This window comes from Manis pentadactyla, chromosome 3, assembly GCF_030020395.1.
Source record: "Manis pentadactyla isolate mManPen7 chromosome 3, mManPen7.hap1, whole genome shotgun sequence".
Taxonomy (NCBI): Eukaryota; Metazoa; Chordata; class Mammalia; order Pholidota; family Manidae; genus Manis; species Manis pentadactyla.
In genome coordinates, this window is record NC_080021.1 from 219,664,658 (window position 1) to 219,733,988 (window position 69,331).

Consider the following 69,331-nt stretch of genomic DNA (forward strand, 5'->3'; position numbering starts at 1 on the left):
GGAGACAGCCTAAAAGCAGGGAGCTGTGGAGGAAGAGATGGATGAATCTCCTGTCACCAGCCACACGGGGGGCGCAGCGTGTTCCCGACATACGGCGGTTGCTTCCCTGGACCTCAGCGACCTTCCACGCATCGTCGGAGAAGGGCCAGGAGGGAAAACCGGCCGGGCACCCGAGTGAGGAGTCAGCAAGGAAAGACACACTAAACGGCTTTTAAATGCCAGGAAAAATGATCTGTGATTCTATCGGGCGATAGAACCAGCGACAGAAAGGACTCCGCGTGCCGGCGGGGCGCCCACCCCGTCCCTGGGAGGAGCGTGGGCTCGCCTCTCGGGAAGGGGGCTGCACGCCCACCCGCGGCCCACTTCCCTTCCCAGTTGAGGCCCAGGAGGTCAGAGGGCGCAGGTTGAGCACAAAAGGCGGGGTGGGCGTCCACTGCAGTGTGGAGAGGGGACAGTCGGTCCAGAGACAACGACCACCCCGTTGGGGGCTCACGGCTCTGGGTGGCGGCAGGCAGGTGCAAAGCTCAGCAAAGGGGTCAACGTGTGGGCAGCAAGATGTAGGTGCCCACTGCGCCCCCGCGTCGGCACCTCCTCCTGTAGAAATGCAGCGGCCGGGCCGGCGGGGGCGGGGCGCGCACCCTTACTTCCCACCGCGCCTCGCGCCCCCCACCGCCGGCTCTGAAAAACCCGTTTCAGCGGAACCTGGCTGCGCACGGAATGTTTCCGTCCCCCCCTCCCCCCAGCCTCCCGAATTCGCCCGGCTGGATAATTAATGGACCAATGTTCTTCTGCTGTTCGGAGAGCAGGAGGCCGCCTGGACGGGAAAGCCCGCGGACCACGGGGTGCGTCTGCCTGCACCCCCCCTCCCCCGCCGCAGACCCCCGCCCGGCAGGGAGGGGCCCTGACTGAGAGCGCGGGGGCTGGGGGAATAACTACCCCGCTTGCCGCAAATGGGGATGGATTGAGCGCCCGCTAACGGGGTGGGGCTGTTGGATCGATACCCCTGGGCGACAGAACACAGCTGATTATACAACCCGCCATCGCTCCCTGAGTGCAGACCCGGAAACTGGGTCCTGGGGAGGCTCTCGCCTGAGAGCAGGTGAGGCACCACCATCTGCAGAGGGAGATTTGGCCGACCCCCACACACCCCCGGACCCCCAGCCCCAGCCCCTCCCCGTCCCCCCAGCCCCACCCCCTGCCCCTCTCCATCTCCATCTCCAACTCTGCCCAGCTTGGCTCAGGCTGGGGTGAAATCCTGGGGGGATTTTGAACTAACATTGTTCCCATTCCCAGGAATAATATTAACCCTATCCTGAAACCTCTCTTCCACATCATGTCCACCACAGATTGGCTGGAAAAAAAATTCCTCACAGGGCACCTCGGTCTGCCTGGTCGCCACCCAGCCTGATGGGACTCCTCCACCCTGGCCCACCGTCGCCAACGCCCCTTGTTTCTGGTTCACATGCCAGGATGAGAAAACAGTGAAAGCCTGTGACAGGCAGCAAGAACCCCCCACCCAGGGCGTGGTAGCCATGGTGCCGTAGGAACTGGGCATGGTCTGCCATGGCGGCGGCCGCACAGACCCTCTGGGGTGTCCTTCCTTGTGCAAAATTTGTTCGTAAAGAGTCAAAGTCATGGGGCAAATCCCTTGAGGAAGGAGGCAGCCCCTTCTCTTCATTCGGAAACAGAAGGGCCTGGGATCCAGTTCCGGGTTGAAGGTTAGCCCTTACCATGTGCACAAGAAAGACAGGCAAGGTTTTGAAGCAAAAAGCAGTGTGATAGGAAGACTTCTTCTAGGGTGGGCAGAGTGGCAGGCTCGATTTAATGGGGAGAGACAGGGGTGGGCAGCATGAGAGATGGGTCGTGCCTTCTGGTCTTCAGCGAATCTCCACCTGCAGTTAGAGGAGGTTGTGTGGTCAGCATGGCCTCATCCACTGAGATGTGCTTGTCTATGCAGCCAGCCTTTGCCAGCCCCTGCTCCGGGTCCCAGGCCCGGCCAGGCCTTGCGCCCAGCACTGAGCACATTGGAAGCAGCCCACCCTCCACCTCCAGTGGATCCAGGGAGGGAGCCAGCCTCTCTTGTTCGTAGTCAAAGCTGCATTTTAGAGCTGGAAAGGAGCGTCCAGGTGTTTTCAGCTAAGGGCTCCTGCAGGTGCCCCATCTACCTGCCCCCTGACTCTTGTTCTGCCCACCCTGTGCCTTCCCACCTTACGTCACAAGCCTAACATGGCCTGGCCTTGTGAAAATCCTACCTCCACTCTGGCTAGGCTGCTGGGTCTGCATGCGTGGAGTCATCTGACCACCCAGGCGCCAGACAAGGAGGGAAACCAGACAATGGTGAGGAGAGAATGAGTCTCGGGTACATGGGTATCTTTCAGCTGTCACACAGGTTTCCAGCTGCGTATCCTGGAATGCAAGTGTTGCCGCCCTCAGGTGTAATTGGCAGGTACGAACCTGAAAGCATTAGTATCTACAGAGCCCTTAAAGGGCCTGGCATGAGTAATTAGCATGAAAGCAGCATTTTATAGACTAGCTGCAGTTACTATTAGCAATTGAAGAGTAGGAGCATTGAGTAGCACCTAGCACAAGCTGCAAACATATTTGTGTAGAAAAATACCTGTTTTGGATAATCCATTCTGAGCTCTTTAAAGCACAAGACAGAATAGCAGCTTATCCATGAACAATTATTAACATTCACTCATTTATCAGCTACTCCCTGTGGCAGATCGTGTTTTCCAGGTGTGGCCCCCTGACGATCTGTTTCCCGAGCTCTTTCTGCACTCTGATGGCGTCCTTCCTCTCATCTCGTGCCCAGCGTTCCCTCCCCTTGAACCTGGGAAGGCTTTGTGCTGGCTTAGCCAATGAGAGGAAGTGATGACAGGTCACACAGATACCATGCCCTTCTGTCCACCTTGTTCTCCTGGTGGCCTCCTTCAGCACCCTGCTGCCCTCCCAGGAGGAAGCCCAGCAGCCACATGGAGAGGCCATGGGTAGGTGCTCCTGTGGGCAGCCCCAGCGAACAGCCAGCATCAGGGGGGTTCTGGGAATGACAAGACTTCAGGTGAGCCCCACCCCCATATCTCAAGCCTTCTGCAGCCTTCAAGCCTTTGGAAATACCAACCCTTTGGAGCAATGTCAGAATCCAGTCTCACAATAAAGCAATGAAAGTTTCCATGACAATGATATTCAACAATTGAAGACTCAGGAAAGTGTGACATGTTTACAAGGAAAGAGACCCTGAGATGGACAGAATGTTGGAATTAGGAATAAGGACAGCCCTGTCTAACTACATTCAAAGAGAGAAAGGAGAGTACCCTCCCAGTGAGTGGAAGATAGAGAATTAAAGACATGGAAAATGTAAAAAGCATCCAAACGGGAATTTTAGAACTGAAAAATAAAATGTGAATACAAAAATCTCCCCAGTGAGCTTAATTAGCAGATAGGAGATGACAGGGAAAAGTCTCAGTGAACCTGAACACGGAATGATAGAAATCACCCAATGTGAAGAAGAGAGGAAAAAACCCTAGGAAAGTGAGCATAGCATCCTCAAAGTGCCAAGAGGAAAACACGCCTCTCAACCAGAAATTCTATACCCCATTAGAGCAGCCCCCAACAATGAGGAATAAAGGCATTTTCAGGTAAAGGACATCTAAGGGATTCCTGCTCCGGGATCCTGCTGCAAAGGATTGTAAAGCGGTTTCCTCTGGCAGAAGGAACATGATGCCAGGGAAACGTGAGTCTTGGGGAATGAACGAAGAGTGTCAGAAAGGGCAAATATGTAGGTGAATAGAAAATGGCTATTTCCCCTTAATTTTATTAAAGTTCATAAGACTGTCTAAAGCAAAAAGTAGACATTGCCTTGGGGTTCATAATGTATGAAAGTGATACATTTGGCAACAATAATATAAAGGATAAGGGTGTGAATGGACCTATAGGGCTATAAATGTACAGTATTAACCCAGGTACATTGTGAAAAATTAGAGATGTGCATTATAATCCTAGAGGAGTCACTAATAGAACAATGCAAAGATGTGTGACTTAAAGTCAAGAGGTAAATTTTAAGGGAATTCTTCAAGAAATCCAAAAGAGAATGAGAAACTTGGAAAGGAACAACATTAACAAACAAAAAAACAGAGGGGAAAGCCAGAAAATGAATATAAGCAATACATCTAAATATTAATAGAGTTAGTGCCCCATTTAGAAGGCAGATGTTCTTGGAATGGGTAAAATAAAAACACAATAGACAACTCTGTACTATTGTCAAGAGAAGGACTTTACATATAAAGACAGAAACAGGTTGCGTAAATGGATAAAAATATATATACTATGCAAAACAATAAGAAAAAGAAGTTGAAGTAGCTTTATTAATATTGAATAAAATAGACTCCACAACAAAGATTTAGATGTTGCCAAAGATAAAGATGGACATTTTGTAAAGATAAAAGAGGTCAGCTCATCAGGAAGACAAAATAATCATACATGTGTGTGTACCTAATAACAAAGCTTGAAATATATGAAGCAAACATGGACAGAACTGAAGGAAGAAAAACAATTCCACCATCAAAGTAAGATATTTTAACATCCCTCTCCCAGAGACTGATAGAATAGCTAGAGAAAAAAGTCAATAAAAGCACAGAGGACCTGAACAAGACTATCCATCACCCTGTCAAAACTGATATTGAACTACAGACAGCGACTGAAAAATGCACATTCTTCCCAAGTGCATATGATCTCTTCATCAGGACAGACCACATTCTGAGCCAAAGAGCCAATAACTAAATTTAAAACAGTTCAAGCCAGACAGAGCATGTTCACAATGGAAGTAGGTCAGAAATCAGTAACAGTAAGTCATAATGTCATAAATGTCAACAGCTGCTCAAGGAAGAAATCACAAAGTTAGAAAGTGTTTCAAACTGAATAGTAATGAAAAATGCAACATATGACAGCTTGAGGGGTGCGGGTAAAGCGGAGCTCAGAGGGAAAGCTATAGCTGTGAGTGGCTTGTATCAGAAATGAATAAAGATCTAAAATCGATAAACCAAGTTTTACCTCAATAACTAGAAGAGCAAAATCAACCCAGAGTAAGTAGAAAGGAATAAAAAAATAAAGATAAGAAATCAAAGAAATAGGAAACCAACAAAAAATAGTAAAAAATTTTAAAGCCAAAAGGTGATTCTTTGAAAACACTAAATAATTGACAAAAACTCTAGCTAGACCAGACCTTCATGAAGTAAGTCAGACAGCAAAAGGCAAACACCATATTATTTCACTTACATGTGGAAATTAAAAAACAAAACAAACAAAAGTGAAATAGATCCATAAACACAGAAGGTAGACTGGTGGTTACCATGGGGGTGGAGAGGTGGGGAACGGGTGAAATAGGTGAAGGGGAAAAATAATTAGTGAGAATGTTTGATATCTTCCTCTGGATGATGGTTATATGAGTGTGTACACATGTCAAAATTCCTCAAGCTGTACACTAAGATTTGTATATTTTATGGTATGTGCTGCAATATAAAACTTTCAATTATTTTGAGTAAAAGAATTCACAGATTCAAAAATCCTCTAGCTAGACTGAACAAGAAAAACATGAGAAAAAAACACAAATCATCAATATAAGAATGAAAGAATGGTTATTTCAGATCTTAAAAAGATAATAAGAAAATATTATGAATTACTTTATGTCAATACATTCAACAATACTGCAAATTAAATGAGGAAATATGAATAACTTTATGTTAACAAATCTGACAACTACAGCTAAAAGGACAAATTCCTTGAAAAATAATACTTACCAAAATTTACACCAGATGAAAGAGAAAATATGAATATTTCTACAGCTATTTTGAAAAATTAGGGTTTTTTTTTTCAATAAAAACAAACAAACCTTCCTGCCAAGAAAACTCCAGGCCTTGATGGTTTCATTGGTGAATTCTACCAAACAGTCCAAGAAGAAAAAACATCAAATTTACACAAATCCTTTCAGTTAACAGAGGAGAAGAGGAAACTTCTCAACTTGTTTTATGAGGTCAGCCTAATCTTAATATCAAAACAAAGACATTAGTAAGCAACAACTCAAAACCTATATTCCTTGTAAAAGGATAATGCCTTATGACCAGGCAGAGTTTATCTCAGAAGGCAAGGATGGTTTAATGTTTGAAGATCAATCAGTGTAATTTACCCTATAAATGGAATAAAGGAGAAAAACCACCTGATCATTTCAACAGATAAAGAAAAAAAGCACCTGACAAAATTAAATACCTAATCATAATAAAGCATTCAGTGGATTCACAAAGAACTTCAAAGCATGGCTCTGTGAAATCTACAGCTAATGTCACACTTGTGGTGGACGCTTTCCCCAAAACATCGGGAACAAGGTAAGGATTTGTGCTCCCACCACTTCCACTCAACATATACTGGAGGCGGAGTAATTGCCAAATGACAGCAAAGAAGTGAAAGCACAGATCTGAGAAGTAAGCTGTCTCTATTTATGTGCAAAATCATTGCTTGGGCTGCAAACATAGTGACAAGGACCAGGGCCCTTCCCCAGGTGCACAGGCCCCTTCGGTCCCCCTCCCAAATCTGTGCCCTCTGAGCAAACTCCCAAAGGGAGCATGATGCTGGCGCCAGTACCTCTAGTCCGTCACTTACGAAACAGCAGCTCCAAGGAGGCCTCTGACTGGCCCTTCCTGGGACCGAGAGTGGCTCCAAGGGAGGCTCCCAGGACGGGGAGAGTGGGGAGAGTGAATAGAGCAGGGGCCTCAGAGCTGCCGGCTCCCGGGAGACCTCTGCAGACAAACAGGTGAGCATCACATCCCCATGGGCCCTGGGGACGTCGTCAGAAGTGATGTACAAGCCGTGAGCACAGTGGGACGCACAGTAGGGCTGTGAAAGGTTGCAGCAGTGTATTCTCCCCTGCCGTGTCCGGGAGCAAAGCTGCTTGACTATGCGGGACCAGACACCCAAAAGCCGGGCTGAGTCCTGGAGCTGCTGAGGGACGGCAGCCATGGTCCTGGGCATGAGCCCTTCACCAGCACCCAGCCTGATGCCTGCAGCCCCGATGAGGGGCTCCGTCTGCCCTTCCCTGTCACTTGCTGGGCCGTCATCCACCAGAGTCAGTTTACCAGGGACAGCCAGGTGGAGGCCAAGGAGGCAGGGCAGTGACCCAGCAAGCCAGTCCCCATTTGATCTGGCCCTGTTTGCTAGGAGATTTGCAGACAGGAGCGGGGAGTTAGTGCCGTTGCCTCGGCAACCGCTCTGTCACATTAAGTGAGGCTGGAGTGAAAGGAGGCTTGCCTTAAGGGACTGGGGCGCATCGACCTGCTTCCCCATGAGCCTCAGCAGCAACGGGCTCACTCCCTGCTGGCCAAGTCCCGTCTGGAGGACGGCAGGAGGGCTGGGCGGGGGACCCTGACCTGCCGCACCCACTGAGAAATGAAGCCACATCCCAGCATGGCCCACGGGCTCAGGGCTGGCATGCAGGGACGGGGCAGCTGCCCCAGCTGGGCCTGGCCTTCAGACCCACCTGTGCCCACCTCTGTCTACACGGAGCTACACGGAGAGACGGGGCTGAGGCCCCTCACGATTTCCCCGAAGGGAAAGCCGCAGGGTGGTTGGAAAGGCGAGGCAGCAGGGCGGTTGGCGGGGTCTGCACCGGGCTTCTCCCACCCAGAAGGAGTGAATCACAACAAAGAGCTCAACAGGCACCTGCTGGCGGGCACCAATCCACTTAAATCCAGAACTGGGACCTACTAATTCGGGGTTTGGTCCCAGAAGCAAATATAAATATTATAGACCCTGACAACGCGAAAGTAATATACGCACTGATTTCAGAAACAGGAAAGGAAAGGCCAGAGGAAGAGGCAGGGAAAATCTCCCCATCTTTCAAAACAGGACACGACCCATATGGTCAAATGGTCATGGGGGGAGAACCGTGACTACCTCCAGGGGTTAATGGTGAGCATCGCATCCCCAAAGGCCCACCTTTCTCCACGTTAGAAGCTCTTGGAGAAGATAAAGTCTCACATGGGGAAGATGAACAGGCTTTAAGGGAGCAAGTTCTTCAGCTTACTTTGGTCTCCCATCCCTCTGTTAAATTCAAATACAAATCTTGTCGCTCTACGTTGCAAAGCCTGCACAGGGCGATCTCATTCCTGCCCTTCTCTGCTATTTGTCTGCAGCCGCTGAGCGTGTGCACGTCCGGCACAGCCCTCGGCCTGGGGACGCTGTGGCTCCCTCCCCCACGCGGCTGGCAGGTAGGGGCAGACCTCAGACCCCCAGCGGCAGCAGGGCCCCACGAAGGGGACGGACGTGCCCACGGGTCACAGAGCCAGGATTTGGGTTTAGGGTCCCGTCTTGCACTTCTATATTGCACTTCCTCTGCACATGTGGGCAGACACACGTCTAATCACAACCACTCAGTGACGACACTGGCTGTTCTGGGTATCAGCTGGGCTTTTTACTTCCTTCTTTGTATATTTTTTTAGGCAATACAATAGCAAGTCTGTGTAATTTTTTTAGAAACATTCTTGTTAAGCTATACTTCACATGCCATACAATTCACTCATTTTAAGTGTATGTTTCACTGGGTTTTGGTGTTTTACGCTGTAACTTTTTTAACTGTGGTAAAAAAATTGTATATATGTCAACCATAAAAGTTGAACCTGTAAGTGTAAATTCAATGGCAGTGTGCAGCCGTCAGCTCTACCTAGCTCTGAAACCCTGCTATCACCCCAAACAGAAGCTGTCCCCATTAGCTAATCACTCCTTCTCCCCACAGCCCCTGGCCCCCCACCCACCCTCCGTCCCTGTGGATCTGACCCTCCAGGGCCTCCTGGGAGTGGAGTCCCACAGGGTCTGTCCTTGCGCGTCAGGCTTCTCTCACGGAGCATGGTGTCCCCCAGGTCCATCCGTATATCATGTGAGGATTCTCCTCCTTTTGAAGGCTGAGTAATATTCCAACCTATGAACATACTACGTATTTTTCACCCATTTATCTGCTGGTGGATGCTTGGATTGTCGCCATTATTTGGCTGTTGTGAATAGTGCTGTCATGCACCTGGGTGTGCAAATATCTGTTCCAGACCTGGGCAGGTGCCCAGGAGGGGAACTGCAGGGCCTTTAAGCTGTATAATTTGAAAATAAAAACAATTCTTGCCAAAGTGGATCTTAGATCTCAGTCCACCTGAGGAAGTCCACACAGCTTCCCTCCTCCCTCCTCACCCCACAGACTCAAAGCCCCCAAGGCTGGGGTCTAAATCGCAACCCGGTCCCCAAGCTGCCTGCCTGCCTGCACCTCTGCCCTCTTCCGGGCACTGCGGATATCACCAGCAGCCCCAGCAGGGCAATGTAAAGGCTGAAGGCCAAACTTAGGTGAGTGCCCAGTGCGCTGAGGCCACTCAATGCCCCCTCAGCCTTCCTTGTGGTTCTTTTGAGTTTATAAAATGTTTGTACCCATCCTTGCATCTGACGTGCTCAGCAGCCTGCAAGGCACACAGCCCCACCGCCATCCATCCCCACACCACAGGTTTGGAAGCCCGCTCCCTGGAAGAGGCAGGGCGGGACACCAGCCCCTCGAGCCCCACGTGCAGCTCCTTGCTGCCCCTCCCAGACATCGCTGGGAGCGAAGGGGCCAGGGGCTTACACACAGCCTTCTTTCTTTTCAGGGGATGGGACACTCAGGTAAATAAACAGAGTCGGGGGAAGAGACCCCCTGAGCTGCTCCGGCATCTCACCTTAGAGTACAGGCACCCCTTCCAGGGAGGCGCTCTGCTTCAGCGTCACCAGCCTTACTGACAAGCCAGCCTGCCTTGGCTGCCCTGACCCGCACCCCTGGCCTCTGGGGCTCAGGGAGCAGCCCTCCATGGCAGCTCGCGAAGCCAGGTGACCGGGCAGGCATTGGCACCTCGTCCAACCTCCGGAGATCCCTGGGCGCCATCCGTGATAGAAGTCGGGGCCACGTCACCCCTCAGCTGTGCATTCTGGGATTATCATGTCTGGGGCCTCCTGCCTTCAGACACTTTCTTTATAGAGTTTATTTTCCAAAGACTAAACACTAAGCGGTGGGACAGTTAAGAGTGGTTCTTCTAAGTATCTGTCACCTTTGCTTCTCAGGAAACACGTGCCTGGGGACTTCTCCCCCAAAATGGGGACCATAAATGGAAAACGCGGCCCCCAGGAGAAGCTCCTAGAGGGGCACCGAGGGTGAGTGTGCATCTCCAGCAGCTGGACGGGGTCTCCAGGCCACGGGAGGGGACAGGCCAGGTGCCGGGGTCTGCAGGGCACAGCCCTGGCTTTCCACTCGTCTCCTAGATTCCAGGTTCAAGGGGGCATTTTGGGAAGGCAAAGCTGTGTCCTCTGTACCCATCCATCCAAACATGGTGCCCACGGTGCCCACCCACGGAACAGGACAGGCCTGTGTGTGCCGGCCCCCACGTGTATGCATACAAAGCGTGAGCACCAGGACAGACCCTCAGCCACACGGCCCCGCGCCGGGACAGGAGCCCCAGCTTGCCGTGCCTGCTCCCTTTGTGCCCCCGTTCCCACCGCCTATGGCCCAATTTCCAGCTGTGCGCCGGGCCGCCTGCTGTGGAAACAGTCTTCCTGGGTCCGAGCCTCAGTTCACCGCGTGAGAGTTCACCCCCGGCGTGGCCAGCTGTCATCCTCTCTCCTCCTGGAGGTGCCAAGCCTTCGCCCCCCGCCCCCGCCCCAGCCGCCACTGCTCCCTCCCCGCGCCCAGGGGTCCCTGCGTGCCCACCCCGGGTCGCAGGGGCCTGGAGCCTGGCCGCAGGGCCGTCCGGCGCGGGCCGAGGGCTCCCTCGGAGTCGAATGCCCCCCGCCTTTCTGATGTCACATCCTGTCCCGGCCCCCCTCCGCGCCGGCCGCCCCCGCGCCTTCCAGAGAACTTTTGGCAGCGGCGCCGCGCGTCGGCCGGGCGGCGCCAGGAGGAGGGGCCGAGGGCCGCGCCCCGCCCGCCGCCCAGCCCCGCGGGGACCTCGGGGACCGGGACGCGAGCCACATGCAGAGCGGAGGCTCCGCGCAGCACAGCCCGCGCGCCGCCGGCTCCGGGCGCTGAGGACGCGGGGACACGGCCGGCGCCGCCGCCGAGCCAGGGGCGCGGGAGCGCGTCCGCGTCCACGCAGCCGCCGGCCGGCGAGCACCCGGGCTCCGCATGCCAGCACGGCCGAGGTGGCAGCGAGACATGCAACCGGCCCGGAAGCTCCTCAGCCTCCTTCTCCTCATCCTGATGGGCACCGAACTCACCCAAGTATGTGCGTCCAACGCCATTTTCCTCCCGCGCGATCCCGGAGCGGCGGGGTCGGCGGGCGCGCTCTGCCCGGCGCCCAGCCCATGGGTGGGGACGGGGCCGGCGACCCGGGCTGGAGGGAGGGGAGGGGTGCAGGCTGACCCGAGCCCGTGCGCCGCGGTCCCCAGGACCCGCAGGACCCCCAGCCCTGGCCCAGCGGGGCTGCGGTGCCCTCTCTCCTCCGACTCTGGGCCCTCCAGCTCCTGCTGAGTTCAAAGGGCAGCAGGAGGGGGGCATTTGGCTGCTATTGTCATCTGGGGGGAGGACAGAGCAGGACATCCAAGCCCCTGTCATCTTCAGAGGTAGAGCAGAACTCCCACCCCCATACCCCTCCTGGGGAGCGTCCTGCATCCCTGACCTGGGTTATAACACTGTCCTTGGAGCACCCCCCCAAGCAGGCAGTGGGAGCTGCGCCCCGAGACCTGGGAGGGCAGGCAGCGTGTGCAGGGCTGGGGTGCTCTGTGGACTCGGTGTGGAGGGCTGGGGGTTGTGGCCACATGCGCGGCATGGAGTGTGAGTGGCAAGCCACCCCGTGCGTGTGTAGGGGCTGCCAGGTGCTCTAAGCGGGCTTGGCGTCCCCTGCACAGTGTATCAATAGAGAGGCTGTCTCTGGCTGGTATTCTCCATTTTAAAATGCATTTCGGAGCTGGCAGGTCTGGGAGAAGAAGGGCTGTCTGGGAGCTGGCATGGGGCTGTTGCTCTGGCACCAGGGTGCCGGGAAGAGCCTGCCAGCTTTGGGAGCCCGGCGGCTTGGGAGTGACATTAAAATGCCCTTTCAGTGGTGCCCCCGTGCCGTGCTCTGAGCTGAGAGACTCCGGCCCTTTAGAGTTCCAAGGCCGGGAGGTGCTGGGCTGCCAGCACCCTGCTCCCCTGACCCTCCTCCCGTCCTTGCCAGCCTCCTTCCCTCTCAGAATAAGAGGAAGATAAAGGTAGATCCCAGGAGAAGGCTCTGGAACAAGAGGCCCTTGTTTTGCCTTGGAGCCCAGGAAGTGCAACCCCAGCGTACCTGGGTTTTGCTGCCCCACCCACCCCCGGAGCCCCCTGCCCGGATGCCACCCAGTCAGCCAGTTCCCCGGGAGAGGCTCTGCATGGTCTCTGGGAGAGAAGTTTCCCTGGTGATGGGAGGTGAGCCTGGCCAAGGGGGGCTCGTGCACCCTGCTGGGCATTTGCAGGCACGCACGCGCACACACTCACACCCACAGAGGTGAGCACAAGCAGAGAGGAGCCAGGCGGGCGCTCATTAGCAGCCTGCACCTTATTCCGACACCCCTGGGAAAAGAGGCCCCCTGAGGGCCCTCCTTGCCCCGCTGGCCTCCTGGCTTCCCAGCGCCCTAAGCCTCCATTCCCAGACTACAAGATGCTTTTCCTGCCCCCATCTTTTCAAAGATCTCTGTTCTTGGAAGAAAGTTTTGGTTCGACTTCAACTGGAAGCTTTAACTCGGTGGTGGAAGCGTGTGTCTATCTGTGTGACCAGTGCTGGGTGCCTGAGCCTCCGCCGGCCCCTGCACCTCACCTGCCCTGGTCAGCTCCCCAAGGCCACAGCCCTCCCCTGGGCCAGGAGGGACAATGTTGTTTTCTCCGGGAGGTTCCTCCTTCTGTAGCTGAGCTGTAGGCTGTCTCAAGGGAGTGTGTCCCTGGGCGCACCAGGAGGCGCCCCCGGAGGCCTATTATCCCTAATTGTGGTGGGATTTGAGAGCACAGGCTGAACCCACTAACACCCTCCAAGTCATTCAAGTCTCTGAAAGGGTCAGAGAGTGGCTGGCTCCAGGCCCCCAGCTGGGCGCCCCCGGGGTTGGACCCGGTGCCCCTCACCCTTACCAATGACCTCTGAGGCAGGGACTGGAACAGGCAGCGGGTCTGCGTGCAGGGGGCCTCCATCCATCTGAGAGCTATCTGGGGACCTCACACCAAGAATCTTGCTTTCTTGATCCCAAAGTGATTCGACCATAGGAAGCCGACTGCAGGGAGTCGGGAGCTCAGTGCCACCCAGATCTGTAAATGAACAGAACACCTCTGGGCTTCGGGAGAGGCTGAGCAGGGCACTGGTGACCCAGCGGTGGGGTCCCTGTCCCCCTCTCCACCCTCCCACTCAGGTAAACTGCTCCTGCAGCCATGCCCTCACCTGTAGGACTCAAGGTCCCAGGACCGCTGTGTTTTGTAGATCAGCACGGGTTGAAATGGGAACAAGTCAGAAACGTGGGGGCTGCACCTGCGCTTCCTAAGTGCCCGCCGGGGTTGGCAGCCGGCGGGGGGAGGCATGCACATGGCCCTGCCATCTGTTCTCCCACAGCCCGCTTACGATGCGCCACTCAATCAGATGCCAGCTATTGATCTGTGGCCTACACCGTGCCAGGCTAGTGGCCCAGGTGAACTTTGTCCTCAGACAGAAAGGCATTTTACTGGTCTTGTTCTGTGATTTTCCATGAAAAGCTGGCGTCTCACTCTCCTTGAGAAGCGTGCACGGGCTCCCCAGTGGAGTCCAGGTGCAAGGGAGTCGCCCCTCTGCCTGGAAGGTGGGGAACCACAGGGCCCCCTGAGCTCCAGGCACCTCAGCGCCCATTCAGACGGAGGCAGAAGCCCTGAGCGCAGTGGCCTGGGCGAGGAGAGAAGCTCTGCAGCCACCACTTTGGATCCCTCGGCCCCCACTCTGACCTCAGTGCCCCCAGACACAGTCTGGGTAACCTTGAGAAAGTCTCTTAACCCCTCAGCCTGAACTTCCACCTTTTTAAGACATGATGGTTCTCAAAGACGCCCCCTGCCATGACCCCCAGTCCTGAGTGGGCGGCCTCCCTCGTCCTTGCCTGTTCCCGTCCTCGGACACCAGCTGCTCGGGTTTGACTCAGTCACACTGGCATGGTGACACTGAGCCCGCTGAGCGAGTCCGCCGTCTGGCATCTGGGCCGAGGAGCTTGGTGGGAGGCCCCAGGCTCTGCCGTCAGTATCGCCAGTGGGCAGGAGAGCTGTCTGAGCCCAGGGCTGGGGATGGGAGTGGAGAAAGCGCTGGGAGGGGTGTGGGAGAGGGGCGCGCAGGCGGGCTGCAAGGCTGCATCAGGGTCCAGCACTGCGCCAGGGGCCGGAAGGTGGGGGCAGCGTGGGCCGCGGCACACACAGGGGATGCCAGGGAATCTGACCTATTTTAAGAGTGAGGCAGAGCCTGCGTCATCAGCTGCGCTGACCCCAGGCTGGATGACCCAAGGCCCGGCTCCCCGCAGCCCCCGCTGCGCGTGAGCTCAGTGTCCTCGGGCCAGCGGCTACTGTGGCTGTCCTGTGCCTTCAGGCCTTGGGGTGACAGTGTGTGCTTGGTCCTTGTCTGACCAGCTCGTTGCCAGTCCAGGCTCCTGAGCAGGGCGTGAACAAGCCCTGGGGCGCTCCTCGGTCAGCGTGGGTGATGTGGTGTGGGGACAGGACAGGTGTCCCTGTGGGGCTGGCGTTAACCAATAACAGGGGTTAACGAGCTCCTCCAAATCCCACCGAGGCCCACCACTTCCAATCTGTCCTCTCATCCTCAGATTCAGCTTGTCCTATAGTGGAAGACGCTAACTCACGTCCTTGAACAAACGTAATGAGATCCAAACAGCTGGATTTTGTGACCTGCCTGAGCCTGACCTTGGGCCACTGGCCCTGCTGACGTGCGCAGCTGCCCAGCCCCTGGTCTCCCCCAGCGTGGAGGCCCACGTCTGCCCCGGACCCTGGAGTGACAGTGGGGGTGGGTGTCGGGGGATTCGGGGAGCACTGGGTCTTTTCCTAACCCAGCTAGCTCATGGTGCGCGGAGCTCCTTCTGTCTCTGCACTGCCTCGGGGCAGAGCTCCGGACACGCACGCACACAACGCAGGTCCCGAGCGCTCCTCGTCTCTGGGTGGCCTGGAAGGCGCCGTGACACCAGAGGACACTAAGCTGTAAATCCCCAACACGAAGCAGCTGCTTCATCTCCGAAAGCAATTTGCTTCTCATTCCACCGACTTCAGCATTCCCCAGTAGGAAGAAAAGGTAATTTTCTGCCTTGGGTTGTACTTATTACTAAAGTCATCAGGCCCTGTAATCAGTATTAACATCACCGTGTAAAGTAATACAAAACTAATTACTAGCTAAACTGAATTAGATGCATGACAACTACCGCCAGGCTGTCAGGGAGAGGAGCCGGCTTTTGGCTCTGAAAGATGCACGGTGGACGCTGTCCACACTCTGAAGCCACCAGCCGTAAGGTCACTCCACAGCAGCGCCACTTCCAACCTGATCGGTGTCGCGAGTGGGGCAAGGGAAGGGGGCAGGGTGTGCAACAGAAAAGGCATTCTCTTCGTTGTTTCCGATTATTACACGTGTAAGAAACTTGCCGGCCAGACCTTAAAGCGTTAGGGATAAAACCAATAACGAGGGTTAGTATTTTTTGAGTGTTAACTGCATGTCAAACTCCATGCCAGGAGCATAGTCTGGATCAGGTCCCGCTGTCCCAGGACCCCTGTGTTATTACCCTCCTAGCCCAGGCTTGGGGAGGGTGAGTGGGCCGCCTCGTGGCCCAGCACGTATGTGACAAACGCCCTGTGCAGTCCCAGCTGGATGCCTGAGTTCATGTTCTTGTTAAGACAGAAAAAATTAAAAGCTGAGAGAAGGGCGCATTGTCCCCAAGAACCTATAGAAATGGAGGGACCTGGTGCCATCATGCCATCCCGAGACCTTTGCAGAGGCGTGTCTGAGGGCCAAGCCAGCTGGGTCTCACTGACTGTGCCACCAAGCGCTCTGCGGGCTGCTGACCTTGAAGTCTGGCTTCGAGAAGGGAGGCGGCAGGGGTCAGGACAGTGACCCCAGACATGTGACCCCTCTGCAAAGGGCATCTGAGAGAAACACTCAGACTCCTCACCTCAGTGTCTTGGAGGTGAGAGGAAGGTGCATGTATGGGCTGAGCCCCAAGAAATAGAGGGGACACAGCCAGGCTGAGCTAATGTGGCCTCTACATCTTGAAACGTCTGCCTCACCATTTGCATTTGGCATAATTCATACAACACTGGGGAGACTGCCGGTGAGGAGGATGGGCGACTGTGTGCAGTGACCAGGCCTCTCCCAGGCCCCGAGGCTGCGGATGACCCTTGCCAGCGCTGTCCCCTGTCTCTGTACCCAGGTTGTAGCTCACAACAGCTGCCTAGGTGACAGTGGCTGGTGGCACCTTCTTTGCTGTCACGCAGTTTAGAAAATGTGGGCTTCCTAGTCTGCTCACTCCAATCTTTGGCCTGCACCCTCCGTGTGGTTCGTGACATTTAAAACCTGGTGATCAGTAAGAGTGTGGGCGACAGCGACGTGTCCTGGGGGAGGCGGCAGGTGCTGGAGCCCCAGCCGTTGTCCACATCTAGATGTGCAGGTCTGTGGTGCTGACGCTGGAGATGCTGTAGAAAGCAATCCAGTCCCGTCCGAGTTCCAGCAAACACACAAGATGCCCTGCAGGAGTGTAAAGCTCAAGACAGGGACTTCTCCAGCGTGCCAAATGGCGCGCATGGGTGGTTCTGGAAAGAAAGTTACTCCCACATGCCTCAAGTGACGCTTTGGATGTCTGAGGGTGGAAGAAAGAACAGAGATGTGTTTATAAACATCACAAATAATTTACTCAACCCCCCAGGTGTGGCTAGAAATCTGACAGCACAGTAGGACTCAAAGAAAGGGAGCAGCTATGTGTAACCAGTCCTGCCCTCAGAGAGTGAGTCCCTGCGCCCTGCCCCACCGTGCACACGCATCCCCGCCCCAGACAGCAGACCGCCACCTCTTGCCCTTTGGCCGCAGGGGCAGGATCGGTGATGAGCAGCCCTGTGGAGACGCCGTCAGCTGCGTGGTGTTGGCTGAAGTTACTGCACTAGCAACTCGACGATTTGCAAGGCAGGCGATTGCCCCAGTGATGGCACTGGCCTTTGGTAGAGGGGTGACAAGGCTACCGAGGCTCCATCGGGCTCCGCAGGCAGGGGTCCCAGGCCCTTTGGGATGGCTAGGATGGTGTTGAGGGTGGAGTCTGTGCCCCAGGAGGGCAGCCACAGTGGACGGCACGTGCGCTGTGGTAGGAGGGGGGCAGAGTCCAGGATCTGCAGCTCCGACGTCCCTGGCTCTGAGCAAGGGCTGCATTCTTGTGTTTCCTGCAGGCCCAGCTGTGCCCCAGAGTTGACTCAGATGTTTTTATGACAACATTACCTTCTAATTCAGGTCCAGATCGATTAATTCATGTCAGAATCAATTACTTACTCAACAGAAACCAGACTGTCCTTCCCAACTGGTTATGATGCGTCCACCTACCTGGAAAGGAGGGATCAGTAAGGTGTACGGGTTCCCCGAAAGCCATGAGTTCAGTCCAGAGGGGGACGTGCCTGCTGAATCATCTTGTCCATGTTCTCTTCCAAGTGCCACCCCCAGAACCAGACCCACTTCCGGTGGGCAACTAAGAGAATGTGGCGCTGTGGCCTCCCGGGCTGGTTGGGAGCCAGTCTGGGGCAACATCTGTGGGAGCAGGGTGGAACTCTCCAGGCGGGACGGAGGGCACAGACGCTCTCTGGATGAAGGGCTAGGACTGAGGGCGGACGTGGCTCAGTGGGAAGAGCAGCCCCACGTGAGAGCTGGGAAGTGGCTCCTGTCCCTGGGGCATTTGATAGAGGCCACAGAGGGAGCTTGAACCTGAGCAGAAGGCGCAGGATACGGCCTCAGAGGAAGTCCAGCTCCAGGATTAGTCAGTTTTAGCTTGAATGTGCTTGCAAATGTCAATGCGCACGTGTCAGGACCAGGTCCTTCCCCTTGCTCCTGGAATGTTCTTCCTGGGCAGAGAAAGTGAATGGAAAGGGTGCCCCCAGGGGCAGGGGCAGAGTAGCTCCTGAGGCCCTTCTCTCCCCTTCTTTTTCTCCACTCCCCCTTTCTCTCCCCTCCCTCTCCCTGCCCCTCCACAAGCTGTGTGCGAAGAGCCCACAGAAATAGTGCGTATTTTTAAAAAGGAAGACATCCAAATTCTGACCCTGGGGATGTCCCTGTGCATGGGGAGCACGGGGCTGGCCGGGGTGCGAGGAAGTCCCCACTGTGGACCTGTTTTCTGTCTGTGGGGTGGAGACACTCAGATGTACGTCCTCGCCCACTGCACAGTGGCTGTGGGGCTTCGGTATAGGTAAGGCTCCAACACCCCGTGTGTGCCCACCCCTCATGAGAAGGCAGGACTGGAGGGGGGGTGTCGCTTTCACTTACACACACGCTGAGAGTCACACGCATGTCCCGGTCTGTGGGTCTTGGCATCCTTATATTCACGTGTGCTGGTGAACTCGCAGAGCCCACCACGGTCACGGCCAGAATGGGCCAGCGTGAGGACACAGACCTGGCTGGTCCCCTAAATTCAAGTGTTGAAGTCCTAACCCCCAAGGGGCTGTTTTAGGAGGCAGGGCTGCTGGGAGGAGCTCTGCCCTGGCAGGATCAGGGCCCAGAGAGCCCCTGCCCTCCACCGCGTGGGAACACAGCCATCGGGGCTGCCTGCGGGCCAGGGAGCAGTCCCAACCAGAAGGCACCGGGTAGCGCCTCACTCTCAGCCTCCAGCCTCCAGTGCTGTGAACAATATGTTTCTCTTTATAAGCCACCAGTTGGTGGCATTTTGCTACAGCAGCCCTGGTGGACTGGAACACCATGACATCTGAAGGGCGGTGGGCCGTGTTTCTGAGCTGGGCCCTGAGAGTGGTGGGCTCACCATGTGACCTCGGACGGATCGGACTATCTTTCTAAGCCCCAAGCATCTCATTTGCAAAGTGGAGTGACAGCAGCACCGCCTGTGGGCCCCGGGAAGGGTCTGTGACCGTGGGAGGGTTTGAGGGTGTCTGGGCACAGCGCCTGCTCCATCAGAGGTTACGATGGCTGTTCGGAGTTGTGAACACAAATGGGTCCTGGCTTCAAGGGAAGCTGTGTGGAAACTGGGATTTAGACTCCTCCTTAGGAACACCTGGGGTTGGCCCAGGCCGTGAATCCTTTAATCCAAATGCCTTCATTCTTCCACAATCCAGTTTGCTTTTGGGAGCGCTGTGTAGGCTTCTAAGTCAAATTACACTTGCTTGGGTTTCTCGAAGGACCCTTTCAAATGCACTAAAAGCTGCAGCTCCTCCCTCCAAATCATGGATTCCAGACAGAGGAGAGGACTTTGGTTAGGATTAGATGAGCTGGAAGCTGGTCAGAGCAGCAGGGCTGCAGGTGAGGGCAGGGGTGCAGGTAAGGGTGGCAGGGATGCAGGTAAGGGTGGGGTTGCAGGTAAGGTTCAGATGGGAGCATCAGGGGTGCAGGTGGGAGCAGCCGGGGGGCAGGTTACAGAAGCTCAGGTGCAGATCGGAGCATTGGGAGTACAGGTCACAGCAGTTTGGGGGCAGCTTCCAGCTGGGTGGGAAGCAGGGCTGTACCTGCCACACACCCCAGCTCTGTTCATACTCCACCTGGCACAAGGGACATAATAAACCTATTCAATTCTCTATCAACATAGATGAGTAACGGAAAAGATGCCCGGGATTTAAAAACCATCCGGGTGGGTGGGTGTGAGTCAGCTTTTCCTTCCATCACCTCCAAATTCTTTGACTCCCCCCCATACCCGCCGCCTCCCTCCCTGGGTCAGCTCAGTTCCCAGGGAACTGCAGGAATCCCGAAGTACGGTCCACATTTGGCAGGCCCCGTGTAAGTGACCCAAAGCTGCATTGTTAAAGGGCTGCTTCCCAGCACTGCCTTAAAAGATGCTATAAACCCTTTCTGGCTCCCAGCATGACTGTGAGCTCAGAACATGACAAGAGTTGCACGTCTCCCGAGCAGCCCTAATGGCCTGTCCCCAAGACGGCTGGAGAGCGTACTGGGCCCACCCAGCTGAAGGCAGCTCGTCAGTCTGGGGCCTCTGCCCCCGGCAGCTCTTTGAAGCGGTACTCGGCTCCGTCGTTGCAGACTACCTGGATTTCAGTTTCTCCACTGAGGAATCCAGCCAAGTTGGCGCTCTTCTCAGTGAGAATAACGGTTGTAAATCCTTATGGGACATTACCGACATAAAATCTAATCAGAAGTCCTTCAGAATCAGGAGAGTTGGGTTTTGTAAGTCTTTGTGTGCCTGCAGCTTCACATTCCTTGAAGGGAGGGAATTGATTTCATGTCTGGCGATGCCTCGTCACCGTTTGTGCGTCTCCATCCACAGCATCTCTTGTGGGTGGACAGTTTTGGCCAAAGGCAGCTCTTAAAAGATGTGGCAGAAGTCCCTGGGGGCGTCAGATCCCAGGTCTGCCATTGGCTTAAGCGTCAGCTGCTCTGAGAGGGTTCCTCGTGAGCATGTGTGTCTTCTGCGAACCTCACTGGGCGCTGAACCTGCCCCTGGGCACCCATTTAATCCTGACAACAGGAAGGTTACTATTACTATTATTAGCTTTACGAGGGGGAAACCAAGGCACAGAGGGACTAATCACCATGGCCAGGGTCTCACAGCCAGTGGCAGAGCCAAGCCTCCACCCCAGGCCATCGGGCCCCAGAGCCTGCACAGAGCGACTGTTCTGAGATGCCTTGTTCCAGCAACAGCATGTACTGGGTTGGTGGTGAGGAAATTTTTGTTCACGCATGTTGCCCGGTCACAGGAAGTGCCTAGCAAGCCACTACCATCGCATTAGTGTTGCTTCCGTCCTGGAGTGTATAACATGCTGCATCCAGTGTCCTGGTTTTGTTTCGGCGTTTCTCTGCAGCACACTGTACCCCACATCTTGCATTTGGTAGGTGACAAATATATGGGTGGCCTGAGACTTCTGTAGATTGGATTCAGCTGGGTCTCACTGGCCTGCAGTGCGGGGCAGGTGTAAGGGATTCAGGCGGTGGCTTGTGACCCTGAACAGTGTCAAACGTCCACAGACTAAGCAGGCGGGGCATTCCTGGTCAGGTGAGCCCGTCTCCAGCCCCACCCCCACCCCGGCCCAGCCCTCCGGGACTCCGTGCAGCCCGACCTCCCCAGTAAGCAGAGCCTGCAGTACCCTCTCACACTGGGAGATGGCGCCCTTGCCCAGCAGTTGGAATCGGCCACATCGCGCCCAGAGGCTGCCACAGATCCCAGTATTACTCAGAAAAAGAATCAGAGGAACCTTTTCAGGTGGTCTCACACCACATCAAGTCAGGACCTTCCTGGCTGGACCTAAGTCCCGTCTATGTAGGGGACCGAGCAGAGGGAAGTCCTGGGAAGATGGTGTCCATCCTGGGCGGGTGCCAGGAAGGCTGGCCCCGCCCTCCCAACCTCCAGCTTTCAGTCCCCAACCTGGAAAAGGAGATTAATCTTCACCCAGGCAGAAAGGAGTGCAGGGGATTCTCCTTCCCAAAAGGCTTGGAAAGCTTAATGGGAGGCCTGGAGAAAGCGCCTTTTATCTCTGCTGACAAGCCGCCTGCAAGTTCTACAGCCCTATTAAGGGGCTTGACCCAGCCAGCCCTGCACTTGCTTGGAGACCGACACGTGCCCTGACTCTGGCGCTGCAGAGGGCTGGGGCTTGTGCCCGCCCACCCTGCTCCTCTGCCTGGGTCCCAGGGCCTGGGCTCCACCCCTGCCCCCAACCACAGCCCCCAGGGTCTTGCCCAGTGCCCTAGCCACCACCCCCTCGTGGGTGGGACCCCTTTAGCTCTCCCGCTGGGATGGCATGCTTGAGCCCAAGCCTGCACCCCCACAGGGAGCCCACACTGGTGGGTGTAGCACCTGACGGGAGACTCCCTCCCTCCCAAAGGCCTCAGAGCACCTGGCTGCCCCGGCCCCCACGAGGGCCGCTCCGTTCTGCCCATTCACTTCCCCCAGGGCTGGAGACCCCCGGGAGGGTCTGTTTTCGGAGCCGGCCAAGAGTTTGCCCTCCTGGCTGGGTTTCTGGGGCCGCCTGGGCCGGTGGGGAGCCTGGGCCCGCCTGCGAACTAGGTTCCCAGCAGCCGGGATGGAGCGAGCCCTCGGGGCGGGGCGGTCTCGGAGGGGTGCCCGGCCTCGCTCTCCCGGCGGCCTGAGGGTGGGAGGGCAGCGGCCAGGCCGGGCGCCCACTCTTGGGACTTGGGGGGCGGACGGTGGTCTGCCTGCCCTCCCGGTCACCCCGTCCCCACCCCTCGCGACGGGGGTTTGCAGCCCTCGCTGCCAGCAGCCAGGGGGCGGCGGGGAGCCGGAGCGGGGAGGAAAAATCCACCCGTTGCCTGGGCAGATTGCGTCGGCCGCCGCCCGGCCGTGTCCCCGCCTCCCGGCCGCGGCCCCCGCGCGCAGCCCGCGCGGCGCTCAGAGCCAGAGCCGGGCGGCCCTTCCCGGCGGCGGGCGCGCAGGGCGGCGGCGGCGGCGGCGGCGGCCACTGTCCCCGGCGCGCGGGCGCGGCGCGGTCATGGCCGGGGCGCGCGGGGCGGCGGCGGCGGCGGCGGGCGGGCGGCGGCGGGCCGAGGGGGCGCGGGGACACGGCCGGGCGCCCCTGCCCGCCGCGGTGCCCACCGCCTGAAGGCTGCCCGGGGCGCGGAGCCGGCGCCGGCGCGGCGCGGGCGCAGGAGGTGATTCGAGACGCGATGTCCGTGCCGCTGCTCAAGATCGGGGTCGTGCTGAGCACCATGGCCATGATCACCAACTGGATGTCCCAGACGCTGCCCTCGCTGGTGGGCCTCAACACCACCAGGCTCTCGGCGGCCAGCGGCGGGACGCTCGACCGCAGCACCGGCGTAAGTGCTCCCGCCGGCCGGGGCGGCCCCCTCCCCGAGCCCGGGCTGGGCGCGCGCCGCGCAGGTGGCGGGGCGCGGGGCCAAGGGCGCCGGCCGGGCCCCCGGGCGGCTGCCCGAGCGGCGGGGTGAGCCAGCCCCTGCGCCCCCAGGCCCGGCCGCTCCCCGGGGTCACGCGTCCTTCGGTGGCCGGGTCCGCGCGGGGCGGGGGGTGCCTGCTCAGGGACTCGGAAGCCTGGAGTCCTCGTTCAGCCAACAGCAAGCCCCTCCTTGATGGGGTTAGAGAGCTGAGGCAGGGGACTTGAGGACTTGTCCAAGGTCACTCAGCGAGTAAAGGGTGGGGCGCCGCGGAGGACCCCAGGCTGGGCCGGCGCAGCCGGGGCTCTGAACCAAGCCCGCCCTACTTTGTAAAAGCCGGACTGGACCCGGCGCGGACTGGGGCCCGGCGGGCGGGCTGGACAGCGGGCGCCCCCAAGCCCCAAGGCACCTTTCCGTCCCCGTCCCCACTCGAAGGTCCGTCAGGGTCCCAGCGTCAGAGGTGCACATCGGTCCCGGGAGCCGCCGCTGGGGGCTGGCCAACTCCTTCCCAAGCACGCCCCCAGCCCTTCCGCTCCTTTCGCAAGGCCTTGGGGGAGGGAGGGGGAGAATGGCCAGGGCCGCCTCTGGGCTGGGCTGACCGCTGGGATGGTGGCTGAGCTGCTGGAGCCCAGGCTGAGCGGGAACCACCCCTGAGCAACGGAGAAAGGGGCCCCAGGCGGCTCCCCATGAGCAGGAAGGGGAGGTGAAGGGCAGGGTCTCGCTCTGCGCCCCCTGCTGCCAAGGGCGCAGTTCTCTGGAAGGAGGTCTGCGGCCACCCCTTCCTAAGGCCCCTTTTGTCACCTCACCTGCTGTTCCCAGAATTGCTTGCAGTGTTTGCTTCCTGATGACTTCGTTCCTGCCTCTGGGTCTTCAGCTTCTGGGGTTGGAAATGAATGAAATGAAATGTATCATTACTACAGATCCTCACCGCCCCCAACTTCTGCCCATCCCCATGCTAAAAATAGCAGGGAGGTGACCGGAGGCCACTGGGCAGACCGCCAGGGAGGATCTGTGCCCAGGGAGTGTTGTGGAGCAGCGGTGTCCACCCTGCGTACCTGGCAGTCAGGACCACCTGAGCAGGCTGAAGGTGACACCAGCCATTCTCAGCTCTGGTTTCTTGGTGGTCCGTGGGCACACCTCAGGACTGAGGTTGGGTGTGACCCTGCACAACATGACACCAGAAACTTGGTGATATCCACCGAAGCTGGTGGGTGGCAGGCAGTGCACAGAGTTGGAAGCCCGGCGTTCTCCCAGGCAGCCTTTGCTGAGGCTCGGGGTCCGAGCAGCTCTGGGCGAACAGGCTGCCGGGTCCGGCTGCTCTTCGGGTGCTTCATCTCCCTGCACCAGGCAGCAGCAGAGCAGGCTGCACGGGCCGCCCCTGCTCGCCTTCTGGAGAGGAGATCTTATTTCTGACTTATGTGCTCCCTGTGAGTCCGTCAGCCACTGGTGTCCTAGCCTCCCTCCCTCTCCGGCTTTGCCCTCTCCACCCCTCTCTTCTACCCAAAGCATAGATTTGGTCAGATGCCAAAGCTCAAACATCTCTCAAATTTGAATAATCCCCTGAATTTAAAAAAAGTTTAAAGAACAGTGCCTGTTTGCTCCCTCCAGGCGTGGGGATCCCACCGGGTGACTGTCTCCTTGCTCCCGGGACACCTCCCCCGCCCTGGGGTTGGGCATGGCAGTCTTCCCTGGCTGCAGGCCCTGGTACCCAGCCTTATGGTCTCCCTTTTCTCCCTGCCCTCCTTCACCCACCTGCCCCTCTCCAGGTGTTGCCCACCAACCCTGAGGAGAGCTGGCAGGTGTACAGCTCTGCCCAGGACAGCGAAGGCAGGTGTATCTGCACGGTGGTTGCCCCCCAGCAGACCATGTGTTCCCGGGATGCCCGCACGAAACAGCTGAGGCAGCTGCTGGAGAAGGTGAGCCCGCGTGGGATGCGTGTGTGCCGTGTATGTCCCTCTGTGTGTCCGTCCCGGCCCCAAGGCCTGGCTCTTCCCTGGCTCGTCCACTCGGGATGTTTGTGAGTGCTTGAATCAGTGAGTGAATGAAGGCTGAATAGACAGCAACTGCCCACGGGTGGCCAAGGAGGTGATGAATCGACCCTCCTGGTCACTGCAGGCCCCACTGGGGAGCCGCGTGGGTGAAGGGGGTGGGGATGCAGGGCTCCACTCCCACACCATCCCCTCCCAGTAATGCCCAGTCTCTGGTCCAGAGGCTCAGGGCTGCCGCCACACAGCGCCCAGGGACAGCTGCCTTGGGCCAGTTGGATTTCACCTGATGGGCTCTCTTCCTGCCTCTTACTGGTTGGACCTGGCCAACAGCCAGGCCAGGCACTCACCACCATGAATGCCTTCCTGGGCAAAAGCCACTTTGTCGTCCCATCTAAGCCACCTAGGATCAACCCTGTGCAGTCTGTGCACACATTTTGAATCCATTATTCCACTTAATCTTCACAAGATTAAGTGAGATTTCACCCCATTCCACAAGTGGAAACCTGGGCCAGAGGGTAGCCTGAGTATCTCAGGCCAAACAGCTGTCCAGGAGCCAGTACTCAAGCCCCTGGCTGACTTCCCACCTGCCTGGCGTCCTCGGCCCTGATTGGCGCAGACCGCTCACCTCGTAGCCCCTCCCACCACCCCAAGAACCCCAGATTCTCAGACAGCCTGAGTGTCAGGCCCCAAGAGTTACCGAGGGAGGGAAGCTGAGTGGGCAGCCTTCTCCCCCAGCCAGGCCCTGAGGAGGGGCGTTCACACATGGGACCCCTCACGCCCTGAGAGTGGTGTCACAGCACACCCCACGCAGACACACATATACGCCAAATACCTGTATACAACATGCGCGCACACACATGTGCATACCCACGCCATACATATTCTCACACACAAACACACATCACCACACACAAATACACACATACCAGTGAAACTGTAGCTCTTCCCCCGTGGAGAAGCGTGAGGGGAGGCGTGCCCGGTGGGTGGGTACCAGGGTCGGCATTGCACCGCTGGAGCCCAGCTCAACCACAGACCTGCACGTAACCGCAGGCAGGGCAGGCCCTGTGTTGGTCTCGGGTTCCTGAACTGTCCGGAGAGGGTGGGGAGGAGCTCTCATAGGGTGCCCCCAGCCCCACGTGTGCAGTGGGCATGGGGAGGGATTCTTTTCCTTGGGCAGAAGAGGAGGGGCATGGAACGGCCTGTGCCTGCTAAGGGACACTGCCATCTTCAGCCACCCAGGAAATCATTTAAAAAGAATTAAAGTGAAATGCATTTTACAGATTCCACAAACATTTATTAACACCAAACTAGACCACAGCGTAATTGGGCCTTTAATTATTCAAGATGGGAGAGAAAGGAGGTGGAGCTTGCCGCCAGGCTTTAGGGACGCTGGGGCGGGTGGGGGTGCTGGAGGACAGGACCCTCCAGCTCTCGGGAGGAGGCGCCTGGTGGGGGCCAGGACCCCTGTGAGCCCCTGGGAATGAGGCCTTGGAGCTCTCCTCTGTGCCTAAGTACACCACAGCATTACTGCTCTAAAATTCACAGCCCTGTTTTACACCCTGGCGGGCCCTGTTTGCAGAATTCTGTCAGGCCTTTGGCTGCAGAGCAGGGCCTGGAGCTCCGCCTTCTGTCTTAGGAAGGGGCAGGCCTCCCGCCCTGTGCTCCCTCCCTGCATTGTCTCCGGGACTCACCCTTTCTTTCCCTCTCCCCCTTCTCCTCCTCCTCCTTCCTTCCCCCGCCTGGGGAGGCGCAGGGGAGGCGCAGGGTAAGCGCAGGGGGAGCAGGAGCGGGGAGCGCCATCTGACTGCGTCCTCTGTCAGTGCGGCCCGGGGCCCTCTTAAGAGCATCTCATTCTTCTCTCCCCAGCCTGGCTTCACTTTCAAACCCCCTGAGGAGCTGCCCAAGGTGCAGACGTGGGTCCCAAGCCCAGAGTCTGCAGTTTGAAGCTCCGGGTTCCTTGGAAGGGGCCTAGAGCCTGCCTGATAGCTCCCTGATGGTTCTGACCAGCATTGAGGACCACTGGAGACCCACAGAGAACAAAAGGCCAATGGGGGCCCCAGGCCCTGTTCTCTTTGAAGAAGTGCATGGCCCTGAATTTGAAAGTGTGGGATTTGGAGTCAGTCCAGGCCTTGAATCGTGGCTGACTGCTGTGTGTGCAGTAGACAAGTTGCTTGACTTCTCTGAGCCTTGGTGTCCTTGTGTGTAAAATGGTCATCAAAACAACATTACCTCCCAGGGTTTCATAAAGATGGAATGAGATAAATAACACCACGGGTTCTGCACAGTGCCTGGAACATGGAAAATGTTGTAACTATTGGCAGTCAGTCAGTCCCCTGAGGTCAGGTGTGCCTGCCCCAGGGCGCTGCCACCCCGCCCCCAACGTTCCACCTGCTAATGCATGGGGCAGGCTGTGCCACAGAGCTGTGTGACCTGGAGTTGTGGGTGTCTCAGGGACACATCCCACAGGTCAGAGAACAGACGTTTCAGAGAAGCAAGCTTACAGACCCTGCCCGTCTTGAGGGTCCCGGGGGTCCCGAGGGTCTCGAGGGTGGGGACATTCAGGAGAGTGACTGTGGCTTTAGGCTCAGCCTCTGCTTTATGACTGGCCAGAGGAGGGACTCCTCCGGGCGGGGAGAACCACAGGATGTGTATTTTGTTTTAAAGCAACTGAGTAGCGTGGCATCTTTAAATTTGGTTTACTAAATTTAATCTTATTAAAAATCTGTTAAAAGCATTCCTTCTCTGGCAAATGGAAAGCCCATTGTGGCGTGCATGGCCCCCTGTTAGAAGGAGGAGACCCAAGCCAGCGTGGCCTGGGCAGCTTCCGCTCAGCAGGTTAGCCCTTCATGTCAGGAATCACATCCTTTCAGGAGGGAGGGTAGAGGGGTTCTGACTGCAGCTGCCCTCGGTGTTCCTTCCAGCCCTCGGGCTGCACGGCATCCCTGTCCAGGAGGGGCTGGGCCTTGTGCTGGGGTCGCAGGTGTGAATGAGGCCCAGTCCCCCTTGCTCCCCTGACTTTGCCATCCAACAAGGTGGTTGAGCAGGTGCATAGGTTACTGCCGTCGGCCATGTGCAACAAGGTGACAGTCATGTCCACTTCTGGCTTAGCTCATCATGGAAGCCTCCCTGGAGGAGGTAGCATTTTGGCTGGGCCTTAAAGGATGAGGGACACCAAACATTTCAACTTTTCTCAAAAAAATTGCTGCAGTTATTTAAAGGGACAGGATGAGACAGCCGAGGGAGAACAGGGAGATGGTAGGTAATCGAGCAAGTGCATTTCAGTTTCCCATAAAACATCTAAAGAGAAAGGATCAGAGGGAGTCAGAGGTGCCCACATACTGTATTGTACAAACCTGTGTTTTTAAACTGAATTTGTGTGCGTTACTTTCAAATAATAAGCCATAAAATCTCCGGCATTTTTAGGTGCTAAAATGAGTAATAGAAGCCTTAGGTTGCTCTCTGTTATTTACCGTAAGCAGTGGAAACCACACTAGCATCTCCTTTTCACTGACCAGGCAAAGCTAAGCCTCAGACTCTAATGACTTTGTTCTTAAAAGGGAAAGCATTTTCAAATTCAGCAAAAAAAACAGAAGTGAAGATTTGCAGTTACAGAAGTATCCTCCTCCCTAGATCCTGAGAAAATGCCCCAAACCCCACTGCGGCAATCCTGAGCCTCACTCGGTCTCCCCACCGCCCGAGTGCATTCTCACAGGAACACAAGCCAGTTTCCTGAAAATAAAATGTACTGGCAGGTGGCTGCACTAAAGCTGTTTTTCTTTTAAGCTCTCTGGAATCCTGTTGAATATTAAAGTTACGTCTTGAGGCTAGACTCAATTCAGATCTGCCTGGAAAGATGTAAAACAGCGATTCCTCATTTGCTGGGTGATTGATTCCTGACTCTACGTTCTGAACGTGCATGTTTGTCGAGTAGCCACCTCCCTATGATACTGTGGGATGTGATGGATGGCATACAAGATGGGGGGACACGGGTGATGCAAAGTCAGGGAAAGTGGCTGCCTGTTCTTCCTTCTCTGCTTATGCAGTCAACCATCGCAGCAAGACACCCAGTGAGATTTAGGAGCAAAGATCATCTGTACTTGGTGTGGGGAACCCAGTGGTGCTGTTCATCTTTGTTGGTGTTCATGTCTACCTAACCGATCTCAGCCTGCAGAATAGAGGCTAGAAACAATCCCCCACACCAAAGAAGCAGAAAAAATTCTCCCAAAGCCACATACCTGGCACTGCGACCCATGAGGAACCGGGGGCTCTCGTACCCCGATTTGCATCTCGGGGCGTGAGAGCCCTCCTGGAAGATGCCAGGGGAAATGTTTAGCAAACCAGTGAGCTCTGGGGCATTCTTGGTCAGAACCATCCCCGATGCTGGTGATAATTAGTAAATATTGTGCGGGCTGCTTCCGGTTCCCCATGTGTTGGACGCGGGGAAAAGGTCACTGTCGTGTGTCAGGAGGCAAATCAGATCACCCAGCACCTACCGCAGCTGCTTCTTGAACCTGTTGCCTTCTTGACAGGTGCAAAACATGTCTCAGTCCATAGAGGTCCTGGACAGGCGGACTCAGAGAGACTTGCAGTACGTGGAGAAGATGGAGAACCAAATGAAAGGCCTGGAGTCCAAGTTCAAGCAGGTGGAGGAGAGTCATAAGCAACACCTGGCCAGGCAGTTCAAGGTACGTTCGCTCCTCCTCCTTCTCCAAGACCCGGCTTGTTTTCCCTTCATGCCTCCCCACCCCCAACCCTTTACCTTTAGGAATAGCAATCTGGGTCGGGGAGGAGCCCAGCCAGGACTGCCTTTTGCCTTGCAAATGGCTGCTGTCCTTGGGAATAGAGAGGCAACCCGTCCTCACCCTGGTTTGGTGAAAAGGCGCCTTGAAAGGGGCAGGGGCCGACCTGAGCTGCCGTGCTCAGCCCCTATCAGCTTCCCAGGCCAGGGTCCCAGCTTCCGGCTTCTCCTCAAGCCAAGTTGAAGATCAGCTGGGAAGGGACCTGATTGGTCCTTGTCGTTCCACAGCTGCTGCGGGTAAATCACATTAGCCGAGGATTAGCTTAATTGATCACAGCCATTTCTGCGCGGGGATCACTCAGGGAGGTTTTTCACATCTGACCTGATTTAGCTATGACAAGGCACACGGTGTAGATTCGCAGGGAAGAGAGAGACACCAACATCTTTCTCGCTCTGTGGTAAGTGTCCCTTTTCTCCAGGTAACTCTGGACATTAAAGCCAGAGTTTGTTTGACCTAAAATGATACATACATATGTACACATATGTATATATCCACCTAGAGTTCACTCAGCTTCAGAATGATCAAACTGAGAAATTATATGCACCTTAATTAAGATATACATGCATGTTAATTAGGAACCTAACCTAGATGTAAATGAACAGGTCAAATTACACAGCCCTTTCTGACTAGGAATTGCTGATGCTGTCTTCCTGTCCTTTTTATGCAAATGTTTTCCTTTGATGGGCTCCCTGCATGAAGCAAAGACTCACTTTGAAAAGCCATACCTTATACAGACAAATGACAAGCTAATGAAGTTATAAGTCTATATTACAAATAAAATGATAGCAGGCCTGTTCCTGTTTTGGGGGAGAAATGAGCCAATTGCTCATTGGAGGCAGGTGGTCGTGTCCTTGCTTCTGACATGTCACCACGGATGATCCGGGAAAGAGATTGTGACTTGCCTGACCCAAAAGAGTTTGTGTCTCTCCTTGAAAGGCCAGCCCTCCCTTCTCTGCGGTGGACCCAGGTTCCTCTAAAGATGAGGGTATCTTTAGCAGCCCTGGCTAGCTCGTCTTTGCAAGCATCGTCCACACAAGCATCTCCCAGTTCCAAAATGTGGGGTGATTCGGTTCCAGGGGAAGAAAAGCAACCCCTTGCCTTTACCGTGCTTTAATGGCCTTAAGGATTTCCACAGCAAATGTTGTGAGGGAGGTCTGTATAACTGTTAAAGCAGTTTGTTTGGACTAACTCTAGCATCCAAGTGTGATTTTTTTTTTTAAGTGACCATGAAAATATTTGTCTGTAACTGGCTATCTGTTTAAGGCAGGCTAGTGAGCTAGTTCCTCAACAGTATTTCATTTTCTTGCTTGCAGGGCTAACTTAAAAGCGTTTTTTCAATGCTGCAGTGACTGAAGAAGCAGTCCACCCCATGTAACCATGAAAGAGGGCCAGAGAGTTTTTTGCACCATGCATTTTTACTATTATTTCCCAGTACTTAGCACCATATCACTAAGGAACCTTGAACACAACCAGGATCCTCTTTTGCATGCAACTGTAGATGCATTTCATGAATAGTTTGAACACTTGTCAATGCATTTTTTGAAAAAGAAAAAAAAAGAGAAACTTTGTGTATGTGACTTAAAGCATGTAACCTTAAGATGTGGCATTCTAAACTGACAATAAAGACCTTTCCCAAATGTGTTGGTGTTCTGAAGACTGTTTAATATGCTCTTCTAACTCATTTGGACCAGAATAAATAAACCTGTAAATATGTGCATTTTCCCTCGCCTAGGGAGAAGCCAGGCCAAGGCAGGGTGTTACAAGTTTTTGCACGCATCGCACTGAACCTAGCTTATTTTGACCTTGCAGGCGATAAAAGCGAAAATGGATGAACTTAGGCCTTTGATACCCGTGTTGGAAGAGTACAAGGCCGATGCCAAATTGGTATTGCAGTTTAAAGAGGAGGTCCAGAATCTGACGTCAGTGCTAAACGAGCTGCAAGAGGAAATTGGCGCCTATGACTACGATGAACTTCAGAGCAGAGTGTCCAATCTTGAAGAAAGGCTCCGTGCATGCATGCAAAAACTAGGTAGGCCCAGACCCTGCGGGGGCGTGGCACTGCACAGCCCACCTCGGCCCACACGAGGCCTAGGGGAGTGGTGCTGAAGTGGACAGCGCCCGCCTGGCTGCAGCGAGTTGATGAGATGATGGCTGGACTAGGGCTTCTGGGTAGGGCTACCCTGAGGGATGGCGAGGAGTTAGGCAGCAGCCCCCACCCCAGGGTTGTCCGGTCCTGTGCAACAGCCAGCTCACAAACCCCATGCAGTTGCCCACCTGGAAAAAGTAGGATGAAATTAGATGTTACATACCATCTGAAGAATGCGTGTGTGTGCGTGTGTGCGTGTGTGTGTGTGCTTGCTGGAGTGAGCTTTTAGGACACAAGTTCTTAGGACTGGAAACACACCTCTCAGATTCCCTCCAGGGTGAGAAGGAGGGCTGATGAAGCTCCCAAGATATGAATCATGCAGAGTTTGGATAAAAAAGAAAAGAAAATTCAATCACATCACAGTAGAAGTTGCCATTCACAGCAAATGGAGTCCTGGAAGGCGTGGAGCCTGCAAGCTAATGAGCGCCTCGCTCCCACCCATATTTTCTAAGCACCCCCAACTTGGGGGACCACTTTGGATCTTTAGTCCAAACGCCCACCGCGTTACCCCCTTTCCTGTTAGCTGCTTTAGCAAAGCTGAACGTGTTACTGTCCAAGTGTACTTTTAAATAGCACCTTTTAAATTCCAATTCCATTTTTAGATTTTCTTAATGAAGGTGATCTAGCCCTTCTCCCCAACCGTTTTTCATACAAAGCTCTTTTATTTGAAGTATACATTTTCATAGTGTATACTTTTTAGAGTTACTCAGGGTAATCTTTAGGGTGCTTCTGCTGTGTGAAGAAGTTTCCGTTAGGTTTAATTAGGTCCTAACTTGATTCTCTTTTTATCCCTCCCCACCCCAAATGCCTCATTATAAACTTAAGACACGCCCAGGGAACAGACGCTTCTACGAATCCCAGTGCTGTTGGGTGAGAGGATATTCAAAAGGCAGGGAAGTAGAGCCGGCCGGCCGTTTGGGGTGAACAGGCTCCGCGTCTAGTCCCCTGTAATGCTGTTCAAGTGTCCTAGCAAAGGCATCAGCTCTTAACTTCCCCAGTTCTGGAGAGGACAGGTGGGAGTTCAGGCAAGCCCACGCCTCTGCCCTGTCCCAGAGGGACTGGTGCCGCGTTTTCCCGGTGGTGTGTGGGGCTGGGGACCTGGGACCATCCCAGGAGGGGTCTGCGCCGCACCCTCTCTAACTCTTCTTCCCATGTTTGTTGACATTCCGGGAGTCGGTGAGAATGCTTGAATTGTTAATGATTGTGCGGATATTTCGCTGGCACAGTCTTTGGGTTTTTGCCCACAGTTACCCCCAGGCCCCGATCGCCGCTTCCTCTCCAGATGCTCCGAACGTGGAGGCGTCCCCTCAGCCCAGGGAGAATCCAGGGTGGGTGGCTGTTGGTTATTTATTTCCCACGAGCAGCATTTTCTCTCCCTGGTATGCAGACTGTGTATACCGGGGAGAACACCCTCCCACTTTCCAACTAAGGGATCAGGGAGCTGAATGGAAATTCAGAGCAGAAAGTTAACTGGCGGGAAGCTCAGAGCCCTTCCAGGCAAAGCAGCCTTCCCGGCTGTACGGGGCCTGTTTTTAGCAGCTGGGTGGACATCCCTGGGTGCTGTGAGAGTAAGGACTGAGGAGGAGTAAGGCCCCAGGGGCCGCGTTCTCCACCGTAGGGGTGCAGCCACGTGGCTCACCTCTGCATGTAATTCTCTCTTCAGAAAGACCTAGACATGCAGATAGACCCACCGAATCAGTCTGCAGGTGGGGCCCGGGGATCTGCATTTAACCAGCCCCGGGGGGATTTGGAGGAACACCAAGCTGTGAGAGCCCAGGTGTGGGGGAGGCAGTGTTGTAAGATGCTGAGTGCCACTTCGTAGCTGTGTGACTGTCTCAAGGCTCTGACATCTCAAGTGCCAGCCACTTGTTCCTCCTTAAAATGAAGGTGTAAGAGTCCCTATACCCTGGAGTCAGTGCAGTGGGACACGGACGCCGCAGCACCTCGGGCTGCCCAGTGCATGACAGTGCCCAGTGCAGGACGGGTGACTGTGGGATGGATAGGAGCTAGGTAAGTGGGTGGTGATAGATAGACAGACAGACAGACAGACAGGTAGGTAGATGGTTAGATACATGATAGATGATGGATAGATAGACAGACAGACAGACAGGTAGGTAGATGGTTAGATACATGATAGATGATGGATAGACAGACAGACAGATATATGATAGGTAGGTAGATGATAAATAGATAGATACATAGTAGACAGACGGACAGGTAGACTTAGTGGACAGACAGATGACAGATTTGGCTGTTGCCCCTCCCTCTCCCTGGGTTTCTCAGTAATAACAGGGACTAAGTTAGTATCCTGTGGATCCTTAATTTAGACATAATTTTAGCCCTGCACGTCCGCACCATCTCCGCAGCCTGTTTCCCCGGGGGATGGGGGTCACCCACGGGCTAACGTGGGGAGGCGGCCACGGAGCCCACAGGCACCCCTGGGCAGGATGCCCGCAGGGTGACCATCGTGGGGCAGTGGCCTGCCTCGCCCCTCCACTCCTCAGCTGCGTCTGAGGTCCCGCCGTGGGTGTCTTGGTCCAGTGAACAGAGGCCTGTCTCCTTCCTGGTGTGGCTGTGGAGGACGGGTGTCCCTGCAGTCCCCCCAAAAGGGCTCTAAATTCCATCTCTCTGCGTCACCCCCTTTCAAGTTGATGGTGCTGATGATCCTGACCCAGAGCACATGCAGGAAAAACTAAAGCCGGGAATGCAGGCCCCATTTGTTTTCTGTTTCCATCTGTGAAGATCCATCTCTCGATGGGATTGTATGTTTCTCATAGTGGCCCTCGTGAGACTCGAATCTGAAACTTTCCAGAACTGGTCAGAAGCTCAGCACCCTGGGGGTCCTCTGGGAGGGCTCGGGGTCTCACCACTCCCAGCAGCTCCTCTCATTCTGGGAGGGGAGGGCAGAGCTGCCCCCAGCCCTGTCCCCTGAGCAGGGGGTGGACTTCTCTGTCACCCCATAAAGTCTGTGGAGTCAGCCACCCCCACAACTAAGCTGACTGAAGCCAGACCCAAGGCAGAGTGCGGCTCACGCACATCATGTGCCTTCAATTCTCTGGCTGTCAAATGAGGGGAAAAGAGCTGACTTTTAGGGCTTCCCCAGGTATACCATCCTGGGACCCAGATGCTAAGAGGCTTCTTAGTTTTTCTTTTAAAGGGTGGGAAGGAAGCACCCAGACACCTATAAGCTCAGGCGGAGCCCCAGCTCTGGTGTCCGTGGGGTCTCCTCGTCCCACCAGGAGCACACCTGAGCGAAGCCCCAGAGCCCTGCCAGCCAGGGGGAGCTGCGCCCGCCAGAGCCCAGGCTGGGAGAGTCAGAGCGCGGGCACTTTCCCAGTCTGGGGTGTCGGGGCGCCATGCTTTGCCCCGGGGCTCGCTCTCCTGGGGAGGCACTTCCTAGGCCTCCCTATTCCTTAACCCTGGAGATGCGGGGAAGGGTCGAGGCAGAGAGACTGGCCCTCACCGGCTCCGGGGACCTGGAGGGAGCCGACAAGCACGCTGCTGGCAGGGACCAGGATGAAGTAGCACCTGTGGGTTTGCATTTGGGGGAGGACTGAGAGCTTGGGTCAGGACGCCTGGGTCTGCAGGAGAGCCCGCTGGACTGGCAGGGAGGAAGCACCCCAGCTCTGAAGAGCAGCGGCTCATCCGTGAGAGCTGAGCGGGGTCTGGAGGGGCGTCCCCTTCCCAGGTCCTCCTGGAAGTGCCTGGGCTGTGCGCCTGCCCCTTCCTGAGCCCTTGGGAGGGCAGGATGTGTGACCCTCCCTTTGCCCCCTCCCAGGCTCTGGCTCTGAGCGTGCGGCCACAGGGGGCTTCTGAGTCCTCAGGGGATTTCATGTGAGGGGAGTTTGTCTGTTCAAGCTCCCAGCTTTGCAAACGCCTCCCTGGATGCACGGGGTGTGCTGGGTGGCCTGGGATGCCGTCTGCCCGCTGTGGGGCAGCCAGCCCCTCGATCTGGTCTCTGGCCTCTCTCCGCGGTGTGTCCTCTGGTCCTGTTCTGGGCTGCTCTGGAGGCCATCCGGGCTGTTGTTCAGAAGTGGCCTCCTTCTAGGAATAGCAGGAGGGACATACCTCCATCAGTGGGGCCCTGCTTTGTCCCGGCTCCCAGCTCTGCGAGGTGGCCATCCTCCCCCTGAGAGTCGTTCTGGGCTCAGGGTGGCCAGGCCCTGCCAGTGGGCATGCTGTCCTGGGGCTCGGCCCCTCTGGGGTGCCCGCACAGGGCCCTGCCTGGGCCCCCCTCCTCCCCTGCCCTCCTCACGCACACCCCGAGCGCGCGTGACAGAGGGACTCCTGCCTGAACCGGATATGCCAAGACTCCGCTGTGAGGCTCTGCCGTGGGGCTTTTTTAGATCCTGTCAGTTCCCAAGGTCTTGGCAGAAGCAGTCTGGACAGAGAACCAAAAATAACTCCCTGACTCAAGGCAAGGGGGGAGCCTCCCGCGCGGTGGGCCCTGGAGGCCTGAGCTGTGGCCAGTCACGTGGAGAGTGGGGCTCCCAGCCAGCAGGGCCCTCTGGCTCTGACGGGACGGTCAGGCTCCTGCCCGGGGCTGGAGCAGGCGCTTGCGCCCTGGAGCACGGGGCCTGGGTGAGGGATAGGGGTCCCTGGCGGGCAGGCCAGGAGACGGCGGTGGCTGGGGAGGGTGTGGACTGGCCCAGGGCAGCCTGGCCCGGCCTTGGGAATGCGGCCCTTCTGCATCTCATTCAGGGTCATGACAAGGCCGCCCAGGGGGCGCTCCCTCCCCTCAGGCATCCTTCTAGAAGCCCTCGCCCCTGGGATCCCACCACCACCCTCTGAGGTGGCCTCACCACTGTTACCCATTGTATAGAAAAGGGAAGCGTCCGTGCTGCCCACAGAGGAAGCCGGCCTCCTCCACCTCCATCCCCTCTGCTGGGACACAGGACGAAAGCAATAGACAGATGAGGATTTTCAGAAAGATGAGTCATTCATTCATTCATTCATCATTCATTCCGTCACAGCTACCCAGGCTGAGTCGGGGGAACAGGACGGGTCCTGCAAGAGTCCTGCCTGGGGCACTAAGGCCCAGACCTGGGTCCTCACCCCAGGCAGTGCACGTCAGGGGGAACGAGGTGGGCCGAGCTCTGAAGGGAGAGGTCTCTGGAAGAGGCATCGGTTTGCCTGACGCCTCAGCAGACAGGTGGGGAGGCAGGCGTGGCACTTGCGCAAAGGTGTGGAGGCGGGAAGAGCTGGGTGAGTGGCCAGCCTCTGGGCCGGGCCGGGGTGCTGACCCTCCGTCCTCACCTTCGGAGTGTGACAGGGACACGGCTGGTCTCCTTCGGGGATGGAGCTTTAGTCTGAGCCAGCAGCGCAGGGTGAAGCGGCTGGGACGCACAGCGGGCTATTGGGCAGAACACCAGCAGGCTTTGCACGGGCTTCCCGGCCATGACGCCAGCGGGTGCCATGGCGCCTTTGGACCTCTTCTGGGGTCAACCGGACTATTGCTCGCTGGCTCAGGGCTGGGGAGGCTCTTCCATGGGAAGTTCACGGGACGGGATGCTGCCTTAGCCGCCGCCTCCAGGCAGCAAGGAGGACTACAGGAGGGCAGTCCATGGTAGAGATGCCCCCCCTCTCCAGCTCAGAGGGTCTGCTGCCTCCCAGGGCAGCCCAGATCCCCGCAGGGCCGCCTGGAACAGAGTGAGTGCCAGGCGAGGCTAGCCTTCGCTCACGCCCGTCCTCCTCCAGGAGAAACACTTAGGGAGCCCCGCCCCGAATCCTCAAGGTGGAAAGCTGGCCTGGGACTCTTGTGAGCAAGCCCTCTCGTGAGCTTTCTGAGAACCCCCCCACTTTCTTCACTACTGGTCGCTGTAGATGCTGGCTGGCCTTGGACGTAACCCCCAGCCCATGGCTGAGGAGGGGACGCCCAGGACCGAGCGGACTGCTCGGATTTTCAGCAGTGACCCTGCCTGTCTACAGACATGCCCTCCAGCCCTGCAAGCAACGCTGCTACTGAGAAACATGGGCAGTGGGGGGACAGTGTCTGCGGGGGAAAGCGCGTGACTCCTGAAGCTGGAACAACGATTAAGCCCGGAGAAGGGGTGGATGGGTAAAAATAGGTGCGGGCCAGATGCAGCGGCCCTGCAGTGGGCCTCGGGGACTTAGGAGCAGGGCAGCGTGGCTTGATGGGAATCTGGGTGCAAAGCCAGCCTTTCTTCTGCTCGCTGTCAGCTCCTGATCCCTCTGCGTTGCTCAGAGATGGGTCTCCTGCCAACACAGAGAAGCGGCAGGGCCAGGCGCTGGGCGGGTGGGTATTGGAGTTGTACCTTTCCAGTCTTGTTTGATGGTGCTGGTGGATGTACTCACCCCACTTTAAGTTTGTGAGAGAGAAGGAGGCACCCCAGCCTGTGTGGAACAGGGGAGTGGGCCGAGCCTTGCCCCTCCACTTTGCGAGGCTAAACCGAGGTCCCTGGGTCAAGTCACTGACAATCTCCCAGAACGCCCAGAGCTCCTCCAAACGCTGCAGACCACTGTGCACATATGCTAATGGGGTGGCAGTTGAGCAGTGCCACACAGGCCTTGCCCGGAGGAAGGGCAGGACGTTCAGAGGGCACAGGCCCCTGCTTCCACCTCCAGAGGTTGAGAATCTGGCTCCTACAGCCCCTCCGCATCTGGCTGAGATTCTTGTGCTCCAGAAGACTTAAGTGTCTGAGCACATAGGTTGGCATCTGAGCAGGAGGAGTGGGCTTTGCACTCGGCATGGTAGCTGCCTGGGGCCGTCAGGGGCAGCCTGGGAGGCTGGGGGGCTAGGGGAGGGGCACCGCACAGGCTCCTGGGCGTGCTGGGGTCAGGTCCAGCCGGCAAACTGTTGAGTGGCCCTGAGCATACCCCAGCCGTCTGCAGCCTGCATCTGAGATGGGAGGGCGCTGAGGTCACACCCAAGGCCCCGTCCGCCCTGGTGCTCCCTGGTCGGTGCCTTCAAAATCCCAGCTCTGCAGCCACTGGGGCCTCGTCCAGGCAGATGGGGCAACCCCGCCCTGGGCTCCTGGGTGAGGGCGGCCGGCCTTTCTCCTGGGAGGGGTGCAGAGAGGTGGGCACTTTGTCACACAGCTCCTAAGTCCTGTTGCCCTATGAAGCAAATCTGCCTCGCACAGTGGCTGGCATGGTGCCCAACAGCATGCCCAACATGCACCAGCCATTACAATCCCTTCTCTCCAGCAGCCCCGGGGGTCAAACTGCAGCCATCCCGCTTCCCAGGGGAGGAGAACCGGTGCGGGCAGGCGAGGCTGACCTGCCCCCAGGGGCTGGCTGGCACCCCACCCCGGCCGTGTGGCCCCCTCCCTGCCGGCCCTGGCTGAGTTGCTGTCTGTTTAGGGGAGGGATGGCTTGTCCGGCCTTCAGGGCCGGGGTGTCACCAGGAAGAACAAGGGTGTAGGCGTCTACCAGGCACGCATCCCAGACCGGGAGGGGGGACCCCCAGGGGCAGTCCAGGGGGCCCGGGCACTCACCTCCTCCTCCTGTGACTCTCTTCCAGCTTGTGGGAAGCTGACAGGCATCAGTGACCCAGTGACCGTCAAGACCTCCGGATCGAGGTTTGGGTCCTGGATGACAGACCCTCTGGCCCCAGAAGGCGATAACAGGGTAAGTGCCTCCCCCAGCCCAACCCTGGCCTGGATCGGGGGTCATTTGTTCAGGGGTGCCCTCATGGGCCTGGTCTCCACCCCCAAGCGTCTGGCCCTCACTCCAATGCCAGTGTGCCCACCTACCCAGCTGGCCACCCCAGCGGTGGGGACAGAGCAGGGCCTGCACCCCGGGGAGGTTTGTTCTGGGGGACTCCGGGGAGCGGCCCAGGTCGCTTACTGAGGTGCTGATAACCCTGAGTCACAGACAGGGACAGGGCACGCTATGAGGGCGATGGCGATGACGGAGCAGGCGAGCCCCTGCGGTGCCCCTGCCAGCGTGCCCCATCCGGGGGGGTTGGGGGGCAGCGTGTGGCTCAGCCTGGCTGCTGGCTAAAACCCTCCCAGTTCCCAGTTCCCAGTTCCCAGCCCCGTCCCCGCCCCGGGAAGCAGCCACCCGTCCTTTCTTGTTTTAATGACACCTCATTTGTATTTCATTTGCCATTCCTTTCATGGCTGATGGGAACTCATGTTCCTTTTTGATTTACGAAAGAGACCGAGTTGTTTTTTGTAGACTTACCCCCTGAGTAAAAACTCAGACAAGGAGAAAGAAATAACCACCACATGTGTCCTGATTGGGTGGGTGGCAGTCCCCTGGGGTTTGAGACCCCTGGGGATGTGGGGGGCCGAGGGCGGGCTGGCTGGGGGGAGCTGACACTGCGCAGCCCCAGCTGTGAGTCAGGACAGCACCGCCTTCTGGGCCCTCCGCCAGGAGGACGCGCCAGGCCTTTTGGTGAGGAGAGAAGCTGTCGGGCCTTCTCCGACCTTTGGCGGTCCACCCTGATGCTGCCCCCAGAGGGGCAGGCCGACAGTCTGGGTGTTTCCATCCCTTGCCTTCAGGGACTCGCAGGAGGTTCAGAAAATAAACAACTTGAAAACTTCAACTCTTCCTCCAGGCAGGATTGAGAGGGACTTTGAAATTTTGAAATTTGAGATGCGCTGAGCCTTGTCTGGAGGATCTTTAATGGAAATGGATGGATTCTGTTCTCCTGAGGCTTCTGACCTCTGTACCCCCAGACTGCCACTTAGGAGGCAGCATAAGTTGTGATCTCTTGTATTTAAAGACGAGGCGGCATTGAGCTTGGCACACTTTCTTCCTGTGGGGAAGAGAGATGGGGGTACATTGACAGGCTTCCTGGAAGCCTGTCGTTTGCCTTTATCCACCAGCCTCCGGTGGGAGGAACCCCCAGCCGCCCCGGCAGGCCAGCGGCCCTTCGAGATGGCCCTGCCCATGCTTTGCTGGGGAGGCCGTGGGGGCCTGGCTATGGACAGCAAACCCCAGACGGGACTGGGGTTAGGGTAAAGGTTGGTTTTGTTACACCTTCTGAATGGTGACAGCCAGCTGGTGCCTGCAAGCTTTCTAACAATTGAATTGGCTAATTGTTACCAGGACTGTTGTTTTAGTCCGCATCCCACCTGGAAAACCCCACCTCTGCTCCCAGTTTGGTTAGGAGCATGCTGGTGTTTGCCACAGATGGTGGTTGGTGCTAAACGCGGTAATACAGAAAGAAAAGCAAGATGATGCTGGCAGGTCTGCAGGACTGGGCACCGTGGAGGCCCCACCCTGGCCCCACCCACACAGGAGGCAGCGACTGGGCCTGTAAAGCAGGCGAGCCCTTCACTGGGTGCTCTGCGTGCCCTCCTGGTCGGGTCCTGGAGCGACCCCTCCGCCGGCGGCTGCTGTCTCCGCTGTACTGATGAGAAAGCCCAGGTCCAGGACCTGCGGAGTGTCGGGAAAGGCCGACTGACCTTCCAGGCTGGGCCTCCCGCCACAGCCCCTCAGCCGCCCTCTCCCCTGCCTGCAGTCTGCCCGCCCCCACACCCCACAAACCCAGGCAGGCCTGCTGGCGTCCAGGAGGCGGAACCAATGACCTTGGTGCCCGGAGGGTGAGCCCCAGTCTGGACTCCACCCATACCTGACGCTGCAGAGAAGCCTCCGGGTGGACTAAATGTCCTTTGGTATCGGTTTCCTTTGTCGCAGAGCCTAGTCAGATGACCTTTCCTGATACCAAGGATGGAAGCGGCTGTTCCCCACCCCACCCCCCGCCCTCACGTCCCGGGGCAGTGAGGCTGTAGTTCACAGCGCCCTCGGTGGGGCAATGGATGCTTTTGATAGTTACACATCTATTTTCTGCTTGACGACTTGATCACCCTCCAGGAAAGGAGGCCCTAGTGATGGACAGAGAAGGGACGGTGGGAAGAGGGGTCTTCATGGGGAGCTGAGGATTCAGCAAGGGAGGAGGCAGGGCCAGGCTGGCAGGGCCCCCCTGGGCACTTTGGAAAGTTGGCAGCCCCACCCCAAGCTGGGTTCAGGCCTTTCCAGCCACTTACTCAGCACAGCCACCTTGAACCCTCCTGCTAAGTAAGTGACGTGTCCCCGCCGCCCCCTGCTAACTGACAGGTCCCCAGGCCCCGACATGGATCCAGAGGAGCGAGCACTGTTCTATTTTATTCTGAGCTTCATTCTCCCATCCAGTTTTGATCCCACACATGCAGAGAACAACTAACTCCATCCGCGTCAGCTTCAGTGTGGGCTGCCACAGAGGGCGCGGCAGGAGGGGGGTGGCCAAAGGTCCCAGGGAGGGAAGAATTTCGGGGACACCTGAGAATTTCAGGGAGCCCATCTACAGGGCCGCAGGAGAGCCTACGCAGCTCCGAGGGCCCACTGCCTTTGCACTGAGCAGAGCTAGCTCGGGCCCCTTTGTGTCCTCTGCCCTGACTCGTTCACAAAGCACCAGCCGTGTGCCAGGCTCTGTGCTGGGCTCTGGTGCTCCCCCACCATGTCCAAGTGATGCACCCACATGCTTCTGATGGCACCCTGATGCCAGGCTGTGCCCCTCCCCACACAACCCCCTTCCCCCACTCTGGATGCGTTGACTGCGCTCTGGAGTCCGGTGACCGCCTTCCCTCTGACTGGCCTGTTTGCCCCCTGCAGTCCCAGGCCAGCTCATGTCAGACGTTAGAAGGGGGCCCATCCCCTCCTGGCCACCCCCAGGAAGCTCAGTGTCAGGGTGAGATCACCACTGAGACATTATCATTTTACGGACAGCAGTGGGCTTGGCTTGGTGTTTGAAAGTCCTCCCTGTCATAGAAACGTGGCCAAAGCCATCCTGGTATTTTATAAGGGTCGTGTGGAACGCCGTTGCTTGAAGGCCAAGTTATCCGAAATGTGCTAGACAATCAGGTGTGGCCAGTGGCCACCAGAGCCTGCAGGCAGGTGCTTGGTGGACGCGGGCACCCCTCCAGCCCCTCCTCTCGGGGAGCAGACACGGTCTTGGGGTGCCGGCTCTGCTGTGGCTCCTCACTCCATGGCCACATCGGTGCCCTTTGCAGAGTGGTACCAGACCGATGCCCCCGCCCCGCCCTGCCCTGCCCTGAACCGAGCTCGCCCTCCTCACTGGAAAGCAGACAATCAGGAGAACCCCACGCCTCAGTAAACCCCCACCTGGAACGGAAATGCAGACGAGATGGGGAGGCCTGGCTTTCCTTACTGGGGGTGCTGTTTTGGTTCTGGTGAACTTCTTGAGCTCACCCCCTCCGAGCCTGGCACTTACAAATGAAAAATCTAAGGTTTGTTTTATCTTTTCTGGCACAGGGGCCTTCCAGGGGGTTTGTGGGGGTGCTGGGGCCAGCCCCCCAAAGGCAGGCAGAGTCAAGGAATGGAATGTCAACAGCCAGTTCCCTCCGGGTCTCTGGGCCTCTGAATGGGGGTCTGGAGCAGGTGGGCCCCGGGACCCCTGTCCTGCCTAGGCTTCTGGATCCCATGGGGGACAGCACCGTGGTCTGGATGTCACTGAGGCTCTGGGCTATGTCCAAGGCCGACCTCGCCGTGGGCTCACTTTTCGGAGGAGCTACACACGCAGTCCCCCACTCCCATGGCCCTGGCGGCCATAGAGCCTCCTCCCTTGGGCTGGATGTGGGGCTGGCGAGCCCTGGAAGGCTTTGAGGGCTGTCTAACCCACGCAGGGTAACAAGCCCGTTCGTTCTGTTCACCCCACTACTGAGACCTCCCCTTCTGGGGGCCCAGGAGGTGGCGTCAGGAGTGTTCACAGCTGGTGGTTACTGAACAATCATACGCAGGAGGGCCTAATGAACCCTTTTGCAACCAGGGGAGCTGAGGCCTAGAGTGGGACAGCAGCACCCCATCCCAGGGCACATGCTGAAGTGTGGGCCCAGACCCCCAGCAGACTGGCTGAGAGGCTTCCCTTGTCATGGCCATCTGAGTGCCCCCAGCCTCATGGGAGCCCCTAATCTGTGGGGTCCCCAGAGCCACAGAGGTGCCTTGAGCCACGTGGGGCAGGTGCTGGGGCCACAGTGGTCATGAGAGGCCCTCCCCTCTGGGCTCAGAGTTAGGAGAGACAGACAGAGACACCCCTGTCGGCAAGGATGATGTGGCAGTCCACCGGGTGTAACAGATCTCCATGCCCAGGGCAGCTCAGAAGATCTGAGAGTCATTCTCTCCCAGTCCTGCAGACCAGAAGCGCGAAGGCACAGGGCAGACCCTCCCTACCTGCTCTGGTGGTCCAGGTGGTCCTGGCAGCAGCCCCTCCAGTCTCTGCCTCCTTTGCCACATGGCTCTCCTCTTCCATCTTTGTAAGGACAGCAGGCTGGGTGTGGGGCCCACCCTGACGCAAGACGATCTCATCCAGAGATGCTTGAAGATATCGGCAAAGACCCTTTTTACAAAGAAGGTCACACTCACCGGTTCCTGGATTTGGACATATCTTTTTGGAGCCACCGTTCACCCCACTACTGAGACCTCCCCTTATGGGGGCCCAGGAGGTGGCATTGGAAAGCTCCCCCGAGGAGATGGGGGGCGCCGTAGTGGGAGCAGCACGTGCCGGCCAGGGAGGCCCAGGACCGGTTGTGTTGGAGAGCCACGCAGGTGGCCTATGGGGCGCAGAGGGCCGGACGTGTGCCGCGGGAGGCGGTGGGGCCGAGGAGTCCGGTTTACGGGGGCGAGGAAGGGCCAGATTGGAGTCCTGTCAGGTCCGCTCAGGTGGCAGCTAGGCTGGAGGCCGGCAGGGAGCTGGTGGCATAGCTGAGGGGAGGGGAGGCTCAGGCCCCCATTTTCATGGTAGGTGGCACTCTGAGGTGGTATCTGTGGCCTCAAGTGACCCTCAGCTGCCTTCTGAGCCTCTAGCATAGGAAGCTGGTGACAGCATCAAGAGAATGTCACCCAACCCCGTTCCATGAAGGCAGGAACAGAGGAGTCCACGCCTTTATTTTGGGACGATCCCTCCAGGTGGACTAAATGTCCGCAAGCTCTTCCTCAAGACCACCAGCACCCTTAATGGTCAGGGGCGGGTGTGCCTCAATTCAGGCTCCCTGCAGGAAAGAAATGTCTTCTTGTGCTGTTCTCACCTCAAAAGAAACTCGGGGGCGTGTGCCATCTGCACCCACCTGTCAACACCCCCAGCTCTGTGGCCTCCAAAGCCAGAGCCCCTGGTCCCGCAGCTGTCTCCCGTTGCATCCGAGGACCTTTAGCAGGGAAAGAGGGGAACTGACGGACTGCTTGGCCAGGCCAGACTCCCGGCCTGGGGTACCCTCACCCGCTGCAGGGCTTTGGCCCACCCTGCTGCCGTCGGGATGGCACCACTGTCTGTTGAGGACCATGCAGTACAGTGCGGGGGAGGTCAGCAGCCCCCTGGTTTCCTGTCCCAGGTGACAGTGGCCACCTCCACCCGTCCCTGGGCACAGAACCCCCCCAGTTGAGAGCCCCTGGCCTGGGGCAGAGTTTCAAGCACAGGGCTTGGTCACCTGAGTTTGTCAGCGTCTGGCCATTGCTACAGTACCCAAGCCCTCTGGCCAGTTTCTAGTCTGAAAATAGGGTAATACCAGTGCCCCTGGTGCACGCATGTGCTTGAAAATTGGAAGCCAGGGGAATGCCAGCACCCAGAGCCAAGTCTGTGTGAAGACGGGCAAGTGTCAAGGCATCTTGACACCCCGGCTCTGTTCTTGGCTTTATCTGGGTGACCTTGGGTCCTGATGGGAGAAAGATGGATCCTCCCAGAAGGGTGAGCGGCTAAAACACCCTGACAGCTGGAGCCTCTTTGGGGCTCCCTTCCCAGAGACTCAACTGCAGGTGTGGCCCAGAACCCCAGCTGCCTGTAAATGCCAAATGCTGTATGCCAAGGCTGAGAAACTGCCCCGAGGCTCCTTCCTGGCTGGGTCTGGCCTCCAGCAGGGAGCTGGACCCCCAGACTTCTGCAGGGGCCAGGGCAGCCCGTCCCCATGCCCCCTGCGCATTCTGGGAGCTCAGCCTTGCTGGGACATTGGCCTTGGACCCGGGCTGGGGACGAGAACCCCCAAGCCGTCAGTCTGTCGAGGACTTAGTTTCCCCCCTGGGCGTGGCCCTGAGCAGTGCTGGGGAGGCTGGGGGGAGGGACTCTGGCCCCACGTGCTTGCTGTGCAGCCAGAGTTGTGGTTTTCAATTTGGCTTCTGCATTTTAAGTGGGCAGGTTTTTAAAATCTTGGTGCCAAGGCCACAACTCAAACCCGCTACATCAGACTGGCCCAGCTAGGACCCAGCCCAGGGCTTTTAAGCTGCTCAGGTGAGGAGCCCAGGCTGAGAGCCCTGCAAAGTCCAGGTGTGCTCAGGTCGTGAAATGTGCTGCCCCAGGGCCAGGCGGGAGGGGGCACCTCGCCTGTAGTTAGAATCACCCAGAAGCTGGAACCAGCACGAATGCCTGGCTCACCCCCACAGGTCTGATGTAACTGCCCTGGGGTGTCAAAGTCAGGGGACACAGACAGCAGCCAGGCTGAGGACTGCTGGCTCCAGGCCCTGGAGCTCAGATGCAGGGGTTCAAGCGAGGCCAGATAGCTTGGGGGACCTGAGGGGGCTCCTGGAGGTATCAGGGTTCCACCTGAGCAGAACTCGGATAGGAGGGGAAGGAGAAGGTGTTTCAGGTGAGATCAGAATGAACACACTCAGAGGAGGGGGCTCTTACCACAAGGCCCTGGCATCTGGTTATGCCCCTCCTTCTGTGGTGTGGCTTCTCAGTGGTGACCTAGAGCCATCAGCCAAGAGCTGCTTGTTAGGTAGTTAGCGCTCGCTGTGTGCCGATTTTCCTCCCAGGCTACATTGCGTTTTCTGAAGGTGGTGTGCACCGTGTCCAGTTTGCAAGTTTGCAGGAGGAAAAGGTGGTTTAAAAATCCTTAGTAATTTCATGCTGATTTTCCCCCGCCTTGCCCATGGGAAGGAGGCGCTGGACCCCAGGGGTACAGGGATGCCTCGGGCAGGGTCCCCACTGCCAAACCCCCGCTTGTAAGGGAGGCAGATATTTGCAGACATCCAAAAAGTATTCTCCTTGCTGAGGCAGGCCCTTCAGAGGTGGTGAGGAGACGGCCAGGGGGAGCTCGTTTGAGCTGAGTCTTGAAAGAGGCGGTGCCCCCGTGTCGGGAGACAGCCAAGCCGAGGCAGGGGGTCGGCTTCTGGGCAATGTGTGTTGGGGGGTGCTCTACACACACCCCCACGTGCCCCTGATGCCCCCACAGGTCTGCCATCGCTTGTTCTAACCCGAGACCCACATCGCTGAGGGCTGGTCTGTGGGAGGCTGAGGGTGATCAAAGCCTCACACGAGACCCAGTGTTTGAAAAAAAAATCTCATTAAAAACAAAAAAGCGCATCTGCCTCCAAGCATCTGAATGGATGTCTCAGGAACAAGGTTATGGTTTTTTTTTAATTTTTAACGCATGTGTAATGCTGCATCTTTAAGCTCCCACATCCGTAATCGCTCCTGCAGCTCGCAGAGAGCCCTTGATGGATCAAGCAGCTGTGTTATTGCCAGACAGATGCACCGGGCCCGCAGTGGCCCGGCAGATTTCCCTCTGACTAACTGCACTGCTTTCTAATTTGCTCCCATATTGGTTGAAAATGACTTAAGCATTTGATACAAAGTCTAGACAGTTTTCAAGTCAACTGGCATTTAAGCAATAATCTGAAAACTCTTCCTCTGTAACCCCGAACTCGGGCCACTACTGGGCTTGTGCTGTTGGTTGATTGCAACAATCAGGGCCTTGGGCGAAGGCCCCATTCTTCTTAGAGAGGCACTTTTCCCAGATTGTGTGTGACAAAGAGTGATCTCTCAGCATCCCAAAGGCCAGACTAATGGCGTGTGCCCTGTGGCATGCAGAAGCCTGACAAGGGCGTCAGGTGGATGCAGGAGATCGCCGTGCCTGGGGCTTGAGAACAGGTCTGCACGGCAGATCAGCGCTGCCTGGCGCTGTGAGCATCTGGCCTCGCGAGGACCCAGGCAGCCGCACCCTTTCCAATGCCGAGTGACTGGCTTGGGATTTCTATACACGGTCTGAGTTCCCTCCTTCCCCAAATAGGTGTGCACACCTACTGTGTGCCCTCAGCCAGCTAACAAACAGGTGTGTCTGCCGCCACACAGCCCAGAAGCATCCCAAACAGAGGGCTCGGTGTCGGGGCTGGAGAGGGCGGCTGCAGCGCGTGCACAGAGGGCGACCGCAGGGCGTCAGTGTCCCCCACCCTCCGCAGAGCACATGTTCCCTGCCGGGGAGCAGCCCTGTCCTTCCGGGAGGTGCTGTGTGTGGCTCTGGAGGAAGGACATGACTTCTTTAATCTTAACCATTCTCCCCCGGGTCCCCCGGCCCCTGCTCGCAGTGCCGAGTGAAGTAAATTCCACATCCGAGAGGGGCTGCCTCGGGGCGAGGGGCCCTCCGTCCACCTTGGGAACCGCTAACAGGCACTGCTCTCTCCTCAGGTTTGGTACATGGACGGCTACCACAACAACCGCTTTGTCCGCGAGTACAAATCCATGATTGACTTCATGACCACGGACAATTTCACATCCCACCGCCTCCCACACCCCTGGTCGGGTACGGGGCAGGTGGTCTACAACGGGTCCATCTACTTCAACAAGTTCCAGAGCCACATCGTCATCAGGTTCGACCTGAGGACGGAGACCATCCTCAAGACCCGCAGCCTGGACTACGCCGGCTACAACAACATGTACCACTACGCCTGGGGCGGCCACTCGGACATCGACCTCATGGTGGACGAGAACGGGCTGTGGGCCGTCTATGCCACCAACCAGAACGCCGGCAACATCGTCATCAGCAAGCTGGACCCTGTGTCCCTGCAGGTGCTGCACACCTGGAACACGAGCTACCCCAAGCGCAGCGCCGGTGAGGCCTTCATCATTTGCGGGACCCTCTACGTCACCAACGGCTACTCGGGGGGCACCAAGGTGCACTACGCGTACCAGACCAACGCCTCGACCTACGAGTACATCGACATCCCCTTCCAGAACAAGTACTCCCACATCTCCATGCTGGACTACAACCCCAAGGACCGCGCCCTATACGCCTGGAACAACGGCCACCAGATCCTCTACAACGTCACCCTCTTCCACGTCATCCGCTCCGACGAGTTGTAGCTGCCTCCGCTGGAAGCCAGGGTCCGAGTCCTCACCCATGTGGAAGTTCTGGGACACGGCTGCCAAAATGATCCCAGTGAGACTAATAATACTCATTTTGACAAATCATCAGCAACACGGGTTCCGGCATCTCGGGACGACACCACCTCCATGTTTCTCTAGGTCAAGCCGGGGGGGTGACACGCGGGGAAGAAGCCCCCGTTTCTGCAGCTGGAACTGCAGCCCAGGGCTCCCTGGCCCTCCCCACCCCCACCCCCGTCCCCTTTCTGGTCAAATCACATACTAAAGAGGTAAGGCAATGACTGTTGGCCAATTCTCGCCCCAGAACAACCCACCGTTAGAATCGCATGGACATTTCCTTAGATTGTGGTCAGCTCTGATGGGCGTGGTTGCGTCTCCTTGAGAATCCCCCAGGCCACACTCAGCGTCCAAGGGGTCCACGTAGGCTAGTTTAACTCACATCCCATCACAGCTGCTGTTTCTCGACTGTGTGTTGTGTCTTAAGTTAACTGTGCTGAGACTCCAAGTTGCCCGTGGACAGTCGCAGCGTCCACCCGTGTGAACTCACGTGCCCTGTAGATGTATCGTGCAGCGTCCGTCTGTTTCCTTGAGGTGGTACCTCTGTATGTTCAGTTTATGCAATTGATGTTGTAAATGCAATGCTGTAGTCTGGATTAATAAGTGGATGGTTTTCCTTTCTAAAAAGAAAAAAAAATCAGTGTTCACCCTTAGAGAGAGATGATCAAGTTCATGTTAATAACGATCAAAGGAATTATTCTCTTCTTGTTAAATTATCTAAATAATGTAGCCACAGATGAGAAGGGCTTATCTAGACAAATTTCAGTTTCCAACAGGAAAGGAATGTTTCTGAGGGCAACAGTGTGTGGAAAGTACATTTTTTAAGTAAAAAAGAGGGGAACTTTGTACTATCCAGTTATCTAAGGAACAATAAAAATATTAGGAGATGTTTTTGGTTCTCATCATTCCTGGGGGTTCTAAAATGACCGAGATGTCCAGGTCCTTGCAGACGTGGTCCAGAGTGGGGTGGTCCTCTCACGCTCTGGACACATTTCCCACAGGGTCTCTTACCCACCCATCCCTCAAAACTCAGAGCGCGGAGAACAGCTTGGAGTCGCCCTTGCTGCTGGTGAACCTGAATCCGAGGGCTGCACAGCAGGGAATCCCACCCCCACCCCCCACCTTCCAGCTCCTACAAGGACACCTCTGGACGGAGTCTGGGATAGGCACCTGTGTAGACACGGCGGGGGATGGGGTGCTGGGGAGCAGCTGCTGAAGACGCAGCAGACACAAACCCAGGTTCGCTCCCTAGGGCAGCAAGCGGCTGGCCTCTCTGGGATCTGGGTCCCCAGGCTGGGAGACGGAGAACCTTGTGCATCTGAGGTGACCGGGCCAGCACACAGCCCACCATGCCTGTCCATGCCCAGTTGACCCCTGCCTCTAGGCAGGCTCTGAGGTCCCCACAGGACAGGCCACACGTCAATGTCCCGAAGCATTCTGGAGTGCCCTGGGGCTCCTGCCCGCCAAGGGGGAAGAGTGTCAAAGTAAGGCTCCCTGGGTACCCACCCTCCGGCCCTTGGCTCTGCTGGGACAGCCAGCACCCTGTGGCAGCACTGGGCTCGAACCAGGGAGTAAAGGAGGTGACATGTTCCCAAAGGAGCCTCCCGCATTTCTGACATTCGTCCTGGAAAGACAGCTGGGCCAGGTCCCAGGTGGGGTTGGACAGGGTGCAGCTGACGTTCGCACCCCCTGCCCTCCCCACAGCCCTTCCCCCTCCAGCTCAGAGGTCCTGCGTTCTGGAAGGTTCTCATCCCCATCGCCAAGGAGGAGCCCTTCTTCCTGTGCCCCGTCAGGTTTTTCCTTTGTTACCCATTCTCAACGGCCACTCCTTCCCACCATCTGTGATCCTCTTACACCAGTATAGTCTTTGGGATTTGGGGACCCAGATCTTTGGTAATCGGCCAAGACCAAGACCCAGAGTCCTAAGAACCCTCTCTTGCTCTGTCCTTGTTGCTACTGCTCACCTTCCTCCTGCTGGGGACCTCGGAGGCACCCTGAATGGCAGCATCACGGAGAGGAGGGGGCGGAGGGGCCGGAAGTGCCTGATCCTTCATTACAGCCTCGTGAGCTGGAAGGCCTCCCTGAGCCAGTCGGCCCCAGCACCACCGCAGGACGAGCCATTAAAACTTTTGGAAACGGGAGGCGTTTTCATATTTCTACGTTTACAAATTATCCTGGAGTGAGACAACATACAAAATCCTCCTCATGGGAGGTGGGAGGGGGGGTCATTCACACAAAAGCCCTGAGTTCCAGTAAAGCCGTTAACACCGTCTGCAAGGCCACTGACTATTCCTGATGTGATAGGAACCTGTCCAAGCTCCAAGGGCAGGGATTGTCCTGTAATCAGAGCTGCAATTGTGGGCCGATTTCTTCATAATTCCCCCTTAATGACACAGGAAAAAACAAATGTACAAATAACCTGTCCTGAGTCACCAGACGACAAACAATGACCCAGAGGTCCCCAGTGGATTGGCTGTCTTGGACCGAGTATTGGGTAGGGAAAATATTCCTCCAGGATATTAAATACACAAGAAAAATGGTTCCATCCACAGAGAAATAAAACAACCGGCCCACCGCTAAATCTCCCGGATTCTAATAACGGAATATATCAGCGGATGGCAGAAGAACTGTGGATAAGTTTTCTTTATTAAAAGTTTGGCCTGGAATCAAACCCCAGCAGTACTTTGGGGCACTTGGAGGCCGGAGTGTAGAACCCTCAGTCCTGTGTGCGGCTGGGCCTGGAATGGTCCTCATCTCGGGGCTCCTCGTCTGGAAGAAGCCCGTGATGGCTGGCTGCACACAGCTGCACGTGGAATTCTCTGGCTCCTGAGAGTCACGTGCCCCACGGAACTAGGGGAGGCACGCAGCCAGGGCAGCCCCTCGCCCTGCCCAGGAAGGAAGCAGCCTCATGCCGCCCTGTAGAAGAGCAGCCAGGCCCCCTGTCCTCAGATGGGGGACTCAGGACCCCGGAGGGTCCAGCCATCTCTCAGCGCAGCTGCCCTTCCTCCGCAGAAGAGTGTCCATGTTCACAAGATGGCCCGGGCTGACTCGGAGACATCCAAGATGTTCTGGCCCTCACTGGTCGCTGGAGAAGGCGAGCGGACACTCGGGCAGGGGCTGAGCCAAGATCTGGGGCAACCAGCAGCTCCTTGGTGCTCACAGGAAAGTGAGTCTCCAGAGGCAGTTTCTAGAGGCTGGAGCGGGGAGTTGGGGTCAGATCCTTGTCCAGCCACCTGTGTGGACGTGGTCCAGAAAGACACAGCACTCTCACTGAAAGAAGCACGCTCAGGAGGAGGCGGCCGTGGGGTCTCCTGGGCCATGAAGAATGAGGCTAAACGCCCGGGCACGTCCGAGGAGCCCGGGAGCTGAAGGTCTGGCATCTCAGGTCCCGGCAGAGGGAGCCCTCATGGTGGAGGGGACAGGGCAGACATGCTGTCCGTCATAGCTGATGTCCCCTCCTTGGCCCAGACCTGTGGCCCTGAGAAGTTCCTGTAAGAACAGTTTCCGTTTGGCTTTCCCTGAGTGCACTGTTTCTAAAAGGGTCTCCTGGAGCAAGATTTCATTTTGATAAATCCATTGTTAGAGATTATTTTCACAGGCCATGAGGGTGGGATGTGGAGTTCTTTGAACCCAATAACAAAGAGAGACATCAAGGCTGTACCTCGCTCTTCTTACACGAAAAGCACCCTGCTTATATGTTACTCTGCATCCTGCTGTTTTCATGTAACAATTTTTGCTGAAAGTGACATGGACACAGGACTCTGCCCTGTTCCTGTCCACCCCATCGTGCCTTTGAGCCTCTGGGTGGTATTCAGCTGTTTCCAATAGTTTGCTCTCACAAACGATTCCACTGTGGATAACACGCTGTGAAAATCACAGCCAGTATTAGCACATGACACATGTCTTTGGGATAAAGGATCTGAGGGCAAAAACCTCTTCGATTTTGCCCAATACTGTTGAGTTCCCTTCCATAGAAGTTGCATCAGTTTGCCTTCCTTCTAGCAATGTCCTGGCACACCAGTTACCCCACGGACTGTTTGGCGAGTCTTGGAGTTTTCCAGTCTGGTAGGTTAATGTCTTGCCAATGGGTTTCAGCCTCTGGCAAGTTCACTATGGATTCAATGAGACCAAGGAATGACAATGGAACGTTCCTGGGGTGAAAGGGTTTATACCCAACTTTATTCCCATGGTGGCAGGTCAGTCACTAGAATCCCATCCCCTCAGAGCGAGTCTACAGGCAGCAAGCCCATCTCTGCCTCTGGGCCTCTGCGCCCCCGCAGCCATCTCAGTCTCTGTCCTCGGTGCTGCCACCCCTCCAGTTTCTGCTGTCCTGCAGCTGTGCAGCAGCCTTGCAGCCCTGTCACCATGTTGCCCAGAGCACTGGGTGGAGCTCTTCATATAGAGTCAATAGCAACGTATTGCCCACGTGTGTGTAGTGAGCGGTGCCTCAGAATAGTTTGAAGGTTTTTCAATCTTACTGAAGTTGGAGGGACCTCTTTTCATGCCTCAAGACCACTGGCAACATTTATCTGTGACCTCAGTCCACGTGTTCTGCCCATTTTTCTCACCTCATAGTGTATGTTTTCTTCCACGTCGTGCTGGGGGCTCCCTAGATGTGTGGGAAGTGAACCTCTGCCTGGGATCCCGTAAGTCGCAAATATTGTCACTGTCGGTTTGAGTCATGGCATTTGGATGTGGTTATATTCGGTTACAGCTTTTTTAATGTAGTCAAATTAGCACTCATTTTGGCTTCTGCGTCACACTGGGGGCAGTTTGCCTTGTGGGGTTCACGGAGTGTGAAGTGTGGGTCCCATTTTATCTTTTTCCAACGCTGTTAAACGGCCCCGCCCCCGAGTCCCTGGCAGTCTCCCATGTGCCCAGGTCTCTGGGGCCCCTCTTAGGGAGTAGGTCCATGCTGCCCTTGGAAACTGTCCCCCAGGACCCGCGACTCATGCACATGAGCAGGGCTGGGCTTGTGCCTGTAGGTGAATATTCGTGACCTCTACAGCGAGGCCCTGCTCCCTGCTTGTTGCCTGAAGGACACCTGATCCCTGGGCAGGGGAGGCCTCGGCACAATTACAAAATCTGAGTGGGAACTGTTGCCGGCACCAGAGCAGCAAAATTAAAGTGGTTTCAGTTTCATGTGTTTCTGAAGCAGTTTTTTCATTCTACACAAAGCACCTAAATCCAGACTTTACCAGGATCCACAGCAAGGTGAGGGCTGGCCGCCCAAGCGCCTCTGGGGAGCCCCCTTGTCCGTGGTGTTGCATTATCCCCACCTCACAGACACGACTCAGGGAGATTCAGCAGCCACACCGGCTGTCAGTGGCAGGCCAGCCCTGCACGCTGCGCGTCCCGCCCTCGCTGGCCCACTGGCACACACAGCCTGCCCTCCAGCTGGTGACTCACCGGATGCTTACTCATCACACAGCAGGCAGTGCGAGGGGCCAGAACGGTGTGCCCAGCAAGGAGCCGGCTCGCCCTCCAGCCCTGGGTGCCGCTGAGTCACCGCTGCTGGGTGCCAGGCAGGGCAACAGAGGGAGGTGAGGCCTCGATGGGGAAGGCCAAGGACTGGCACCTGCTTCTGCTCCTCCCCGCCCCTCCCCACTCCTCCCAGGTTGGGGAGGACCTCTCCTTGGTGTGCCCCATCCTGCTGCCCCCACCACATGCACACACCTACATGTGTGCACAGCACAACCACACACACGTGCATGCACCTGCACACAGGCCCACACATACATGCCTGCACACAGACATGCACACACACTCACATGCACACACTGGCTAACTGCAGGGCCTGACCACACGCCGAGCCGCTGCAGGTCAGCAGGTCGGCCCTGGAAGCTCGCCTCACGGGAGTGGCAGTTTGCCCTGCCTGCTTCAGGGGAGACTTCTTCTTGAAAGACTCCCCCCACCTGCCCAGGGCTCCCATGCCTCCCAGCTCACCTCTGAAGCGAGGAGGTGGCATGGCTCAGGCTTGAGGTCATCCGGACCTGAGCTTCAACCCTGCCTCCCCTGTGCACACCCCGCTCGGGGCCTCTGGTTCCTGGCCTGACCCTCGGCCTCATGGGAGGGGTGCTGGGGGCCTTTCATCCGATGCTGGTAGACGGTTCCCATTGGCACACAGCAGCACCGTGGCTGGTCACTCACTTTCCGTGGAAGGTGCTCCGTGGTTGGGCTTTTCTCAGCCTCCAGGCTGGGAGCCCTTTGGCCCCTCCAGCCTTCTGCTGCTGCTCGGGAAGCCTGTACCCTCGGCACACAATCCTGCAGCCCTGCCCTGCATCCAATGGCACTGCTCTCCCCACATAGCCGGTAAAGACAGGCAGGCCCAGAGTCAGCACAGCCGCTTAGCGGTGGCTCCGTCAGGGCTCCTGTCCCCTGGCACCCAGCCTCGGGCTCCAGCTGAATAGACAGCCTTGTTTGGAGAAACTGGTGGATGTCCCACAACCGCCTTATAACTGGCCAGAGTTCCCAGCCTTTCAGAGGGGCCGACACGGGCTCCCTGACCCCAGGCAGGTCTCCTCCTCCCAGGGAGGGAGAGCTGTGGCCGCACGGGAGCTTCGGCAGCTGACTCTCAACAGAAACAGCAATTTCCTTATTGATCTCTTCCTTCCCGCCACGGGCTTGACAATCAGGTCGCCAGGAATGATGTTGTGTTGCTGTGCGTCTTCATTGTTTCATTTTTGCTTATTGAATTCCCGTGTGATCCCCGGAGGACTCCCCTCCCCTCCCTCTCTCTCCCCAACAGCTTCTGGATGCAAGGACATCAGCAGCCCACATAGATCTCCTGAAAGGCACGGTCTTCGCCAGCAGCTCCAGCACAGACCCCCCCACCATCCCCGAGGCAACAGAGACTGCACAGGGGGCCACCCTAGCCTCCCACCTCCAGGCCCCTGCGGCCGCCTCCTTTACCTAGCGGGCCAGGCCTCCCATGCTTTCCCGGCTGCTTGTCTCACTTAGGCTGGCGCCATTATCCCCGTTAAATTGGCTGTGGCAGGCCATAATAAAGAAGAAAAACAGCGGCTGCTCTGGGTCATTCCGAGGAGCTGACGCTCACTCGGGAAGGGCCGGGAAAGGAGACATTCAATTAAAGTTTTACTGCAGCTCAGCGACTCCAGGCCTGGCCTGCGGATCTTGGAGCCTCAGCAGTGAAGACGCCAGAATGAGCTGCCTCTGGTCCTTCCTCCCAGAAGGCTGTCTGTCCGCGCTTGTCCGGGGAAGGCTGCTGGGAGAGCTGCCCTGGGCAGGGAGCCCCACAGGTCGGCTCTGCAAATGTTTATCATGCGCCGAGCTCCACACCTGCGGCTCAGACAGGACCCCCTCCCTAGCCAAAGCCCAGGAAGGGAGACAGGCAGATACCTCCAGGTGCCCACGGGTCACCAAGTCTCAGACACAGAGCCAGTAGCTAATGCTGCTCACAGAAATGCAGTAAAATAACAGAAAAATTTAGGCAGCCTCTTTAACCATTTTATTCTATAAATGCAGGTTTAAAGGAATCTGGAAAGCCGTTCTCTGGATAAGGACCATTCCTTTCTTGGACTCTCACATTGTCTTGCCCGTCCCCCAAGTACGGGCTATCAGGGCAGCCAAATCCACAAAGGAAGCCAAAGGGACCCGCACGACTTTAATTCCAAGAGAGCCTCCGTGGACACTTGGTGTGAGGAGGTTAGAGTGACCTGGTCAACTCCCTGCTCCAGTGCTGGCTGGTGGCATGACGGTGGCCACTCAGCTGAGGCAAGCAGGACCCAAAGCCGTTGAAACAGATCCAAACAGGGCGCACCCTGGGAGCACCAGGGCAGGGTGGCCAGGCATGTGCACAGGGGTCAGGGGTTGTGGGATGGGGACAGGGGTGCTGGCTGGCTGCTCACGTGCCTGGTTGCTGAGGCTCCAGGCTGGGCTTCTGGGGCTCGCACACCCCATTTTGTCATCACAGCAACCCTGTCACCCAGGCTGGGAACAGTCTAGGGACCTCCAGCAGGCTTGGAGGAAGGTTAGCAGAGCCAAGTGAAGACCGGAGCAGCGACTGCGTCTTGGAGCCACCTGGCCACGTGTTCAAGGGGAAACCGCAGACACTCGGTGGGTGGGTGCTGGTCCCCACACTCCTGCAGCAGGAGCCCCGTGCCCTCTCCAGCTCCTCCGCTGCCTGGAGTCCTTGCCCAAGACATTCACGTGGCTGAGTTCTTCTCCACCCACAGGTCACCTCAAGTCTACGGGAGCATGCCCGTCAACCCGTCCGCGAGGCTGTGTGCCCCTTCCCCTCCAGGTGACAGCTCTATGGGCACCATCACCCTCTGAGCGCCCAGGCCCGGCTCTGCACCTGCATGTGATAGGTGGTCCGGTGGTCAGGAAACATGTGCAGAGTGAACGACAGCATGCACCTAGTCCCGTGAACACACTGGGGAGAGACCAGGTTCAAGTTGGGAATCTGGCTGTAGTCAACTCTCCATTCCAATTGAACAATGGAACAATTTGGCCCCCCAGGAGGTGCCCCCTGCCCCGTGGCTCGCAGGTCCCACCAGAGAGCAGGACATGGTCTGTCCTGGTCTCAGGTCCTTAGGATGGCCACGTGGTTCTGTGACAGGCAGAGTGGGGTCTCTGTGAACTCCCTTCTGTTTCTTCAAAGTAAGAGGTGGCTCCTGACACAAGAAGGGGAGGCATCCCCAGGGACCCCGAGTTCCTCTGGGAAGTGGAGGCCTTCATGCCCTCTGTCTCTGCTTTAGTCTGAAGTCACCCCAGGCCCCTCCTCGGGGAGGGTGACAGGAAGCCACAGGCCCCCTTTCACTCCCCGCCCACCGCCCTTCCGATGGCACAGTCTCCTGCCATCGGCGTCCAGGTAGCAGAAGCAAGAAGCAATTTGGTGTGTGTGAATTATTCAAGCAGCAGAATGAAATGAAGAACTGAGGCGGTGTGCACAGAGAACAGATCCCGGCTCAAAGGATTCATAAGGTTGATCTTGAAAACAAATTAACAGTGAGTTATGGAAATATTATTTGATTAGGTACAACCAGTTGTTTCAAGAACAATGCACATAAATTGTCTGCCTCCTGACAGGTCTACGCCGGCTGCTCTGCAGGACTTTCAGTGATGTTCGCTGCTGCCCAGCTCGCAGCTCCCAGCCTCTGGAGGGCAAAGCCCCTGCTGGGTCCCGGCCTCACGCCTCGGCTGGCACACCATAGGGGCACCACAGGTGGCTGGGGAGTGGACGAAGTCATATTTCCTGTTATCTCCCATGCCCCCCTCGTATACATCCCCCTGGCCCCAGATTATGTCCCTGACCCCAGAAAAGCCCAAACCAGGCCCACCTGCCTGATCTGGCCCCAGCCTCGGATCTCAATGTGCCTCGAGGCAAAATGCTCACGGGGGCAGGACGGATGCCTTGGTGAAACTGTGTGATCCCCTTTATTGTAAAACTACCCCAAACTGGGTGCTGCTGGCATGAGGCCACCCCTGAACACACTACTCATTTGAGCTTAGCTGCTAAGGCACTTGCCCCAAGACAGGGGCACTGCCATGGTAGGGGAAAGCGCAGCTGAACAGATATGAAAACCATCAGATACAAACAAAGCAGGCAGAAGCTCTGGGGTCTGGAGTTTTCTCTGTTTACAGGGCAGGACGGCAGGGCCACTAGGTCTGGCAGCCCCGGGGAGGGGACAGTGAGGCTGCATGTGCCACCAAGCCTGGGAGAGTCTCTCTCTGTGACTGCTGGTGGGCACAAGGCATAGGAGGAAGGGGCAGGCATGCCATGGCTGCGGGAGCCGTGGGGCAGAAGTCACGCTGCCTCGGACTGGCTCACTGGGCCTGCACAGGGCCACGGCTCTCTCCCTCCACGCCCCCTCAGAGCAGCCGCGTCACGCTGCTCGAAGGCCTCAGGCCCTCCTCGCTTATGTTCTGGGGTTCCATTCACAGAGCGAAGGCCCCGCCTAGAGCCATGGGGACACAGACCCATAAACCCAGATGTTTGCACAGAGATGAGCTCCGGGCCTTGTAGACGGCCAAAGGGCCCAGTACTCTGGCGCTGCTTTGGTGCACTGGCTGACCCAGGCCATAGAATCTGCTCTGAGCTGAGTTCCCCAGTGACCGCTCACCCGTCCCCATGCTCACTGTCTCCTGAGCACCTGGGGTGTGCCGGGGATTGTTTCAGGCAGTGAGAACGCAGGGGGAAGGACAGGTGCCCAACCGGGGGGCTGGTGAGAGAAGGTGGGGTGACGAGGCGGAGCTGGCGACCGACACTGGCGACCCCTTCAAGCTTTGCTGAGAAGGACAACAGCCAGGGAGAGGCCCGGGGTCATGGCAATGTGTCCAGGTGGGGCGCCGGGGCACATCGGGGGCCACCACAGAGGAAGAAGCTGGCAGTGGGAGAGGGCAGCTTCAGCGGGAACGCCTTGGCACGTCGGGGGGGTGAAGAGAGGAGCCGGGAGGGCAGGGCCAGGCGGCTGTGTGTGGGCGCTGCTGTCCACTTGCTCCTATTTTCTTAATGAAGGGGGCCAAGGTCAATATCAGGTGTGACCAGGGGACCGACGGGCAGGCAGGGACAATGGGGTGGAGGGGGAACACCTGGGGCACAGAACTGAGGGGGGACCTGGGAAGCCAGGTGTCTCTGGGCCGGCCACCTGCTTGGTCTCTTCTGGAAGAGGAGGGATTAGACCCCGTCAGCCTTAAGAGGTGGAGAGACCAAGCGGGCAGGGACAGGGAGCCTTCCCGCGGTGGTGAGCCCCTTGGCACCGGCAGTGTGCAAGCAGAGGGGAGAGCGAGCAGTGGGTGCTGCGATGCACACGCAGTATGCAGGGAGGGCTGGACGGAATGACTCTGTTTCCCTTCCAGTAAATATGAGCTGCTTGCACTTTGTTCCCGTGAGTTGCGTTAAGGGCAGTCACAGGCTGGGCTGTTCCGGGAGGGGGCTCCTGAGGGGCAGGGTAGAGGGGGCCCCGGGGGGTGGGGTAGTTTCCCCAGCGCTGCTCCTCCAAGAATCTGGGGCATCTGTTTGTGAACAGGGCAGGTTGTTTTTCAAAACAGCAGCAGCAGCCGCACGGCTGAGAAATCTCTCTGGCTCCGGACAGCCCACCTGGCCCCCACAGTCAGAGCAGTCCCCCAAGAGGACATCTCAAAGTCAGCAGAATATTATTTTATTGATCAGAGATGCTGGGCTTGTCGATTTCCTATGCGGGGAGAGCGGGCACTTTCCTGTCACTTTCATAAACAAGTCGTAAAATGGATCGTGCATATGAAGGGGTGGCATAAAACACTGGCCACGCGAGCACCACGTGAGCTTCGGGAACCACTGACTGTATAAATCAAGGAGATGACTCTCAGGGGAGACTTGGTCTCCCTCTCTGGATGTAAAATGGTAGACTTCTAAATTGGGAGAGAAAGTGTCTGCAATGCCCCCGAGGATGCCCAAAGGAGCAGCACAGAGCCCGGGAAGGGAGGTCAGGATTTCTAAAAGGTGACCCCAAAATGCAGGCTGACAGCCCCCTGCCAGGCTTGCCTCCAGGCTGGGGGGCAGCAGGGCCTAGCACAGGCCTTCCCAAGCTCGGTCACAGCCACCCACCTTCTGGACATTTGCCATTTCCACGACGGCCTGGGTTGCTGTTCACAGTTTTGGGAAGAGACCCCTCATGAGAAGCAACAGTGTCTCTGAGCCCAGCGGATGGGTGGCTGAATTTTCTCTTCTGATGAAGGGCAGCGGATTAAGGCCCAGGCCTTCTCCTCTCCCCTCTCTCCCACGCAGTGTGCAGGGACCTGTTCCTGAGCCTCCAGGGTCTCTGCAGAAGGGGACTTGAGCAAGTGCCACATGGAGTTCACGGCTGCCTCCGCGTCCTAGTGGCCAGTCTGTCCCATGATCCCAAACTGCCTGCCAGGGACACTGGGGGAGGCACTGTCCCAGATACAGGGTAAGCAGGGAGTGGGGAGCAGGGGGCCAGTCCTTGGCCAGGCGATGAACATCCTATTACCATGTACACCTTGGGCCACACCGGAGAGTGGAAATGGCTTCGGCTCTGGGGAGGCCAGGGTGCAGGGCTGGGTGACCTCAGGAGGCACTCAGCCCGGGGCTCGTCTGGCTGGATTGGACGCACTGCACTGCTGTCGTCTCCTTCCATCACCGCGCCTGCAGCAACACGTGGTGCGAACCCCAAGGCATGGCCCTAGCAGGCTGCCCCACTTCATCCTGTCACCCCCGAAGGATGGCAGGCTGGGTGGCAGGCTCCGCCTCAGCCCCACAAAGCGGGTGCACGGTAAATGCGGGCCCTCTAACGAGTAACGGTCTCTCTTAAGGACACAGCCGGGCTTGTTGTGGGCCCAGGCCTGCGATGGACGCGCTGTCCACAGGACACGGCGTTCCTGGGCGCTGGCTGTGTGCCTCGTGGCATTCAACCCCACAGCGGTGTGGTGAGGGGCTTCTGCCCACCCACCTGCAGGGAGAGCCCTGGGGACCTGGCTGAGAGGCGGCTGGGCTCCTCGGCAGGTGGTGGGCGGCCTCTGGGGGCTCTGAGCAGGGCACAGGTCGGGCTGGCGTTTGGGCCCAGGGCTGATGGCAGTGCACCCTGGAGTCACGGCCCAATGTTCACCCAAGAAAACGGAAACTGAGTGGCTCCTGAAGTTCAAACAAGAGAAAGTTGAGTCACAGCCAGAACTAGGGTCTTCCCCCTGGGCCCGGATGGACAGGAAGGTGAGCAGGCGGCCTCCACGAAGCCGTCCAGGACGCCTGTCCATCTCACTCCCCTCACCGTCTGGGCCATCTCCACCTGGGCTGCGGCTGTGCGGACGCTGACACGGGTAGCCTCTTTCAGAGCATCTGACCATGTTTAGTTGCTTAACAACGGCAGAGAAGCAGGTGGTAATCATCCATGTTAACATGTAATTTATTCCACATCCGTAATTATGTTTTGCCGCCGGTAATGAAAGAGCAGCAGGCCTCTGGCTCACGTGACGGCGGCAGGCGGCCCCCGTGCACAGGCTGTGATGAGGCTCAGGTCCCTCAGAGCTCAGCCAGGTGGGTTATTCAGGGCCGAGGGGCGCTGAAGTGGGGAGCTGGGGGTCAGGGTGTAGTAGGCAGAATAAAAGGCCCCCATCGTGTCCCGCCCTAATCCCCAGAACCTGTGAAGGTGTGACTTTCAGGTCACAAGGGACTTTGCAGATGACTCAGTTAAGGTTCTTGAACTGGGAGAGTACTTTGGACGATGTATACGTGAGGGGACCCGAGGCCATCACAAGGCTCCTTACTACAGGGGGGCAGGAGGTCAGAGTCAGAAAGGGTCAGAGCTGACAGGAGCCAGAGGAGAGAAGCAGCAGAAGGGTCGTGAAGGTGGAGGGAGGGCCCCTAGCCCTGGGGAAGGCCAGAGGCGGACTCTCCCCAGGCCTCGGAAGGAACCAGCCCTGCTGAGACCTCCTCTGGGGACTTACAAATGCGCTTTATTTTAAGCCACCAAGCTTGTGTGATTTGTTACGGCAGCCGTGAGAAGCTGGTGCGGGCTCCCTCAGGAAGCGCTGGTGCCTCCCCACCGCCCCCCATCATCCAAGATCCCGGGGAATGGCTCGGGGTGGGGGGCAGGAGGGAGGAGGGGCTCCGTCCAGCGTCCAGCGACAGAGAAATGCCTTTGGCTGTCCCCAAAGGAAACCTGGGCTTTCCGGGCACCAGAGCCCCGCCCACTTCCTGCAGGTGGGAGAACAGGTGCTTTCACCGAGAAAGGGCTGCGTGCTGGGCTGGGGCAAGGCCTTGGCGGTCTGCGGGTCTCCCTCATCAGCCTAACAAACCTGTTGCCCTAAACAAAGGGGGACGCGGCTCCTCCCCACGGGACCCAGGGCCCCGCCTCCGGGTCACAGCCCTCATCGGGAAGCCTGGCCTCCTGCTGTGGTCCACAATGGCGGGGGGGCCACGTCCAGCCCCCCAACGCCATGTCTCCCAGCCCCCAGCACAGGCCTGGCACAGAGAGAGGAAGGGAAGACGGGGACAGGGAGGGGAGCAGGGAGGTGGCCTTCAGCAGGCTGCCCTTTGGCAAAGCCCCAGTGCAGACAGAGCAGAAGGCGGCCCTTGACCCCCAAGTGGCCCAAGCAAAGCACCACTGGGCTTTTCAGCCCTGAGGCCCAGGTGGGTCGCAGCAGATGACAGCCTTGTTTTTTAACTTCCAGCAACTACTGGGGATGTGGCCCCACCCCTCCCAGAGGAGCAGCCCTGCCCTGCGGGGAGCCCGGGAGAAAGGTGGGTAGGACAGGGGCCCCACCTGGTCCGACCGGCAAGCCAGAAGGAGCTGGAAGTCGCCCTCTGATGCCCGTTCCAACCCCATGATCTAATTTCCCGAGGGACGGGGCTGGAAGTCACCTGGAGAGTCAGCGACAAATTCAGCCCCGTGCGAAAGTGCTGAGTCACGCTGGCCTGTTTGGAAAACAGCTAATTAAGTTACTGTCAGGGAGGAAAAGGCTGCAGCCGGCCAGGCAGTGGAAAAATCCCTCAGCACCCACCCCCTGGCCTGGCAGTCCTCAAGGGGGCTGGGGACCCCAGGGAGCCCGTGTCTTAGACCCTGAGAACAGGTGCACAAGGCCCCTCCCGGAGGAAGAGCTGAATCACGGAAAGCGCTGCGGTCTGCGTGGCCAGCAGGCCACCCTCTTCCTGGAGGCCTGCAGAGTGTCTGCCCCCCGGGGGGTTGACGGGGGCTTCCTGCACCTTCCTCGCCCTGTGCCCCACATTCTTCCTTGCCCAGCGCCAGGGGCACGTGTCTGAGCTGGGCACTTGCTCGGTGCTGCATTAGAGCAGGAACCAGCTTGCCCTTTAGGGCTGACAGCCTGGCCGGGAAGACACCTGGGGGCCGCAGGCTGGGCAATAGGATGGGTGGGTGACATCGAGGGCGAGGACGCTGTTGCCGGCACCCAACCCAGGAAGCACATTCGCGACGCAGAGGGCCGAGCAGGAAGGCCGGGTGGTTAGAGCCGGAGCTGGGAAGAGATGCCATTTGACTTCCAAGGGCTCCCTAACAAACACTTGCAGACACCCATTCTGGGACAGCCGCCTGCAGGTGGCGGGCACAAGGGCAGACCAGACCCACCCTCTCCCTCCAGGAGCCGGAGTCCAGAAGCAGTCGCCCCATTCAGACAAGGAACAGGCAGGCTGAGACCTCGAAGCTGCACGCTCCACTCCCGGGGCCCGCCCCTCATCCCAGGCCTCAGCCTGACCCCCATCTTATTGGCACAGTGCCCGGGGGCTCAGAGTGGGAGGGGGTCCACGCAGAGCCTCGCCTCCCAGACTGGAGCCCACTGGGCCCCTGGGCCTTTCCACCACACGCCCTCTGGGAGGAGCGGCCCACCCCCACCAGCAGAGGCGAGCTGAGGCCGTGCCTCGCACCAGGGGTCCCTGGGGGCCCCTCTGTGCCTGGATGAGGAGGCTGAGCCCAGCTTTCAGCCGCGGGGCTTCTCTGCACCAGCACGGGGCCTCAGGCCGGGGCTCCCCCAGTCTGGGCCAGTGGTGGGGTTCAGGCAGGGCACAGTCCCTCTCAGTAGGGAGGGGACGCTCTGTTCCCACCCCCGGGCACAGAGCCCTTCACTCAGCCTGGTGGGTGGGAAGTCAGCCCAGACCCCCGCTGATGCCACAGGCAGGCGCAGAGGCGCAGTGCGGGACCCCAGCTGAGGCTTCATGGAGGAGGCGGGTGGGACCATCAGGCAGCTCCGGCCTCCACTGCCTGCCCCCAGCACCCTCCAGCCCCAGGCCCCCCCCACTCCTCCCCTCACAGCGGCCCTTCTCCGTGCTGACGTCCTGCTCTGACCACCAGGCCTTTGCTCTGCCTGTTCCCTCTGCTGAGACCACTTCCCCACTGGGGGCAGGCCGACTCTCCCCCCTTCTCCTGGCCTCAGGTGAAGCACCACTTCCCAGGGAGGCTCCCCTGTAGGATCAGGCTCGGACAGCCCAGGGATGGCTTGGCAGCTCAGCTCGGCCACCAGGACCCAGGCCTTTCCAGCCTCAACACTGCCTGCCCCAGGGTGTGGCCTTTGCCTTCATAGCCCAAAATGGAGGCCTGAGCTCAAGCCATCACAACTCTTTTCTAGGTGGCAGGATGGAAAATGGGACAAAGAAGAAAGGGGTCACAGGGTTCTCATCAGATTGCCTTTGGGGACTGTTCTGAGGTATCATTTGACCCTTCTGCTTATCCCGTTGCTCAATACCTCTTTATATGACTACCTGTCACACAAGGGATGCTGGGAAATGTCTCCCTGGCTGAAAACTTGGCCCGACAGGCTTTTCCACCAAAGCTCCTGCTGGCAGAGATAAGGAGTGTGGCCTAAAGCAGCCAGACCTGGACTCGACTGTGCTTTGAAATCTCATTATCTCAAGATGTCAGTGTGCACTACATTCCCATCCACGATCTGTCTGTGTCAGTCTTGATAGCAAAGCGATGTTCCAAACCCGTTCCCTGCAGGTCTCTGCGTCAAACGGGCTTGGCGGGACAGTGCTCAGCGCTTACCTGTTGGCACGGGCTCCCCGGCCCGGTCTGATGAGTGCAGCCTGGACACCAGCCAGGGGTCCCCTGGCTTTGAGGAGATGGGCTGGGTCTGCCACAGCGCCCTCCCTGGCCCTGACATCTCTGGTGACCCCTCATCTTTCTCACCCTCCAAACCACAAGCGGAGTCGGCTCAGCCATGCAGGTCAGCTGCCCACTGGTCCCAGCTGCGGTCAGCGGGACTGGTATCAGTAAAGGGAGTCCTCAGATGGAAAGAACATAGACACCAGCTTCCAGGAACTCAGTGCGCAGGGTGGAGGCAGGCACGCCACCAGTGGATGCAGACACACGACCAGTGCGATCAGTGGCCCCCCTGAAGCACGTGTGCCCTGCAGGACGCTCCCCACCCCGTGGCCCCGGTCACTCTCTTCTCACTGGTAATTTCTTCGCAGCTGTACCGTCAGCCTCCCCCACCTGAATCCAGCCCTGTGAGAGCCAAACAAGCTCTGCATGGTTCACTGACACAGTCCCAGCACTTGTACCGCCTACCAAGGACTCAAATACGGCCGATGGATTGGTGGGTGGATGGGCGGATTAAGGGGTGCTGAGCATTCCAGTGGCACCCCCTCCATTAGACCTCGCTGGTCATCAGTGGGGACGCTTTCTCTGCCCCTGCCCCTCCCCGGCTGCGTTCTCCATGGGACGGATCACCGCCTGATACACACGCAGCCCTTCACCTGTGTGCCTGCCTATTCACTGTCTTCCTCCTCTAGGGCTGAGGCTTGTGTCTGTGGTGTTTGGTGCTGTATCTTCAGGGCCTAAGAAAGGGCTCCCAACACTTAACAGAACAAAGTAAGCTTCTGCTGAATGCATGAATTAAAGAATGAACCCAGAGAACACTGGTCTCCCAGATATGGCCCAGACGGGCTCTCTAGGCCTGCGCTCAGTGTCCCCTGAGGAGACGCCTTCCCAGGCGCCTGCCCCAGACAGCGTCACCCTGCCTCTGTCCGCCGAGCTTGCTTCATTCCACCACATGCACGTTTCACCACCAGGTGTGTCCCCCGCTGGCTTGGTTTGAACTCTAGCTGCTTGATTAGAGCTTTGAGAAAGAGACCCTGTTTTGTTCACTGCTGGATCCCCAGAGTCTGAAGCCTGGCCCATTGGACAGGCCCCGTATTCACGGATCCAGGAAGCGGTGTCCCAGCCGGGCATTGAGGGAGGACCAGGAGTTAGCCCGGCAGCTGAGATCAGGACACCCAAGGCACGGAGGAGCCCGTCCACGGAACCAGCCATGTGTGAGTTTACCAGGGTCACCATAACAGAGCACCACAAACCGCGACGTTTAAGCAACGGAAAATTATTGTGTCATAGTTCAGGAGCCAAAAGTCCAAGGTCATGGTGTCTGCAGGGCTGGTTCCTTCTGAAGCTGTAAGGGCACATGCTCCTGGCCTCTCGCACCTCCTGGGGTGCCACTGGCTTCTTCGGATCGTAGGAGCGTCATCCCATCTCTGCCCCCATCTTCACATGGCCCTGCCTCACTGGCGTGCACGCCTGTGTCCACGTGTCCCCTTTCCAGAAGGACAGTTATCTTGGCTTTAGGGTCCTCAGTGCTCTGCATGACCTTATCTTAACAGTAACATCTGCAAGACTCCACTTCCAAAAGTCACATTCTGAGGTCCTGGGGGTTAAGACTTCAACATACAAATTGGGGGCCACCATCCAACCCACAGCAATCCCGCCGTGCTGCTCTCTCCTGTCCTGACTGCGCACATCCTGCTACTGCGTCCATCTATCCCGAATAATCCTCAGATCATCCTGTGCAGGCTCCCGTAGCCTCCCACACAGGGCCTGCTTCCTCGGCACCCCTGCCCAAGACTGGCACGGGCTTGAGCACCTCGAGGGCACCAGACAAGCTTCATGAACTGCCCAGGATGTGTTGTGGATGTGTTTTGCTCCACCAAACCCACAGCCCACACCCTGACCTCTGCAGAAGCCTCTTACACCCAACCCAGGGGGAGGGTTCCTGTCCGGGTGACCGTGACAGACCCAGGAAGACCCACAGCCCGGGGAGGAGAGAGGAATGTATGGCCCTCTCCACTGCCATGTGCGCACAGGTGAGCTGGCCTGGAGGGTGTGACGACAGGGGACCATTCACCCCAGGACCAGACCATGTCCCTCAGGATCCCCACCAGCCCTGCCCCAGACCAGGAGCCCCAATCGAGGCATGCTGGGTACTTTCTGGCAACAAGATCTCATGTTTCCCAGGTTGTCCAGCCCACGTCTCACCAGCCTCCTGGCACTCCACCCTCACACACAGGGGCCCAGGTTTGGGGAGCAGGGTGGGAAGGCACTCAGCCCCAGAAACACACCTGCAGGAACCGCACCTAAGGATGGACAGCAAGCATAGGCCTGACCCCAGGCTGTGCAATCCCTGTCCCCTGGGGACCAAGGCTGCCCAGGCCTGGAGGGCAGCGGTGCAGCTCGTGTGCGTCAGGTTCCCTTCGGCTCCCCTCCTGGGCCTCCCATCTGGTCACCTGCGGGCAGGCTCCCTGAGCTGTGGGCTGGCCCATGAGGCCACCCTCCTCCGGGAGAAGGCCCTGCACTTTCATCCTGAGCGGCCTGTCCACCTCCAGCCCTTCCCCTCCCCTTCTGGCTGGGGAAGAGTCAGGAAGCAGGTGGCTGGCATCCAGTGAGCACCGCCCTGAGCCGGACCCTCCCGGCCACGGACACGCTGAGGCCTCCGAGACCCTGCGCGGCCCGGCTTATCCTCCCCCCTCAAGACTCCCAGCTCCGCTTCCCTGGTGACGCTCACACATGGACACCTAGTGCAGTGTCCCCTCGAGGCCCAGGTCCTCACCGCCCCCAACGCCTCCACACCTTGCTGTTCGCCGCATGGCACCACCTTCTCCCGGCTGCTCAGACCAGAACCTCAGGAGGTGCTGAAGGCCACTCGCTCCCTGGCCCAGGGCTCAGCCCTGGCAGACGAGGCCCACTCAAGGCGCATTCCACCGCCATGCCGTCCCTCCACCCGCCCACCGCCCCTGCACCCAGCCTCCAAGACCCTCCCCAGACAGCAACGCAGGGAGCGTGGCCACAAACAACCCCACCGCTCGGGGCGCCTGGTGCACACCGCTGCCCGGCCTCACTCCTGCCTCCTGGCTTTTGCCCAGAGACTTCCCTGAGAGCCTGTCCCCCCAACCCGAGAGTCTGTGTCCTCCTGCCATTGGATCTCAGCCACATCACCTCCTGGGGGACGGCGCCCTGCTCACACGGCATAGATCCCTACGCAGCAGCAGCTCCCAGCTGCGACCTTTCCTGTTCCTTTCTCTGCTCACCGCGCCGCCCCCTCTCCCCACAGGAGTGTAAGCTTTCAGAACAGTCTATGTGGTCTTGCTCAAGGCGGGGCCCACCCTGCGCCCCGGGCAGGTCAGGATGTCACTGAGTGTCACCCAGGACCCGCAGCTAGAAGATGGCAGAGCCCGGGCTTCCTTGAGGGCCACCATCCCAGGCTCCACACACTCTCCGCAGCCCCTCAAGCCCCAGGCCGTGCTTCCCCCTGCTTCCCGGGATGCTTCCCAGCTCAGCCCACCCCGTTACTCCCAGGCCAGCACTTTCAGTCCCAGAGGCCGAACACACTAGAAATGCACAAAATGACGCAGCCCACAGGCATGACTGCCAGCACCCGCCCCCCTCCCGGGCACTGGGGTGGCTCCCCAGAGGCACACAGCTTCCTCTGGGTGTGGAGTGGTGTCCTGGGTCTGCCGTTCCGGCCCACAGACTGGGGAGATGACGGCAGCAGAAATCCCTCCCGGGTCTGGACACCAGAAG

General features: G+C 57.6%; 1 protein-coding gene across 2 annotated transcripts; it reads left to right on the plus strand.

Moving 5' to 3' along the window:
• The first annotated feature begins 10,895 nt into the window (after nt 1-10,895).
• Nucleotides 10,896-49,966, plus strand: OLFM1 (olfactomedin 1). Of its 2 annotated transcripts, none has more exons than XM_036901450.2 (6): nt 10,896-11,266; nt 24,803-24,952; nt 29,554-29,709; nt 31,633-31,852; nt 39,453-39,559; nt 48,327-49,966. In XM_036901450.2, exons 1-6 carry the CDS (start codon nt 11,171-11,173, stop codon nt 48,999-49,001), a joined length of 1,404 nt encoding a protein of 467 aa, XP_036757345.1. In that variant the 5' UTR covers nt 10,896-11,170; the 3' UTR covers nt 49,002-49,966. The 2 variants fall into 2 exon arrangements, with proteins under 2 accessions (XP_036757345.1, XP_036757344.1); XM_036901449.2 differs by lacking the exon at nt 10,896-11,266 and adding an exon at nt 22,709-22,961.
• The last annotated feature ends 19,365 nt before the right edge of the window (nt 49,967-69,331 follow it).

What these genes read in the sequence shown, in the direction of transcription:
- OLFM1 (XM_036901449.2), top strand. Translation starts at nt 22,812, where the DNA reads ATGTCCGTGCCGCTGCTCAAGATCGGGGTCGTGCTGAGCACCATGGCC. An exon ending in CGCTCGACCGCAGCACCGGC is followed by an intron (nt 22,962 to 24,802) that starts GTAAGTGCTCCC and finishes GCCCCTCTCCAG; the next exon opens with GTGTTGCCCACCAACCCTGA. An exon ending in TGCATGCATGCAAAAACTAG is followed by an intron (nt 31,853 to 39,452) that starts GTAGGCCCAGAC and finishes ACTCTCTTCCAG; the next exon opens with CTTGTGGGAAGCTGACAGGC.